At 40.1% G+C, this 72,089-nt stretch overlaps 1 long non-coding RNA gene across 1 annotated transcript; it reads right to left on the bottom strand.

The window, feature by feature from the left end:
• Positions 1-37,448: 37,448 nt before the first annotated feature.
• On the bottom strand, positions 37,449-47,797 carry LOC109145647. The gene is made up of 2 exons (XR_002047173.3): positions 47,239-47,797; positions 37,449-40,062 (listed from the first exon to the last, which is right to left on the bottom strand). It is a non-coding gene; the product is annotated as an uncharacterized LOC109145647 (long non-coding RNA).
• Between the last annotated feature and the right edge of the window lie 24,292 nt (positions 47,798-72,089).

Genomic DNA, 72,089 nt, shown 5'->3' with positions numbered 1-72,089 from the left:
CTCAGCAAGGAATGTGGAAAGTCTCCACATTTGTGTTTGTGTGGTTGGTCCTTTCCACAGAGCTGACTGTCCCAGTGACAAATCAGTCCCTCCAAATCAGATGTTACTTGTCTGTATATGTATTCTGAGAGCTTTCTAGCTGTGTGTACCTACCCTACTCACCCTTAGCATGCTTAGGATTTGTGAACTTCCCCCTGGTCCATTCCAGCATCAAACAAGGAAGTGCAAGAGATTCATTCTGAGGGTCTACGTGTTCTGCTTCAGGTACCATCTTATGTTTTAGATGTCTGCCATGGCTGTACAGAGTTACACAGAGAGAAAGGGTATAAAAATAGGCCTAAACTGTAACCACAGAGGAAGAATAATTCACCTCCTCAGTCCTTCTAGGAAAAATTTTTTCATTAATTTATTACTGAACCGTCTCCTTATCATTTACTTTTAGTTTTCCATTTAGTTCTGCCTCTGATTAATTTTCTTACACATGCAGAAATGACAAGCTTTTCAAATGTTTGGGGGTTTTTTAACAGAATTTTTTGCCAGATTGGCCTTCTTCCACAAAGTCTAACAACTCCAATGCTCAGACCTTGTTAGAACTGATTCTTTTCTAACAATATCCATGCATTCAGGGCTGTGATTAATTCTCCTAGAAAAAAAAAATCTATGCAGTTGATAGCTTTAAAAAATGTATGACATGGATAAGTGTCACATGGCTGGCTATGAAAAGAGAAGGATATTAATCACAACATTTAGATTAGATTAAAGATGCAATTGAATTTTTTCTCCCTTGCTGCAACCATTATATTTAGAACAGTCACTGCTCTGCTATTCTAGCAGGGAGAAAAACATATTTAATTTATATAGCTGAAAAGGCTTGGCCTTACTTTCAAGATCATCTTATGAATTTGATAAACATGACTCAGTGAAGAATATAGGCTTGAAGACAAGAATTACCCTTAGTTTAGGATTCAACACACCTCTAGAAGAAAAATCTGAGAGGTGAAAGACAGTAAACATGTTTGATGGAGAAAACTGTACCATGTTAATTAAAATCTCAGATTGCCTTTATGAAGCACGGAATCCGTGACCCTTGGAAGCACCACTGTGAAGCTGGTGCTTAGTTTTGTCTCAGGCCTACCCCTGCTCTCTTAGCACAGAAAGGGAACACTCCAAAAGAGATCAGAGCAATCCCATATTTCTGCTTTTGGTACTCCATTTCTAACAGCCCATCAGTCCCTATGAAGAAGGGCAACAGGGTTTTATTTTTGCTGTCGTTTAGTCATTTGCTCACACACACATGCAGGATAAGAGAGAATTGGAAAAAAGGTAACATTTCATGGGTTGAGATAAAGGCAGCTCAGTAGAACAAAAAATAATTACAATGATAAAAAAATACACGAAATGAGGATGTGGCAATCAGTTGCTCATCACCCACTGACAGATATGCAGCCATCCCTGAAATGTGGCCTGCAACTCCCAGCCAACTCCCCTGGCTTTATATGCTGAGCATGGCACCATATGGTGCAGGATGTCCCTTTATCCAGTTGGGATCAGCTGTCCTGGCTCTGGCTGTGTCCCCTCCCAGCTTCTTGTGCCCTGCAGCCCTGTCACTGTCAGGGCTGAAAAGCCTTTGACTTAGTGTAAGCTCTGCTCAGCAGCATCCAAAACATCAGTGTGTTATCAACCCCATTCTCACTCTAAATCCAAAATATAGCACAGTAATAGCCAATAGGAAGGAAAGTAACAGCTGAAACCAGAACACTTTTCCAGCTGGCTGCTGGATTGTTGTGAGCTCTTCCCGAAACAAGCCCATAACAGTCTTACTCAGTAGCATCTTCAGCAGAGGTTGCTGGGGTAGTTTTTCAGGTGGTTTTTAATCTGAAAATACCAGTTTGCTAAAATGGCCATTGGCTTAAATGGTGTTTCAAATGAAACAGGAGATAGAAATCAGCATAAGAACCTCATAACTAAAACACTTGACACAGCAAAGATGAAGCAGTGCAGAAGCTGCTGTAGTGCTTTACACACCAAACTATCCATCAGTAGGCTGTACAGCAGCCACTGCTGTCACCCAGTACTCAATTACTCACACAGAGGGAATAGGCCTTTTCCTGGATGTGGGAAACAGCAGATCCAATGCCTAATTCACAGACACCTGCTCCTCTCTCTTTCGTTTTTCCTCATAAAACTCTGAAGAGGTTCGTTTCCTTAGGAAGCATAAAAGCAATCATGGATAATAAGCAGGAGAATTTTCTAAGACAAAACCCCCAGTTTAATTCCTAAGTCTCTTCCTCTATGCCATCACAGATGCAGGTAAAGAACCTTTTTGCCAGATGAAATTTTTGCTGTGGAATTATGCCCCTGAGGTACAGCAAGCTTGTCAACAAAAAGTTCTTCAGGGGATTTCGGCATCCCTCAGCAAAGTCAGGACATACATACCACTGCTATCAGCTTGTTTAGCTGTACAATTTATTTTGTGCTGCTCAAAGAAGGAATGATAAGAAATGCTTGGGGAACAACCACACATCTTTGGGCTCACTGTAGGTGTTATAGCTGCGGGTTTCTCCTGAAAGCCATCTTCAAAATGACTCCAGGTGAGTTCTGATTGTAAACTTCTGTTTTACTAACACGGGCTGAGTCATGTCAGAAACCTACAATTCCTTTTAACCAACTGTTTCTGTTTAGATATCATCACATATTTATGTTAAATAGTCTCAGAGACACAACAGGTTGGTATCGGGAATAAATCAGTGTTAAGTCCCTAACTCTCATTCCAGTCACAGCACTGCAACTTTCCAGTCTTTAGAATATTTTTAGTTTGATAAAAAGTAGGTTTTGACGGCTGCATCTTATACTTTTCTTTTGAAATATAAGTATTAGAGCAGGTAATGAGCAGGAAAGGCAAATGAATACGCTTAGAGACATTATATTCAATATGTAACTTGGTACTAGACCATTATTTCAACTTAAATGTAGCAAATTACTTTTTCCCAACTATAAGCACTGATTTTTTTGTGAAGATTTTTGTCATATAATCCCTACCTTACTAGTGAGCACATGTTATTTGCTCTCCACTAGCTGTTTTAATGGCCACCCAATGGGGTCATATATCACCTTATTTATTGCATCTGCACCTGGTCAAACTGTTCCTAAAAAATACCATTTATTGAAATAATTTAGCCTTTTTTTCCAGTAATACAAAATATCCATAAGAAGAATGTGACTTTTATTACTTCATTCCTTATTCATAAGTGTTTGTCAGATCGCTTATGTGAACAAATTATTGCCTGTGGAATTTTCTCAAATCTTCCAATCATTCCTTGCCATCTGGTCAACAAGGCTGGCTTCATTAGTCACATAGTCTTATTTATATCCTTTGATATGCAATAACCATCCTCTTGGAGACCAAACTGGGGATGTCCAAGTTAAAAGCAGAATTCATTACAGCCTGCACTGCCTCGCAGTAGATCTGCAGTGGACTGCCAGGAGCACACAGAGTAACAAATATCTACTGAGGGAAGACTTGAATAAACTGGGTTTACAGAAGCTGCCTAGAATTTACTTGGAACTGTTCTAAAATATCTTTCTTCTTGTTTATTTACCTTCTGCACAAGGAAATGTGTCTGTTTTCCTACATGTATTGAGTTTTTGTGCTCAGTCCACTCCTGAAAGGAACAATGAGATCTGCTGGTTGTCTGGAATGCATCTGGTTTGCTTTACATGTCATATGTATACATATGGAGATGTGTTTGTGTCCTGGTGTGTGCTGACATGACACAAGTGTACACTGGATCACAAATTCATCGTACTTCTTGTCTGATTTACGTAGCAGCTGAGGCAGTAAGCCTCTAGCCAGGAATGCTCAAAAAATAAACAAATATATATGACATATTTATAAATATACCTCTGGACACCTTTCACGCAGCATCTATATGGAGACATTGCCTCACGCTTCTTGCAGTGGTCTCCACTTAAACTCTCTGGTCTCTTCTGCGAACCCATCACTCGTGGGTCTCTTGTGATAAGTACTGATAAGAGAGAAGGAAGCAGGAGCTGCCTCAGCTCTCCTGCCCATGAAGATCTGTCCCGCTGGGGATGCAGGGCTGTGTCCTTGCTCCTTGCCTTTCCTTGGGCAGCTCTGTCCCTGTTCATCTTCTGCTGCTTTATTGACTTCCCTGCCCATCATTCAGATGGATTGTGAAGTACAAATCCTTCTGGCTCAGCTTGTCGAAGGAAATGTCACTTTACCTTGTTCTCTGGCTGAGATTTTAAAGCATTTCCACTACCTAATTCTCACAACACTATTAATAGATGATAATTTCATGTTATATATCTTTTTCTATTAAACATTTTCATTTAGCATTCACACCTGGAGGTTTTCATTTACTTTTCTAATGGCTCATTAAAAAGCGAATATTATGGTTAAGGAAATGATTTGGGAATATAGTATGTCATGTGAGCTAGGTGTAGGTGATAATTACCATGTGTTAATGCTTGAAGGGCCTGGCTGCTTTCTGAGCAACCCAAATCAGTGGAGACATGCCACAGATTTCCCTCACTGCATTTATCCTGTTATTGAGGTGTGAGCAGGGAGCCTGGAGGTCCTGCACACTTCGTAAGAGCAGTACCTCCAGGCATGAGACTCAGGCTACAAAGTCAGGAACCACCTCTGAGTTACTTCTTCTGGAAAAAAGACAAATAGCAGCAGCATTTAGCAAATAGCAGCAAACAGTGTTTAGTAAATAGTAGATAGTAGTTAGTAAATAATGGCACTTATCACCAAAATCTGAATGTTGTACATAAGAATGACAAAGCCTCGGTTAGAACACCTTAAAAATCAGAATTTTCTACTGTTTTTATTTTAGATGCGCTTGGTACACATATTTGAGCAGTTTGTTAGTTTGAGAGAGGACTATTGTTTGAAATATCATTTCAAATTAATACATTTTGTTACTCAAGAACAAATTAAAACATGCTGGGGGCCCAGTTTAGCTGGGAAATAGAAGATGTCAATGGGACAGAGGGAGGCCTAAGAGGGGACAAGAAAGACGAGCACGAAACTGTAACAATGCAATAGATAGATTCTTGACCAGGGGCTTAAAAACCAGTGGTCCAAATCCAATAAATTTTATCCACAGGGTTAGCAGAAAACTCTTGCCAGTGAAAAACAATTGACTCTGCCTCAGGGAAAAAGAAAAAAACCTCATCACACACAGAGCTTCAACATAGGACTCCAAAGATTCTTCTGCCACAGCTGAGCTGGAGGCTTTGATGTATCACCCAGTGCTGTAACCTCTGTCCTAATGAATTAATAATTAAAAGACTTATAATGGGAATACTGAGACAGTTATCAGGCTATCAGAAGGATTAGGAGAAGCCTGATTAATATAATCTTGGAAACAGTCATAGATGTTCAGTGTGTGTTCATACTCTGTGTAGTCTTTCCCATCCTCCTTCAGAGACCTCTGTTCTGTATTATCAGGTCCCATCAGCACTCCCTGGGCAAAGGCAGCCAGGCCTGAGCCTAGCTGGGATGGATCTGGGTCACTGAACCTGAGTCCCTGACTGGGGCATGGTTCAGCCTGACCTCGGGGACCATAGAGCAGGGGGAACATCTAACTACAGGGAGCAGGGCATTCTAAACCACAGAACAAACTCTCCCTCCCTCCAACAATGCTGATCTTTTTCCCTATGTAGGTTCTGTGGCACTTTGGAAGAGCACTGAGCTTGTAGGAACAATTATAACTCAGTATCATTCTGCAGAATATAAGTTTTTTGGAATGGAGAGAATTTCTGCTTGATCATCTGGCAGCAAGAGAACCCAATCTAACTTCCTCATCTATTCATTACATCCTGAAGTGGTTAAGTAATTGAACTGCTTTCTGCAAATTATTACAGCTCTTGTTTTTGTTTTCATAGCTAACCTCTTCTGTATTGGAATAATTTTTAATATTGTTTCCTACTTCTTCAGTTAGGTTAACATACACTTTTAAATTAAAATATAGATACTTTCAATTTTCTTGAATGTGCACCACAGCTCTCTGCTCCACATGAAGCTCAAGGAGTGTCTTATTACCAGTCTGGGCAGTGGTCAGGCTTTAGGGGACATCTGATGTCACAGATTTGTCTCTTCTAGCAAGTCCTTTCAGACAGCTGAGCCTCACCTCCATGTCTCTCTCTCATTCCTCAAACACCAGAAACTAAGGCAATTCCATGTCACTAGAGAGGGTCTACTGAAAACTTCTGGAGGTCTAACAGGATAATTAAATAGGATAATAATTTAATAGGAGAATTGCATGTTTATGTCATTTGCACGTTGGTCCTCATTTTGTAAGAAAGCTCAGAAACACAATGTGAGGTAAGATTTTCCCTGTCTCTCTCCTTTGCAAGACAATGCCATAAATACTACATAAGAAGTGAATTCTGCCGAAGATATGCATGTCCAGAGAAGCAGGAAAACTAACACAAATACTGCTCTGTAAAAAAACTCAGGGGTTTGGGTTGTTTTGTTGTCGTTGGGACTTGTTTTTGGTTGGATGGTTTTGGTTTGGGGTTTTTGGTTGGTTGGTTGTTTTTTGTTTTGTTTTGTTTTTAAATCAAGTCCTGGCTTTTGTTTTTCATAGCTTGGAACTGGGGAGTTCTTTTCAGTGGGACACTTTGTTTGTTAGCTTTAGAGTTGACACACATTTTATATAGTGCTGGATGCAAGAGTTGGAATGATAACAACTGCCAGACAAACACGAGAACAGTGGCTAAGATATAAGGTTAACAGGTTAACCTTCTATGGAAATGCATCAGTTTTAACCTTAACAGTGTTGTTTCTCCCTTTTTTTCTTTTTAATTATCTGCTTTGTTTCATTTTCTAGTGGGACATGAGAAAAGCTCTGGTAAGCAACTGAATCTGTACACGGAACTAGAATTACATAAAATATTAACTGTATATTTTTAAGACAACCAGAAATTACATAAAACTAACAAGTGTACCATGAGGAAGCAGCCAGTTGGTACCATTTACTTATCTAGATTTTATAAAGCATTTCTCTAGTGTTAAAAATCCTTTCTTATTATGGAGAGATGGATTAAGCAAAGTTGGATGACATAAATTCTTTTCAAGCTTGAAGGCCGAATTGATTATAGTGTATCAGTCTGAAAGAAATAATAGTCCTGATAATTGAATTCATTTCATTTCTTCTTTAAAAAAAAATATAGATGGATACAGGAGGGAGGATATATAAATTCTGCCCTAATTCAGTTCTACAGTTAGAAAAAGTTTCTTGGGTTTCACTGAAATGGCACCATATTACAGCCAAACATGAGATCCACTGTGTAATTTCTCATATCTCATATGGGGTAAAAAGTCTATAATCAGGTTATGGAGTTGGTGTGCTTGTGCTTTTTTTATTATTTTGTTTGCCATTGATACATATTTATAAAAATTTATTTTAAAATATGATCCAGTTATTTTGAGCAAGATGCTCCTCCTAGCTCTTCAAACCCCTCAAAGCTTCAAAGAATATATTTGGCAAGTATACACACATAAAATCAGTTCTTTTTCCAAAAAAATCATTATCAGTTCTTATTCTTTACAGATACTCAGGGAAAAATAACCAATTGCAATCTACCTCTGCAATTTTATCAAAACCACTATTTCATGGAGGGAATAAATGAATTTGGCCATACAAAACATTCCTGATCAAAGTACCACTAAAAATTCTATATAAAGTTTTAAGCTGAAGGAAATTTAAATGACTGAGCTGTAAATGTCTACATAAGAGGGTCTGGAGAAGATGCTGACAGGCCCCTATCTCCAGTGATGCTGCCAGGTGCTGTTATAATTATTTCTTTGGAAGCAAGGAATTGTTCATTTCTGCAAGCAGAGTATAACCTTGTGTGCAGACCAGGTCTGTTAATTTGAGACTGACCATTATTTCAGCACTTGGACTACTTAAGAAGAAGAAAAAGCTTTCAGTAGAGGTCTTTGGTGCTGAATAAACATCCTTAGGCCTAGACTTTGGGTTGCCTTACTCAGCAGAAAGTGGCAGGAGTTAGAAAGATGTGAGCGTTTTCAGCTCATTTACAATGTAGTTTATGAAATAAACCTATGGGCAGACATTTAAACGAGCAAACTGCTGAGGAAAAATGGTTTTTCACTCAGTATTTCAGCTGACAGGGTGTTAGAGTCAGTAAGAAAATCACTCCTTTTTCCTTTTAAAAGTAAGAGAGAAATGAATGTAGCAAAAAAAATAAGAGCCCAACACTGGGCAAGGTAGCATTGAAAAAGGGAAGAGCACAAGATCTCTCTTAATATGGAGATTCAGCAATATTTTGTAAGAAGATGCAATTCAGTCAATATAAAAAAGCCAGAGTATGCAGGTTTTCCATCACAGCAAGAAATGGGTTTAGTGTTCTTATCCTGCCTCTGCTAGTCTCACTCTCTCTGCAAGCTAGACCTTAATTTGTCTATTAATGAAACACGCACGCAAATATTTTTGACACCTCAGGGTGTATGAGGAGGCTGAATGAGTGCTATACATCACTGTCCACAAATTGGAGTATACGTTCTCTTTTTTAGACTTCCTGAGAAGTGAAAGGTTCAAATGTAACTGCAACATAAATGAAGAAAGACATTAGGGCTGGTAGAGTAGAGTTATTCTAAAAAAAGAAATAATTACATGCCATTTTGTACTGGGTGCAAAATTTTCCATGTTTCCTACAGCCAAGACACTGTTCTTAAATTAGCAATTGGCTGCCAGCATGTCCCATGAAAATCATGGCCAAACTCACCTTATAAATAATCCATGGTGGAAAGATTAGATGTATAATTATAGAGATAGATATTTAAAGAAAAAAAAAAGTTAAATTTGATAGTTAGACAATAGCTGCAGCTATGAAATTCTGCATCGCATTTTAATGGTTGTACATTAGCCCCACTACTGACATTATTAACTGTATATCACTGCTGTAAAAGCATCCTCTTTGTCTCATTAAAATGGGTTCCTTTATAAGTAACAGAGAGCCTCAAGGACATTTTGCATCCAACACTAACCAGTTCTAAACAAAGTTGTAATGCCACACAGGACAGGGCACTTCACTTGGCTTTTGTATGATCCATATCAGGCTACTCTGAGGCTGCTGTGCTAATGAAGAGTTTAAGTTCCTGCAGCTGCAAGTGCTGAAGACACCTCAGCTGTGCACTCACGGTCATTAGTGCCCTGAGATATCTCACCAGTTCCTACCACCCGAGAGCCAGGTGGAAAAGCAGCTCTGAACATCCACATCAAAAATTCATTACTGACACCATGGAATCAGGGCTCTTGCACACTGTGAGTGGTCTGATAGCAACAAATAGAAATTCACATTTGGCATCCATTGCCCTCAGGGCTAACCTGGAACAGAAGGTGAAACACAAACTGGGAAGCTGGCAGCAACAAATTTCCTGAACAGAAAAATGTGACAATAAAGCTGATAGTTATCCAGCTCTTGTAGTCCAGAGGCAGTCATCCCAATGTTGAAATAACATCCTTCTACCTTTATGCACATGAAATAGCTAAAATTCAACAAAGCAACACATTTCTTAGTGGAGGGAGGGGAAACTGTGACTCACAGGCTATCTCTGGCCATAGAACTGTCACGCTGTGAAGTCCCATCTCCCCTTCCCAAATGCACATGTGACCATTTACTCTGTTCACTCCTTTCTTTGTTGGTTCCCCTGGTTGGGGATTTACTCTGAAGTTCACTGTCTACAGCTGCTGCCACCGAGCCAAACCTTCCCTAGGTCCCTCAGCTGTAGGACTTCACAAACCACACCCAAGCTATAAAAGAACCAGCAACAAGGGAAGTACGCTGGTCAGTCTTCTGGATTTTTGTGGTGGAAGGTGCTTCTGTTGCCTTGTAAAGGTATTTTTGAACTGTTGTTTTATGGATTCCTGGTTTTGAGTTCAGTATTGCTGCTTCATAAGCTAGTCCTTTTAGATTTTCTAGATTTTGCAGGATAATGCTGAAAAAATATGAAAGGGCTGTTTTAAATTTTAAGAAGGGGGGAGGGACTTTTTTGTCCTTGTGCAGTTGTTTGTATTTTTAATTGTGGTTTAGAAATGTTACCTGGTGTGATTTGTACACCCCAAAGTCTGGCCTAGCTCTAGCCTGACTGCTGAGTGAATTACAGATAGGGTATCACAGAGCACCTTTATGCTCATTTCAGGGTTTCCTCTCTGCTTCATAAAGTTACCTCTCTAATGGTAGTTCCTAGGCTGCCTCCCTGGTGCTGCTTCCTTCCTTGCCTCTGTGACTGTCCCACCCCTCCTAGGGTCAATGGGGAGAAGCCAATTTGCATTGTAGAGCTGACCATTTGCAGAGTGGAGTGTGTGGGGAGAGTTCCCCGTGTGAGCTCTGTGCTCCACCTGAGTTCTGGGGAAAGGAGAAGTCGTAGGAGGGCTCTGCGGGTTCTGTGTTGTTCAGCTTTGAAGGTGGAATTGAGGTTCAAATTTAGGAGGTAGAGGGGTGATAAAATCTTCAAAGATTATCACTAGACAATAAAATTAGTCCAACTCTTATGTCTGCTCATTTCTGGTGGAATAACATGCTTTACCCTATGCTTGTTCATATGAATGAAATCCATACCTGCTGAACATGAATCTGTTGGTATTTGCTTGACTCTTTTTCTCTACTTCTATTTGCATATAAATCACTCAGGTGATGCTGCTGACAGATCCTGCGGCTATATTTAATAATGAAAGCATGCATTTTCTTAAGCTAATTATCTCTGCCACCCTTGAAATTTAGATTAAGTTTCTGCTTCTGAAGAAAAATATGTTTTAAACTGCACACTTTAGTGTTTGTTGTTGTCTTTCAGTTCTGTATCTTTTTTTCATGTAGTGACATAAGGATATTTTCTAACTGAGCACCTCTTTGTGAGGTAAAAGCAAGGGCCATGGTGATTATACCCAGTCAAATAGCACGACTGTAGCTGGAAGTATATATTATATGCAAGTGTGTTGACAGGCACTGAGAGAATCTTGTAAACAAAGCTGCCCATATGTTGCATCTTGAACACTTTAACAATGAAACTGGTCGGTTTTTTCCCCTCTTTTTGTCTGACAACACTCACAAGGGTTCATGATTTTTCACTGATAAAGCTCCTGAAACTTTTTCTTTTCATTTTTTTGTGAAAATACAGAATAAAGGCACATTCAAGACAGCATTTCACAGAACAGATGAGCTCCCAAGGGGCTTAGTTTCTTAGAGTTGGCAGATGATAAAGGAAGAGGCTTGTTTTGATGAAAGAATTTGGCGAATCTGAATGAATAATGACAACTTGTATGTATAGAAGCAGGAATGTTTTTCTCTGGCTTTTGACCATGGATGAATATCTTAAAGCTTGTCATCAAGATAAGTAGTTCGAAACTGTATTAATGATTAAAGTGGAAGGAGACTGTGGGAGGCAGAAGAGGAAGAAAAAGGGAATTCATACAGTGCTGTGGGTGGCTTTTTTTCTTTTCAAGACATAAAGGTGATAAATATAGGGTAAGGACAGAACAGTTGAAAGATTCTGGTAGAAAGAAGAAAACATGGTTTGACATTTACAGAACATCCACAGTGCTGGGCTGAAGAGTAGGAGTACGCAGCACATCTGAATGGCAAGAGCAACAATCTACCTTAATTTGAGCCTTTAGGCATGTAAAATCGTGCCAAGAATTATGTTCCAAATATTGGGATAAATGGAGCCATAACTGAAAGAAAGCTGATAGGAAGAAGCAGATAGTGAAGGCAGCTGAGAATTGGAGATGTAAAGTAACAAAAAAGGGTAGTGGAGGCAGATAATTGGCAAGTTGGAAATGGAGAAATAAAAAAAGAAGTTCTATGAAATAGTCTTTTGTCATTAATTTCTTTTCACACAGTGAATCAGAAAGGGGGGGGAGTATTCCTTTTTTTTTACACCCCTTGGCATTAGTAGAACTCGAGTGAGCAACTCTGCTTCTTCACCAGTCCCATCAGGGAGAGAATCAAGCCTGACATAAGTAATCTATTTGGTTTTTATATATCCTCTTTTCCCAGTAGACTTCCTTTGTGGAGTTGAACAAAACCAAGAGAAAAGTGTACTAATGTCAGGATTGTGTTGAAAGAAATTGGAGGCAGTGGTTTTGAGCTATTTCTGTGTTTAATTGTGTAGAAGGCAGCACTGTATTTGCGTTAGTGTAATGCTGTGGGTTTTTAATGTTAGCTATGTGTGACTTAGCCAATTTACTGTGATTTTTTTTTTTCCCCCCTCTTCTTTCATGTTTAGGCTTTCCTATGCATTGCTCCCAAAGCTGTCTTCTTTCTTACTTAGTGAAACTCTACCAGCTTGTATTGGTGGTTAAACAGAGTATCATGAGATACAGATCATCTTTAACCTTATTTTCTATCCTGAAGTGTAATTTTAACAATTAACCTATTTGTGCAATGGAAAGAAAGTAGTGCAGCAGAAGTGACATTAAGAGGAAAAACTGTGCTGTTATTAAAGCTGCTATCAGGTTAAATTAGTATCTTACAAATAATTGCTTTCATCTTTGAGCTTCCTCATGTTAGAGTGAACTCTGACCACCCCCATATGTCAGAAATCTTTTCATTAACTCTTTTGGGGAGTATCAGTAAGCACATTGGAGCTTTTCCTTTAGCAATATGGCACAGAGGATTATCTACCAAGCACGAGTGTCTTATCTGCATGCAGTTAAACTGAAGCATATGCTAGTGTGAAAACCACAAGCAGTAGTTTGTTAATGATCTTTTATGGATGTGTTCAAAATAAAACCCATCAAATCCTGCTATAATAAGGTCATATTCTAGCTCTGGTTTGTATGTAAAAGGCCTATGAGAGAGGCTTGCTGACTGCATATGAAGTCTTAAACCTAGTGACAAAATGTTACACAAGCACTCATTACATGAGTTTAGAGATGCCACTGGATTTGAGATCGGGAGGGACTATGAATATCAGCTGCTTGGGCTTTCTGCTTTATATACACCATAGAAATCTCACCCAGCAATTCCTGTGTGAGGCCCATTGCTTCTAGTTAAGCTGGAATGCAATCTTTAGATGGTTAAATGGATTGAAAACTTAATGTGATGAAGAATGCAGATCATCACCTGTTAAATTTAATGAGGAAGATAATATACCTGTGTAAACAAACACGTTTGTTTAAATTTGACATATGATACTTCAGCCTTCAACAATCTGAAGAAGTGGTAGAGCAACTTGTTTGCCTGAACAGTTCTAGTTTAGGATGGCAGCTACTCCTGCACATATTTACAGTGCTATGCATCATCTGGATTCAGTGCCTATGTGGGATCTCCCAGCTCTGCCTCAGAGCTGCACCCTTTGAAGGTGATCTCTTTGTTCATGGAGACTACATCCTCCCCAGCCTCAGCAAAAGCTGCCTGGGCTTGTTTGAAGGTGATGTCATCTGTAGCTGGAGGCAGTAAAACAGAGCTTTCAGCAGAGCCTCTTGTACTCCCTGCTTGAAAAGTCAGCTCTGTAGGTGCTTCCAGGTGGATCAGACAGTTTGCTGACTTTTCCCTCCTGTGTAGGCTGCCTTTCAGCGTGATAAAGTTTAGCTGTGTGTTTACTGTGATTGTCCTTGATACATTATCATCACAATATGAGTATTGACAGTCCTATTATTTGACATGCTTCCAAACAAGTATTCCAGGATTTTTGCTTTTTTCAGTCTTCCAAACTTGGTTTATCCTGAACAGCAAAATCACAAAAGGTAGCAAAATTTTATGCAAGTGGAGGCATGAAAATGGTAGAGCACCATACCTGGTATTGCTTCTTGAGAGGTGATTCTGTGTGGCACAGTTGTGTGAAGTGGATGTTTTCAGTAAAGTAATGACACATCTGGACTTTAGATGCATAGTAGGTATTAAATCTCTAGCTGAAGCTTGCTGATGTCTCTGTATGCGACTGAAGTTCGTACATTTGACTATCAAAAAGGATTTGTTTAAAGACTTTTTGTCAGGGACTGCCCAATGTTACTGTGATGGAAGGAGAGTTCAAAACTCCCATTGACTTTATGCAGCAGCTTTTAAACTCTCTTGATCATTGTAACTACCCTGGAGGATCAGTAATGTTTAGTTTGTTGTATAATTCTTTACACTTGGCATCATCCACTGAAGCTTTTTAGCTTGCAGGCATAGTAAACTACACCTGTGAATCTGTGAAAAATATTAAATCCAAAATACGTTTTTGACAGAACAGGGTTGAAAAATCAAAATCAGCTGAAAGGATGCATTATAACAAGACTTGAAGTCGTTTAACATCTGGATCAACATCTTTTCTCCAAGTGAACTCCAGAGTGGCAAACTGAAGCATGTTTAATTCTTGGTGTGAAAACAGAGTATGAATCTTTCAGAAGGGAGCAGGTTCTATTCACTTGAGATTGCTACTGGAATCCTCATATTTACAAAAGCCTTCATTTGCAGGGAATTGGTACCTAATGTTAATCATCTGATAGTGTGTCAAAAAAATGATATGTCTATATGCCATATATGTTTTTTATCTAAATAGTTGTGTTGTATTTCAAACTTGTAAATGAATTATATTTATTGAACAAGAAGAGCTTTTTGAGTGGGAGTACTCAATGTTATATGTTTGGGGCTTTTTTTCTTACTCATTTCTTTTTACTTAGCAGTATAGGGGGTACTAATGTTACTGCTCAGTTTGTTAATTTAATAGAAGTTAGAGGCACAGTCACTCAGGCAACAACACAGAATAAAAGCCAGACTGTAATAAACACATTTCTGTGTAAGGCATACATGGAAGAAAATGTGCAGATAACAATGCAGTGGGTGTATCCCTTGCAGGCTGCTGAGTTTCCTGTCACAGCAATTCAAAAAAAACCAAAAAACAACGTGGCAGACAAAATGAAAAGAAGTGAACACAGAAACACCATTGGTGATGATGAGCCTGTGTGGGAGCATGCTGGAGCCAGGCTGGGAGGTCTTTTCATAGGAAAGATGCAACTGGTTTTAGAGGATGAATGTGGTTCCTAAAGAAGAGAGACTTGTATGAAGACCCTCTTGTGTACAACCAGCTCGTGTTTGAGGATGTGTGGCAGTGTCTTTGGGAAAGCACAGCATGTCATGTGATATTTAGCCATGAGCTGTGGCCTGCTCCCAGGCACCCTGCCCTTGGCTGTGTCAGCCCCTGTGGGCTGTGCTCTCTCTGCTGCTGAAGGCAGGAGCAATGTGGGCTTTTTTGCAGCACAGGGAATGCGGTCTCATTTAGCAGGCACAACACATATACACCTTCTGCTCTGTAGCCACAACTCAGGGTGTGGGGAAGCAGCTAAACTCTGCCATCCTGGTCCTGGCAACTTGTAACAGCTCTAAGTGTTAATTAGCAGGAGGGCAGGTGAAAGATACCAGGCTAGAGAAGAGATAAAGACTTAAAAAGAGGTGTGTTTTCCCCATTTCTTGGTTTGGGCCATTTATTCCTGAAGATCTGTATCAGGGAGTATCTGAGAATACACCACTTGATGCTGACAAACACAATCTTCCAGTGTGTCCTGAGGCACAGCAATACTTGGCAATCCCATTTCCTCCAAAGCTCTTGACTTATGCAGGGAGTTTTGTGCTCTTTGTGAGCTCAAGCCTCACACCTTCCTAAGAGGGAGAAAATGCTGTAGGTGTACAGTGAGAACAGGAGACAGATGTCTGATTGCTAAGGATCTAATATAATTTCTAATGGCTAGGAAAAAACTTTGTGCATTTTCATAATCTTAGTGATCGAGTGTGAAGATATTTTTAGTCTGTGAATAGAATATTTTTCAGTACCACCTATTCCTGTACATTTTACTCCTTGGAGTGCTGAACAAATGCAGCTAATGCTTAATGGAGTCTTCTTATAGTAATAAGAATAAGTAATAAGTCTTCTTATTTTTGGTCTATACAAGGGGAGTCTGTCTTGTCACTATCTGTGAGTGACTTGATTGAGCTATTTACTGTTTTGATATATAATCTTGTATTGATCTAATGCTGGCACTGAGGAGATGGTTTACAGTGACATGCATGACTTAGGCACAGAAATCCAGTGTCATTCCAAATCCCCTTGCTGGCTGAGGAGCAATTGTGAGCTTTATATCAGAAGAGATCATTAGGTTTTTGCCCTTAAGGTGCTGTACAACATGAAATGTGTCTAGTACAACAGGGAATGTGGTGACCATCACACCACACCCTGCCTCTAATGGCAGTAGCTTTCTCCAAGACTGCTGCCCCTGCCTTACAGCTACAAGTGCACCTTGCCTGTTTGCCCCATGAACTGGCTGCACACCAGTGAGTGGGTTTTTACTGCAAAGCCTTGGCCCAGTAGCTGATGCCATCATAGATGTCCCAGGCTGTTACTGCTGGAGCTGCACAACAACTCCCTAGGTTTGTTAGCTCGTGCTGAGGAGGTGTGGGACTGTGCCTTGTGAGTTGTTGCTGATCAGAGCACTCTTTGGAGTTTTTCAGTGTTTAAAGTATGTGGTGATAAAGGAACCCTGCTAGACAGGAAAGATTGTAAGGAAAACTATGCAAAAAGAGCCACCACTATAATTTAGTAAGGGAAATTCTGTGATGCGTTGCATCAGTATAATTCTTGATGAACGCTGTTTTGTGTTTGCCTGAGTTTATGCTATGCTTCCATGGGGGGATCAGAAAAAACCAAATGAAATGTTATTTTAAACTACTAGTTGTCTAATTTCAGTGAAAGAGGAAAACTGAGGTGAATTCTCCCTGCTGCCTCAGAGCAGAGGTGTGTGGGGGTGTGTGTGTGTGAGAGAGACAGCCCTGTGCCACGCACCGAGCCCTGCTAGCTTGCATGGGGGTATAACAACAAATGAATGCAGGATCAGATTCACAGCAAAGAGCCTGTCTCAAATTCATGCTGTCACTTCAGACAACCAGGAGGTCTGTTCCTTTTTACAAAGCACTCGTTCAGCGTGCCACATCAATAAAATTGCATTGTCTTGTATTCAGTTAGGATGTATTTCTATTTCATAGATGTATTTCAGTTACTGGTTCTAAGCAGTTCTGGAAAGATGTCCAGATCCTCAAAATAATTAGAGGTTTTAGTCCCATTTAACCTGGAGGTTTCTTATAAGTTTTGGGCAGAAAACAAAAGCTGAAGGTATAGAATGGAGTGCGTTACTTCTGGTCCCAGTGTTTGGAGAATTATAAGAGGTGGAAAAAATAAAGTATTGCCTAAAGAAGAGGCAGCAGGAAACAAAACACTCTTTCAAACAGCCTCACTATGTTATTCTAACAATAATAAAAGAAGGGAAAACAAAAAAAAACCTAGTGTTTGAGTAAAGTTGCTTGGTGATTTTTTTCTTTTTTTTTTGTTATGTATGTTATTACTGCTTTGTACTGAACCAGAAGTTCAAGGGGGACCAGTTCCCTGTGAACCAGCCAGCAGAGCATCAGTTAAAGCCTTTAGATTTTTCTGGGTAAACATAAATGTGATTCTTCTATCAAAGTAGATAATGTGTGTGTCATCCATACAAATAGCACAAATGCATCTTTGCTAAGCAACACTTAACAAGTTTCCTGTGTCATCCTCCTTTTATTTAGTACCTCTTACATTTGTTTTTCTTTCATCTCTGAAAGCACAGATCATTACATGCTATTTCTTAGATGTTGATATGAGAGCATCACTGGTGCTTGAAATTTATATCTCAGAATCAGTGAAATACTTTGCCATCTAGACACATCTATGTTTTTCTTATTGGTGCTGATCTTCTGAATTTTTGCGTGGGTTCCTGAGGAAGGTGACTTTTAATGTTCCAGGCAGTGTTAGACTGACAATTTCAGCTGAAAGAATTGCCTGTCGTGTTATCTATGGAGGAAGTGCAAAGTTTTGAGAAGAGCAGAAAAGCCTGCTAAACCAGGCCATGAAAGTCTCTTGTAAACAGGGTATGTCTTTCATTATTAATAAATATGGGGAATATATTTATTTGCCTCCTCTGGTACACTTCCTCTATTTTATCTAGCCTTGCTTAAGCAAGGAAACCACACACAACTGTCAAACAGCTAAATCATTGAAAAAAGAATTTGCTTTTCTGGCTGTAACTTAGAATTTTGTAAGTTAATGTTAATTCAATAGAAATTTCAAGGGCTTTGTTCTAGCATCAAGCATAAATTATTTTACCAATTTACTAGTGTGTGTCTGTGTGTATATACTTGTGTTAGTTCTAGATGTCTTGATGTGTAAGACATGGTTAAATTTAATGTCACCATACTCAATAACTTCAGGAAAGCACAGTAAGCTGTTAAAGGGAAGCATGTTATTGGTAAGGCATATTTTGAGAATGTTACATAGGGAAATACTTTGCTCTTCAGCAATTAGTACTTCAGGTGTATCCAGGAAAATGGCTTTTCAGGAAATAAGCTTATTCCTACAAAGCTAGTTTTGACAAATATTTCTGTCTCTTTGTCAAAGACCCTGGAATAAATGTTTAGTTCTATCATTAGTTTTAATTTAATTTGGCTCTCTCACTGACTTGCAAATATGCTGTCTAATGATTTGAAAGGTTTCCAAGAAAGTTTAAAATATTCTGTCTGGTAATATGGCAGCCTGTTTGTCTAGAGAACTACTAAAAGACAGTTTCATTTTTTTGTAATGTGTAAATATTTTTCTTTGTTATAACACAGTTAAGTTAAAATGTAAAGGAAATACATTACTTTCCAGCCCAGGTCACTTACTAATGTTCTCAACTTTCTTATGGCTAGAAGATCTAATTAGAAAAAGCATTTATCTTTCAGCATGGAGCAAGTTGGTTTTCTACTGATGTATTCTGAAATTTGTCAGAGACTGGAGGGTGCCCATTTCTGGATGGTAGCAGTGCCCAAACCTCCTCTGGCTGCAAACAGGGAAGGTGACATTGGCTCTCATTTCTGAGACAAAATCTCAGCTCTCACTGGCGTTTCCTTCAGCCATGTCTGCTCTTGCTTTCCCCTGCTGAAAGGCAAGATTTGTCATCTTAATTAAGCAAGCCGTGCTTCAGGGTCTTCCCTTGTTAGCACACTGCTTTCTGTCCTGATGCCTCTATGTTTTGGAAGAGCTATGAATCTTCTAGTTCAGCTGGAAGAAATATTAACATAACCCTAATACTGAGATCTGCCTCTGAGTCTTTAAATTTTGTGCTATGTTAATTTGCCCTCTTCCAGGGGAGCACCTATTCCTCTGCCTAAGCAGGAACGCTGGGGCATTTCTCCAGCTGCCCAAGGAAAAGGTACTTTGGTGCTCCCTGTGATAGTGCTGGCTCAACAGTGTGGATCAACAAACAGCTCCTGTTAGCTCTCATGCTCTGCTGACATCCCTTTCTTTACTATTCAAATTACAAAATCTACATACAGGAGAGGGCAAAATCTGAGGAATCCTCTTCTCCAGTACAGTAATAAGTGTGAAGCTTCCCACTGTCTTGTTTTGAGGATCTGCTGTGGGTTTTGTTGAGTTTTTTTGGTTTCTTTTTTTTAAGAGTTGGAAACCCTGCTTATGATTCAAGCTGCTGGTACATCTGACAGAAGATGGATTTGAAGCCCTATCACCAATCTATATACAATTAAATAACAATTTATTGTGACACTCTGGCATTTTGCTGCATTACCTGCTATTAAATATTAATTCAGAATGAAGGAAAGTGACCTGGAAAGATGAAAATAAGCAGATTTGGTACAAACACAGTAGTAGACTTAACAAAACCCAATTTAATAAAGCAGAGCCCATGTCTCCCTTGTATGTAATAATAATAAGGATTAATTTTCTCAAGAATTTCACATTAGACATTTTTTGAAGGGAAAATAATTAATGGGATGCTAAAAATTTGTAAGCTTACCTAAAATAAGCTATTACCTTATCACTATAAAACTTATTTTTTTCTTCATACATTAAACCCTTTTTAAATAACAAGAATTACACTTCCAGAGATGCTAATCTGAAACCTTTCAAAGCATGATGGTAATGTTCAGGAAGCAAGAAGACAGTTCAAAACAAAAGCAGCTTTAATCTGTTTTGTTTCTGTCATCTGATAGCAGCGTGGCAGTGGGCAGCTGGCACAAATGCATTTGTTGGTGTAGGAACCACCAGGATTTTTTGTCCCCAAAGTCATTTACTCAAATGTTCAGCAGTTACAGAAGCCCAGACAGTCCTTTATCACCCCTTCATTGTGGTAGGATGAAAATAATAACCCAGCCCTCCTATTGAATAGGGGACTTGAACTGGGGTTTATGCTCTAAAAACCTTTTTCATTGCATATATTCCTGATATTAATGTGTCCTAGGCTTGCCATTCAGCTGGCTGTGTCCTTCCTCTCCCATGGACACCCCTGTGGTCTCAGTAAAGCCTTCCTCCCCCAGCAGCCAAGTCAATCCTATGGGCCAAGCTTTAAATGAAGCTGTCATTGGGAGTTTTTAGTATCACAGGAAGCTGGAAAACTAATTGCTATCACCAGCTCTGCTTCAGCAAAAGGCATAACGTGTGGCTGAACTGCTCCAGTCCAATAAAACATTGAGGAGTGCAGTCTATTTAAAGTGCAGCCTGTGATGTTCTTCCCCGGGTGCGAATGTCTGGGACAGCTCTCCAGCTGGTGGGAGCTGGCGCTGCTTCCCGTGCTCCGGCAGGGATGTGCAGATTTGCTGCAGCTGAGGAGGAAAACAGCTCTGCAGTTGGAGTGTGCTTTGTCATGTGCAGAAAAAGTTGATTCTAATCCCAAATTATGAGTGAAAGTGTGGAAAGATGTTTCTTTTCTCCTTTTGACAAGGTTTCCTGCATGTTTAGAGTAGAATAAAATGGCTTTGTTTTCTTGTTGCAGTAAGTGCTCTGGTTCTGGAATGCTCTGGTACATTTGTGCAACCCAGCCTTGATGGGGAGGGGTTGGTTGGAGGGGCTTTTCAGTGTGAAACCTTGCCTGGCTGTCTCCAGGCAGAAAGTTTCTAAGCTGAGCACAATGACCAGAGTAAGATAAATTAAATACCCTGGTTCTGCTAAAATATTAAAAGGAGGACAACAGAAAGCAGTTTATTTTTTGTGCTACATGCAGCTCAAAATTTATCACTTAAAGATATAACGAGGAGAGTGGGGTGGGGAAGGTTATCACCTCCCTGCAGGCAGGTGGAAGATGATTTGATGCGTGACACTCCAGTCTCTAGACCCCCTGCAGCAAATTGATTCTGTTGGTTGCTTTCTGGTTTTCCACCTTGTCACCTTCTTTAGGTTTTCATCTGCTGTGTTGTCAATGGCAGCCTCCTTCCATGACTTACTGGGAGCAGGGAAGGTAATAACTTTCTCAACCTATATATCTTTGCTATCTTATTGAGAATCCCTTTCACCTCGCTTGTTGGTAATGGAAGCCACCAGTTGTCTTCTGAAATGCTCAAGCCTTCTTTATTTGGACACATCTGCCATTTGTTGATAAATAACCAAGTTGTAAATAACACTTTAAGCATTGTTTTCCCTTCACTTTTATTGCTTCTGGTGACTTGTATACCCTTCAGCAGATGTGCTAGTCCTGCATGATATTAGAGAGTAGTTAAATTTTTGGCTAATGGAAAACCAAAATAAATAACACACTAGTAAAATTCATCATATTTTTCTCATACTATGAAGGAATGCAGTAATATAACCGCCTAGGACCCAACTTAATGTCTAGCTGAAACTGTTTATGCTGGGTTTTGCATGGAGTTATTATAGCTTAACTACACTCCATGGTCTTTGACACTGCTTGAGAGACGGGAAATAAAAAGTCTCATTAACAATGAAGGCCTTCAGGAAAAGCCTGAAGTTTTTCATGCAAAAACTTAGCATGAAATCTATAATACTTCCCTCTGGACTTCTGATCCTAAACTAGAAGGCAATTTTTCAGGTTGAGAAATAAGGGAAAAGGGGAAGGGGGGGCTGTGTAACTTTAAAACAATACTAAGATTTAGGTGGCACTTTGTTCAGCTTTAGAGATGCAAATGTAGTGAAATCGGGAACTTAGGAGTAGTTACTGTATCTGAACTGGTGTATTACTTGAGCATCATTAAATGGATTGTTGAGCCCTCTTTCTTTTATGCGGTTTAATGTTGTATCTTAACTTACTTGTGAAAGGCAGTTAAAAACCTCCATATGCAGGTATTAGAGAGCACTGCAAGTAGAAACACTTGCAGAACATCACTTCCAGCATCATGATTCAGTAGTGTCTCAGTGGCATTTATTCAGCCTATATGTCCTGCACTGTAAGCAGAAGTGTTGTATTTGACTCCCAAGGCAGTGTATTCAGCTTAATCCTGCTAAGACATAGAGCCACTGGGTGTTTTAATTTTTCTTATTAATCTTTTCCCTTCCTCTCTCCAAAGGGAAAACAAGTTAGCTTCTCTCACCCTTATTCACAACATTTGGAAAATGTTCATACTGACATCTTGCTTGAAATCCATTGCTGTTGCAACTACAGGGCATCTCTCATTGCTCCCTTTCCCTCCTATGCAAGCCACCTGTGCTGCTCTCAGATCTTCCCATGTGCACTCCTATGACTTACTGTTTATACCTGTAAATCATTCAAAAGCATTGCCTAAGGTATGTTTTGTAGGAGGAAGTTATTATCTGTGTGCTTTGGGTCTGGTTTGGAGGCCACTGCAGCCTGAACTTCAGGTTTGAGCTCAAAGAAGGCTGGGAGGGAAGGTGATGCTCAGGTACGAAGGCCTGCTGAGTTAAGCACCAGGAAGGCAAAAGGTAGATGTGTCCTAGGGTGATCCTGGCATGTACAGGTCCAGCTGGATTTCAGTAAATTCCCAGAAGCTCTATAGAGGAGCTCCCAGGAGCACCTGTGGGAGAAATAAATGCCAGATGACTCTTCAGGATGAAACTTGAGAAATACTTATGTTGTGTATTGGCACTGGCTGTAGTTAGTGTTTGAGGGCTGTGCAAAGAACCCTTGAGCCTTTGGTGGTTCTCTAGCACCTGAGCCCTTTTTGGCTGTGCAAAGAACCCTTGAGCCTTTGGTGGTTCTCTAGCACCTGAGCCCTTTTTGGCTGTGCAAAGAACCCTTGAGCCTTTGGTGGTTCTCTAGCACCTGAGCCCTTTTTAGCTGTGCTGTTGCTCTCTGGCACAGAGAGGAGAAGCAAACTGGGCATCTTGCTACCATTGGAAAGACCCAGTAAACCATTTACCAGGGAGATGCAGACCCTGAGCCTCCCCTGAAAGCAGTTTTCACTTGGTGCTGTTCCTAGCATTAGAAATGCAAAGGTCTGTTCTGTGTATTTTATGCAAAGCAGATTGAAATCAACATCATACTTCATTTGGCTCCCAGCGGTTGATGAGAGAAAACACATAGAAATACAAACATATTTATTTTGGAGTATTTTCCAATGGGGAAAAAATTTAGGCACCTGGGCAAAGCAGTGGGTTTGGGCACTGGACAGATTCAGGATGAAAAAGTTATTACATATTCCAAGCTGCAATTTTTGCAGATTTGCAGTAATCAGTTACATGCACACAAAATCTTCAACACCTGTGGGGTTGAAAAAGGGACAATGCAGTTTACCCCTAGCCAAAAAGGGGCTACCACAGAGGTGTGGTCACTCAAAGTTCTACACTGTAAATTCCCTGATTCTCTTCACAGGCAGGAAGGAGGATTTTCTGTCATGTGCTCAGCAGTGAAGAAAATTACTTGTGGGAATTCCACAGGTCTGTGCTAGTGAAAACCTCACTGACAATATATTTGAAGGTGCTCACTAATGACTTCTGTTAATTGTTACAAGAGCTTCAAGTTCTAAAAATGGGCATTCATGATTTGCAGCCTGTGAAACTCCATTTCATAAGAAATTTTCCCTTGTAAAGAGCTGAGAGCTCCTTCTCTGGGTATTTCTGCTAGATATAAATTGTACAGTTTGTGGGATTCTTACCATTGTTGAATAAGTACGTGATACCCTAAAAAAATCTGTGCTGCTGCCTGCAGAGACCAAGCTGAACAGTTTTCTGCTCATCCCTTGCTACCAGTTTCCCAGTCTCGCTCATCAGGGAGGAATGCTTTCTTTGACCTTCCTTTTCTGGCTGAGATACCTGTAGAAGTTCTTTATCTTGTTCTTTGCATCCCTTGTCAGGTTCAGCTCCAGCTGTGCCTTGGCCTTCCTCACCTTTACTGACTTTACTCAGTAAAGTCACAAGAGACACCTTCCTACTGAAAAATATCTGTCACTGAGCTTTGTCCTTTCATTTTCTCTGCTCCCCCCCGGCAGGTTCTGTTTTCTTGGTGAAATGTATATGATCTCTGATAGCCCCTGTAATAATGGTGATTTCATATGTCCTTTAATGTCTTCCAGAGACAAATGACATTGGCTCTGTGCAAATCCTTTCACCTCTTTCCTTACTGCATTAGTGTGAATGTTGAGGGTACTGCATGTGTAGGGTGCACTGTAAATTGATGTGTGTTGTTCCTATCCCCGAGTGCAGAACAAATACTGAGTGCAGAAGGCAGGTGGCAGGCTGCTGTTGTCTAATTTCACAGTCTGGTATTTTCATTGCATGACAAATTTCATCCTTTGATTTTTATAGCTATTAAGAAGCTTAGGTAATCAAAAGCTATTGTTAAACAAAACTTGTTTGATTCTGATGGAAGATCCTTGAGAAAGGGAAAGTCATCTGTCATCTGTATTTGTATGAAGCGTAAAGCATGGCTGTCCTCTGCTGGCTCCATTCTCCATGCCAGTTTCCTCTAGCCTGAGAAAGGGTGGCCACATTTCAGTTTTCTGGGATACAGCCAACCTCTACCAAACCACATCCTTGGCTGAACCTCCCATCTGCAGGGCAAAAATCACTCAGCACAGAGAGAACACCTCTGCTTTAAACCTCAGAGTAGATGCTGTCCATTCTGTCAAGTACAGGTTTAGCCATAAAAGTATGTTTTGGCTCTTGTAAGAAGACCAGCAGTAGCTGCCAGAAGTGCTTGCTGAAAACTGCAGAGATGTTTAAAGTCTTCCTTTTTCTGTTCTTCTCCCCTCCAGCTGAGCTCCCCTTAGCGCACTGTTACGACATCTCACTCCCACCCTCTCGCACATCTGGCAGATGACGGTAACAACCGTACTGCCAAATTGAAATCGTAATGCTTTCCTCTCTTGACTGCTTCAACTAAGCTACCATCTTACAGGCTAAGTAACTTCTTAGCCCCAGCTTGTCAGCACACAATGGTGCCTTACCAGCCAATCATTTTATCACAAAACAATCTTTGCAAATGGGACCTGTGAAATGATTTTCGCAGTGAAAATCATTAGCAAGGATAATTAACTAAGACTGTGGTGATGAATAGCGCTGCACTACAGATCAGTGTAATAAAGAACAGAAGCCACTAATTACAGATAGCAAGCCTTGAAGCCAATGAGAAATTTAATTTAACGTTGCTACACAGACTCCACACAGTCTAATGTAACTTTGCAATTATCATAATACAGTCTTGCCACAGATGATGCTTCTGGGAGCATTCTAGGAACAAGGATGTGTGTCCATCAGAATAAAAAGGTTTGTGATCTGTCAATTACAGCATCTTGAGAGAACAGGTTAAAACTCCTAAATCTGACCAGGTGCTTGGCTTCTGAGGCCCCCAAATGGGCCACATCTCCTGTCAGCTCTCCAGCCTTCCTTTCATATGCACTTGAGTAACATGATGGGGGAAAGAGGAAGCAGTGGGGGTTGCTGGTTTTGCATCTATTTGATCATGGGTTTTGAAAGCTTTTATTAGCCCCCTGCACATTATCTTTGATTACAGAATGCAGTGATTATGAATGGTGTCCTGAATAGGCGCTGTCTTGTGTACAGATTAGCTTCACTTTAGGAACTGCAGGATTTGGAGCTATGGTAGCTGAGTGGAGGTGGAATAAGCAGGATTTTTGATAGCATAGCTGATTTTTGACAGGAGTATTGATTGCTCTGCTGTAAGGTCCTCTGGTAAGGTAAAAATATCTAAAAGGAGACAGGAAGAATAAGAAACAGGAGTCCTCAAAACACTTAAAGGCTGGATGAAAAGAGGTGGGTTAACAGTGTTCTCCATGTCCAGTCTGTAATGGATGAGCATTAATACGTTTGTTACAGGTTGGAGGAAAGCTGTATGTATGAAAGGTGATGGGAGAGTCATTTGAAGAGCCAACAGTTCACAAGGCTTTTTGAGGAGTCTTTTAAAATAAGGTAGACAAGTGCCTGTCAGCAGCTGTGTGGATTAAAATGCTACTGCCTTGAGGTAAAGGAAGGGACCATGTAAATTTGAGGCCCCTTCTAGGTCTATTTTGTATATTTTCCTGTAATTATTGTTCAGATGAGCAATAACCCTTTTTGTACCTGTTATGTAAAGCTCCAGCATGTTTCAGGATTTCTATTTCAATTTCTGCATTCTCTAAGTTTGCTAGAAATAACTATAACCCTGAAGTAGGGTGGGGGGAAGTATCTGGAAGAACAGGCTGAAGCAAAACTTGGGTAAGTTAGATTAAGAGAAAAACCTGTGAGAGCTTACCGAGCCAAATGGATGTGGGGAGTTGAGCTGGATTTTGGCCAGGTGCTGTATGACCCTCGTGCCACTTCTGAGTGCTTCTGTTTGCACTGAACATTTTGATTTTATGCACTTCAGTGCAGACACTGGGAGCTGGGGCTCAGGAGCTGTCTATTACTAAATGGTTTTTGGTTTTTTTCAGAGCTGTGTACAGAGGAGCTAAACCTGTGATGGCCCCTTTCTGATCCTGAGGATCAGATATAAATCCAGGGTCAAGGCAGTGCCTTACCACTTGTGTTTGCATCCTTATTTAATCCATATAACAAGTCAACAATCCTGACCAAGTGGGTATGGTGATGGAAACAGTGCAGTGTTTGCATAACTCATCTCAGTTCTGTACTTTCAGTAGGATCTCCTTGGGCTGGGAGTGAACACAGCCAAATTCCCACAAACTTCACCTTTTTGTTAATCTGTAAACAATGCCTGCAGTGACATTTTTTGAAAGGCAGTTTTGGGAGTGAGGCTATAGAAGAAATAAAAATAGAAGGCTAATAATAATCTCTATCTAAAAACTGATAATTCAATTAACTCCCAGGGTTCATTTGAATGGGAAAGAATTAGGGTGGCTAGTCAAGAAGAGGTACAGACTGATTAAACTATTACTGTTGACATCAAGTGATATTAAGGTAATACTACAAATGAGTTTAGCCCTCATTAGAGCATGAAGAGAGCAAAAGGGTTGTGGTCTACTTCTACAGAGATGTATCGTGATCAAAAGGAGAGCTACAATGCAAAAGCAGGTTAGTCCTATGTTGAATCTCAGGTGTCAGCACAGGGCTTGTACTTAAAACTATCACTTAGTAGTATTTGTTACTTGTACAGTAAGAGAGCTACAGGTAAAGCTTTGAGAAGTAACGTTGCCATAATGAGAATAGAAAGGGGATCATGACTCCTGTTTTGTTACTAATAATGGTATAAAAATAATCAATTGCGACCCAAAATGTCTCTTTTGTCTGTAAAAATTTGCATGAATTTTACTTTTTCCTTATCTGCAGCTATGTGAAGGAGGGAACTGAGATCTCTTTAAATACTCAGTTTATCCAGAACAGGTAATTAGGCTCACTCGGCTAAAAATAATCCTCCTTTCAGAAACTTGTTTTGAGATATTTAATGTTACTGGAATGAGCTGGATTAATTGTAGCAAATTGTCAATCAAGTTGTTTCACTGAAGCAAAAATAACCTGTAGACTTCAGTCACTCCTGTTCTTTTTCAATGGAGATTTTAACACCTGTCTTCAAAATGTGAATGATAGTGAAATATGTTTTTAAATGAAGAAAACTAGGTATTTCCGCCTGTAGAAGTAAAGGTGAGAGAAAGTGTTTGGTGTGGATGATGGCAAAGGCATTGGCCTGGGAACTTCTGAACTAACATTCAGAAAAGCATCAGAAGTTCTAAATTTGATTATACTGGCAAACTTGCTCTGTGTAGAAAGGAATGCAAGGTGAGATTTTTAAATTGACATCTTCCTTTATGCTTAATAGTATCCATCACCAAATAAAATGCATATCCCAATATAATCCTAGCAGAAGAGCATGGGTTAGAACAGAATAGGGCAGAGACATGAAGCTCACCTAAGATGCACGTTGCCATGAATCTTCTTATGTATTCATGAAAGAAGAAAATGTGTAAATTTACCTCAAAGCAAAGTATGCTCTGGCTAAATCTTACTTTTCATCACATTATCTCTTAAAGCAATATTTTTAGTAAGGAGTGTGTAGGAGATAAAACTGAGAAAACATTCAGGTAAATTCTGAGCAATGTCCTATGTGTGGTGTTGTTTTCTTGAACACTTCAGTATTTAAGAGCTTTAAAAAACAGTGTCTGGATTTTAAAATGAACCTGGTTTTAGCAGGTTCTTTTAGCTTTCAACAGCCAAGAGGTTAAATTCCCAAAGATGACCTTTTGAAGGAGACAGGACAGAAAAGGTCTCACGTGAAAAGGGTTTTTATTGCACTGTTTGTCTGGGCACTCAGAAACAGTGAGCGCCCAAGCTCTCTGGACACACAGGATTACATGTACTTGTTACTTCACCACCAGCAAGGACCCTCTTTGTCTCTTATGTGGCCTGTAACTGGATTTAGAGTGGCTTTTGCTCAGCACTGCTCAAAGTAGTGCGAAGAAGGAGCAGGAGACTCTTTTCCTCTGTGCTGTTGGTTGTCCTGTGCCCTTCTAAAAGCAGAGCTCCAGAGGTGGATGAAATACTGATAGATCCATCTTGATCTTATCTCGTGTGTGTAGCTCTGTGCAAAGGAAGAGCAAACATTTACACAAGGCCCCATTTCTCTTGTGCTTCATTTGGTGGGCAGATCTCTGAGGGGTCTCACTGTTGGAAGTTGTGTGCCATGGCTAAAATGAGTCAGGACCAAAGCCTGCTCTGCCATGATACAGTGTGCTGTCAGAGCACATGCACTCAGGGAAGCCCCAGCACAGCCTGGGGTGTGTGCTCTTCCAGCTGTCCTGGAATGGCCTCTGAGCAAGATGAATGCAGGAATTTCCTCTAGCCAGTGTCAGTCAGGGGTTATGTTGCCTTTCTGCAAATCCAGAAGCAGCCAGCTGGGTTGGTCTCTGCTGTCCTGCAGCTACAGCTGCTGTGACACAGCAATTCCAGTGGCTCCCTGCCATGAATGACCAGCTCAGCTGGGTGTCCTGCTCTGAGCTCGATGGGCAGATGCACCTCAGCTGAGGGGAAGCAGGAAATCCATCATTTCTCTGTCTCTTCTGTGGATAAGGATGAGTGACAAAGAGTGTACTTGAAAACTTAACCACCCGTGTTCAAATTCTTTATTAGGAAGAGATGGTTTATGTTCTAGGGCCATATACCTCCATGGTTTGGGAAGGGTGGAAAGGTAACAGATTTCATGGTAACTGATTGGTTATGGTTTTATGATTATTTCATGGTCCTCTTTCTAGGAACTGATCAAGGTGCATAGTTAAAGGAACCATATGAAATACCGACATAGGTGGTGCAAAAAAAATAAAATTGAGACTGCATTATGAGACATTTTTACAGGGGAAGCCACATCATTTCAACTCATATTAGGAAGAAAATTTAAAAATGGGCACAGAAAGTGTGATCTGGTCCACAAAGAACTCCCAAACCCTGAGACTTCTGCTACCATTGGTAGCTCATACTTTGTGTTTGATATGGCAAATTGGGATGGGAAAAATGAACTGTTTGTTTTTGTCTTGCGTGAGTAGATTATCCCCAGCACATAATCAGGAAGCAGAAACATGCAGTCCTTCCTCAGTAAACATCCAACAGAGACACAATGAAATATTTAGATGTTACCTTGCTAATACAGACGGATCAAATAATGTAGCCTGGTTTAAAAATAAATAGGTAAATACATTCATGCAGGACATGGGTATTGTGTTGGAATGGACCAGTCTGTGCTCACAATACCTCCAGCAGCAACCTTCAACCCCTGAGAGTGGAATGTAGGCAGGCAGCTAGTATAAGTACAATTGTGTCAATCATCTTTATTATCAGAATGTAATTTGAGATAATTCACTGAGAGAGATGTGGAAGAATTCCTGAAGTTCAAATATGAAACGGTTTCAAGTAACACATGTCTGTGAAAATACGTGTGTTAGATTTTCAGCTATACCTAGCATCTGCTGTTGACTTGAAAAAACTCCCACAGGGAATAATGGGAAGTATATGAAATAAAGTACTATTTTTCCTTGGTACCTTGTTATTTAACAAAAAGTGTTTCACTAAATTCAGCGGAATAGATAACTGAATTGCTGTATCTCTGGAGAACCCATGTTGATTTGAAGAAAATCTAGATTATGATTTTCTATTTCATTTTCCCTGATTCCTTGAAAGAGCTTTTAAAAGTGGGAAATATTGTGGGTTTTGTGCTCTGGGTTTAAATTGCAATTAGATTCCAGCTGGAGACTGCAAAACACAGCAGAACCCTTACAGGGAGAGTAGTTGCCTTGGCTTCTATTTTGAGACTCCTTAGCAGTATCACCTTGTCACAGCAGCTGTTCTGAGAGCTGGGATTGGTGTGAATTTCTCCTCCACTGCCTGGCAAGCTTTAAAGTTGTAATACATTTTTTGGTTCATTTTAGGTTCAGGTATTGCTGGGAGCAATCTTCATGTTCGTTAAAAGAACGAGATGCAAAGATTGCAAAGCAGGAATTCAGAACCTTATGCAAACTGCTCTCAGTTGGAACCTCAACTGGGACTTTAATGCAAAAGCACCAGGTAAGAGGAGATCAGTTGCTAAATGTGCCAGAATAAATGTTAAGAGGAACAAAAGTGCTGCCAAGTTGCTCCTTTTGCAGAATGGGTAGGCTGGCAGTAGGCCTGAGGAAAGGTCTGAGTAAACAAGAAGCAATCCAGTACTTGTATCATTTCTGTTAATCTGTGATCTCATTTGGCAGCAAAGCCTCTTGTAGCTACCAGGCCTTTAGCTGTGCTCTTGGAAGAATGATGACCTTAGTTACAGAATGAAAAGCCAGGGTAAATGGCTGGGCTAAGTAGGTAGAAGACATTTCCTTTGAAACTGAAGTGACTGGTGTCATGAATAACTGGGGAATTTGAGGTGATTCTTCTAATGATGTTGCCTGAAAGCTTCTGCCACTGTTGGCTGGTCCTTGTCGCTTTGCCATTTGGTTCCTTGACAGACTTAACCAGGGAATATTTTGATAAAGTGATGGTCCCCAGGGTGTTCTTTCAGGTGGTAATTTTAACCATAACCTTTAGAGGCTTTCTCAGTTTCACAGCTGAAAGGTGAAGAGCCAGGAAAAATATTTTCAGTGTCCTTATTGGGAGTAGTCTGTTCAATCACTAAGATCCCTGAGGACAGCAGGTCAAGTGTCAGTGCCATTTTGGGAAAGCCTTCTGTCCTCTGCCCCTCGGTGCTGGCTCAGGGTGCAATAGGTGGGAGCTGCCAAGTGCCAAGGATTGCTGTGAGAGCCTGAGATGGAGGCTTTCCAGGAACATCTGCAGAAGATGGTTTAAAAAGATAGTAATCCTAGCTCCAAAAATGATAGAAAATTCACATTTTAAATTAAATACAGATTCCTTTGCTTCTGAAGATGCTTGATTTTCAGGCACTTCTTTCTGGAAATGTAGACAAACATTTCCCTGCTCACAGAGTGTAGATGTCTATTGTGAACCCAAGTTTCCTGCTCTGAGCATCCTTCCTAAGGTCTATCAACAGTCTCATAACAGGCAGCAGGGTACCTTGGGACTTTTGTGCCACGATTAATTCACTCAGCACTGCAGCCTCCTTGGTGCAGGGTTCAGATGAAATGTCAGCGTGAGTCTAAGAGGAAAAGGAACATGCTTTCCTCCTGGTTGCCAGCCTTGGCATCAATTGTTTTATTCCTGTAAATATTTGCGGATTTGACAGAACAAATCCCCTTATGTCCTGGTACCCACATACCTTTTATGGCTTTCTCTGAAAGCCATGTCTCAGTATCCCACAAAAACCCTGTTTGGGAAGGAGAGAATGTCATTGTATTACTGATACGGTAAATCCCAGAGTCATCAACTTTACAAGGAAGTTAGGATTTCATTTATTGCTGCCTGACACAGGGGCAAACAGAGAATCAGAAATAGATCTGAGATGTAGTCTGCATTTGCTTTCCCCTTAGACTTTTCTTTGGCAGGTCTTTAACACCAGCCAAGCCAGTGTAGACTGTGATTTAAAATGTAAGTTGTGACTGTGCATGTATCCAAGCCTGGTTTTGGAGAACAACTAGCTAGCACTGTTAAGAGCATGCAAATATCCAATATTCATAATGAGCAGAAACTGTTCTGTTTGATATCATTAACATTTCTGTTGGTATTGCTATGAGAGTAAAGCAGTTTGAACAGAAGAGCAACCTGATTCTGAAAAGGGGGACTGAATAGTTGTGGTCAGATTAAAATCAGATTTGCATCTTTGCTGTTCTGCAGGTCTTATTTTCAACGACTTCCTCCCCCTGCCCCCAAAGCTATTATTATCAGGGAACTAAACAACTTTTCTGAATGTCTTAGCATGGAGACCATTGAGAATAGTTCTACCAGGATGTTGGAGTGAAAGCTCCTCTGGACCCAGGCCCAGAGGAAAGCCAAAGCACAGGGGTTGAATTAATACCTTTGGACAAGCTGAGATACATGAAGCCACACCAAAGTGAAACAGAAATACAGATTTTTTTAACTTTTAGTAGAAATATATGCTAAGTGCCTTAAACATTAAAAAGCTGTAGCAGTGACCTTAAACACAGTTCTTGCTGCAGCAGTGTTACCTTTTCACAGAATTCTTTACTTTAGACAAAATATAGATAGAATTATACTGTTCACATTTTTTAGATAGGGTGTTCACATAAATAATAAGAGCTGATAGAAACTGTGTACACAAATCTGTGTAATACTTATGTAACACTTGTGTAAGGCTTATGACTGTTAGAATTAGACCAGGATAGGTTAAGAAAAGGAAAACTAGAATCATGTGTCAATTTTATTGGTCAATTAACAAATATAATCCACACTTCTGTAAGTTTAGATAATAGAAGAAGCAGCTGTTTTCTGCTTGCTGTTTGCCTGCTGCTGCTGCTGTTACTGCTTGGCCTTATCATGTAGCCCCTTAGAACTCTGCCCTCAGAAAACTGAGACTATGAAATAAAGAACTTAGCAGAACAGCAGCCTCCTCTGCCCTTTCACCCTCATCTGAAAAGGAAGGGTATCCCATCAAAAGCTCAACACCGGGAAACACTTTGTGAACTGAAAGACATCCAGTCAAATAACATTTCTATTCATGAGCAAAAAACCAAACCAAACAGGTTCATCATCTCTTTCTGCAGATCCATGAGGGTCTCTGGGACTCCTCTGTATCACTGCATAGGAAAACCGGCTTGTGGTGCATCTTTTCAAGCTGAAATGTGGTTTCCCTCTCTGGGGTCAGGCCTGGAGGCAGGCGCCAGAGAGCCCCTTGGCTACCGCTGGTCATCGGAGTGCTCTGTCCATGGGACCTGCAGCTGCTCTGGTCCTCAGTGCTGGCAGGGATGCAGGCAGTCATATGCTGGTCTGGAGCAGTAACATGCTGCCACAGACTCCCTCCAGCCCTTCCCTCAATTTCCTGCTTACACCTGGTAATACGGAAGGTTGAAAGGCAAATGCTTTAAAAAGGCACATCTATGGGCCATGGTCCCTGCTAGAGCAGCAGGGCCCATGCTGAAAGCACAGGGCAATGGTGACAAAGAAAATCAAAGCCAGTGCTGGGATCATCTTTCAGGCTGTAAAGCTCACACCTACAGTAAAGAGCTTTGATACCAAGGGAAGCTGCTCATTTCAAAGTATGAACGTAAAGCAGAAAAGAACTTGCATCCCCTATATTAATATTTTAGTTAGTGCTGGAGCTCTGTAGCTTAGTTTGGCAAGTCATTTATCTTTTCTCATTAGTGATTAAGTTTATCTGTGAAAATATTATTCTCTGTAGCTTTTGTGGGATTTTTCCTCCACTCTGCACCAAAATACTTCCTTTTTTTTTCCCTAGAGAACAAAGAAAATAGATTTTCTGACCATATGGCTTGTTGCAAAGTGGTTTCCCTGGCAACTGTAACCTACAGAACTCCTTAAAACTTTTTTCCTCTGTGGATATCTTTTTTTTTCCTTTTTTTTTTCTTTCTTTTTTAGTGGTTTGATTTCAGAATCTTCTCATCTTCTCCAAAATCATTACAGCAGGTGGAACAGAGGTTAACCATGAAGGCCCTGGAGTGTGCTAGTGCCCTAGTGTGTCTTAAAGAGTTGGGATTCATTTGCTCAGATTTGTTCAAGTGCTTTTAGCTCTGCAGATCTTTGGCTCAATTTGTAGGGCATTTAATAAATTCCTCTTGGAATTAGCATGGTATTCTTTACATAAACAGTACTGAAAGGTGTCCAGTGTGGCTTAGAGAAAAATCAAAGATAACTTGAAAGATGAAAAGGGAAGCCAATGGGGCTTCATATAGGCACAAGCATCCTCTTTCTTGCAAGAAGTTGCCTGGATCCTGCTTCGTTGTGGTAGCAGACTGGGGACCATTCTGTGCTCACCTCCCCACACACCCATGTGAGGAAAAAGTCAGAGAGAACAAGAGCAACTATTTATCCTCTTCTTGTTAGGAAGGCATGGCTCTGTCTCTGGAGCAAACACAGAGCAGCTGCCCTTCCCCTTATCCGGAGGGGCAGAAATATGCAGTGTTGTTTTCTGTACACTTGGCCTTTCTTGTGGTTTCAGTGACAAATCAAAAATCTGCTCCTAACCAATGTGTAAGAGACCATTTATCACAATAAATACAGCCTTGTCCTAAATACCCACATGCGCATGAACAGCCTCCCTGCTTTCGAGTACTTCCTGTGAACTACAGTTTCCACCTATTTCTTCTGTAGATGGATTTAGAATTCACTATAATTTTTCCTAGACAAGAGTAGAAAAGATGCTTCAGGACTCCTGTCCCAAAGAAGTCAAATTACAAAATCAGATTATACGCAACTTGGAGAAACAAAAGTAAAGGAGGGTAATTTGGAAACCACCTGACTTAATGTAAGTTGTCAAAAACCCCTAAGTTGTTTCATTAAAATATTAATAATGTTTTTCAATTTCCTATTGTCTTTGAGTGAAATAAACAAAAGAAAACAAACAAAAATCCAGAAAGCCCTGCTGTAAACAAATCCCCCAGGTTCTCATCATTAGCCAGTAAAACACACAGGATAACAGATGCTGGATCTGAATTTTTCCAGGGTAATAAATGCCTTCAGTGTCCCCAAGAAGATGATTTTAAAGCACATTTTCTGCAGTGAGATAAATAATTCATCCTCAAACCCTCTGTTTTACATACAGTGTTTAGAAGGGAAACACAAAAGAACACTAAAATAAATAGTCATGATATGCTGCTAAAGTAGGGAACATTTTAGGAATAACCAAACTGAATGTTTAGAGTAATTATACAGGAATATGAATCATTGCTTCAGTGTTTAACCCTTTATACCTTCTGCTCAGAGTGCTGCTGGGAACAACAGAGGATTTACTCTGAAAAACCTCAAAAGCACTCATATAAAGGCACTTAGGGACAGCCTTTGTTATATTGCTAGTGTTTGGGTATTTGTTCAAGCATTTGGGGAGCCTTTCTCTTTCAGTAAAAGGCTATGTTGCTTTTGGAGCTTGGACCAGCTTTTATACTTGTTCTATCCTTTTGGGATGCTATCCATTTACCTCTTCCTTAGATCTCAGCTGTCCTGTGTTTGCTGATCCATCTGTGGATCATGATTTCCATCTTTATGCCCATGGACATGGACAGAAAAGTCAGAACTAAATCCACCTGCTTTACCCTGCTGCTCCCTTGTATAATGTCCCTTCAGGTGCCAGCTGCAGTTGTCATCCCACCTTTGGCTACTGAGCTGATGTAGATTGCTGCTATTCTGTAGGAAGAAACTAACTGGAATATCCCAAGAGCTATAAAGGAGCAGCCACTTGATTTAACTTGAATTATTTAGTATGGAAAAAATCTAATCTTGGGGTATAGTTTAATATTGGATTGACTTTCAGCCAACACAAGAAACCACCAACAGAGACACAGAGAAAAGGATCCTGTCAGCCCATATGTTTTTACAAGATGCACCTCACTGTGTGCTCAAGGAGTTAATTAATTATTCAGGCATCTTCAAACACCACACCAGGCAACTTTACAGAGCTCACAAGGAGTGAAACTTCTGGACAAGACTTCAGCAATAATCTGTTGGTGACAACAGAGCAGGGACTTGCTGAAATCCTTGATAGCCTGAAAATACCTGGTACTGTGGGATGGTTGTGGAATGAGTGAGCAACTGGCCACAGGAGAAGAGCTGAGGGTGGGAAGGGCACTGAATATGCTTAGCTTCTTTGCAATTTCTCTCCAGAGAAAGGCAAGAGGAGAGTGACTGACTATCAAGGAGAAAGTAGTATTCTTTTCAGAGCATTTTTGTGTTTATAATGTATGTGGCCATCATCTATTGCATTCTTCTGAGATTAGGGGTTTTTTTAAATTAAGATAACTTGACAGCAATTACATGTTTATCTGTTAATGGCTGCTAGATGAGATTCACAAATAGTAAAATATTTGATCTCAAATTATTTAGTAAGGAAAAAGTAAAATCTAAGCTACTTTCAGGAGCTGTCAGGATTGTTGAATGATGTACTCAACAGAAGTTTTCTAGAAAAACGGGCTGAGGTATTAGTCTGGAAAGTTTGCTTGCTTGCTTACGGCAAGCTACAAAGGGACTTTTGGAAATGACAGTATTTCTCACCTGTAGTGGTGTTCCTATGAAGAAAGGTGAAATATAAATGCATTGCAACTTAAACCATTCCAAGGGTGTACTTAGACCTTCTGCAGAAAGAACAGCTCAGATATTCTATACCAAATTCTTCTTGGTTGCTTAGTGCTGGCTGTATAGAACATATTCTTTATTATTAATTCAAAGTATTTTCTGGAGAAAATACATTTTCATGTTCCCTTAGTACATGCTCATCTCAGGTACCTGATTGCTATCCTATTTTGTTTTGCTTGATTTCTTGTATTTGATAAACGATGTCTTACTCCCTCTTTTGCCATTATTCGTGGGCTCCGATCTGGATCGGTGTTTGGCCATGCATAATTGCTGGTGCTTGTGACATTTGCGTTCTCTGTGAGCCCCTGCTTGCCAGAGATGGCCAGTGCAGGGGGTGGGAGGTGCCTGCAGGGTGCTACACCTGGCTGTGGCATCCCTTGCTGAGGCCACTATGGTTTGTATGCTGAGCATACTCTGAGCCAAAGAACCCACTGAAGTTTTTCTTCATAACACATGGAAAAGGCTCTGGCAAAAGGGACATCCAGATTTACCCAGCACCAATGTGCCCCCTGGCTGAAGGGGTTTGAGCATGTCAGTGACACAGGGTTAAGCAGCTACCCTAGTTGTAAACGAGGCTGAGACTTCCTGAAAAGAAAAGCCAACTCGTTTGTTTATTAACAACTGAGAGCGGGAACCCAGGAGAAGCCCAGGCTCCACGCAACAAGCCAGAGTAAACCAACACACAAAAAAGGACAGTGCAACCCACTGGGTGCTCCCTTGGACCCCAAGTTCTGCAGGAGGACCCCAGATAAAGTCCCAGGTCCATTTTTATGCCCTCTGTCCGTTCACAATGGGTGGATTTTGGATCCTTCTTCTGGTTGGCTTGCTTCCAGGGGTTCTGTTGGTCTTTATCAAAATGCATTTTTGTCCAATCATTTCCCGAGGCTGTCGAATGATTGGATAATCCTTTATCCAGTAGCAGTCCAAGATGTTGACATCACCTGCATGAGGTAATTTTCTAGTCCATCATGTCCCCACGTCCCCAGTTGCATCTCCACTTGGTGCTCACACTCTGATATTCCACCTGGACAGTCTTGCAATATCCTCAGTTAACATGCCCATTTATTCAACTATCAAGTCCCCTCTTTTATATCTCATCCAAACAGTAACAATCAACACTCCAAAACCAATTCATTTATTACAACTTCCCCCTCTAAAACTTTGATTGAGCTATGGCCCACATCAACCATTCAAAATTTAAATTGTATCCTCATAAACTTGATATATTTTTTGGAGTTTTTGGTATTTCTCATAAGTCTCTTTTGCTGTTTTTGGGGTTTCCTCTTGCTTTTCTGCTCTCATCATCCTGATCTTCTCAATCTTTTTATCACTTAACTTTTCAATGGAATTTTGCACAATACTCATAATCATCTGAATTAAACAAGGGATCACACATGGAAGAAAATAATACTTATTAAAGCACCTCCAGCAATCAATAAAACTTTTTTCCACCACCCTCCTCCCAAGAGGTTATCCCACTAGTTTGCTTTAAATAATGGGGTCCATCTCTGGCCAGGAATATGTGCCTGATTCGTGGTGATATTTTTGATAGCTTCATTATGGTTGTCTATTTCAACATAGCATTCTGATGAGTTAAATTTTCCACATCCCCCCTCCTGTGCTAGTAAATAATCCAATGCCAACTGGTTCTGATAGATCATAGTTCTCATTTGATGGGATTGGGCTGAAAGTAAATCAGTAGCAAGAGTAGACTGATTTGATATGATCTCTACTAACGCTTGTAGGCGAATAATTCGGTTTAGCATATAGATGGGAGTTCTATAACCCCATGACCCATCCTGGGCCCAGGTGGTGGGGCCACAGGTAGCTATGATTCTCTCTGGGGGCCATTCATCCTTTCCCCATTTCTGAGTCCCTCCTATTTGAATCTCCCTCCTTTTTCGTTGTAATTCGTCACAGAGGGGTACTCCCAAGTGTTGTCCCTCAGTTTGTGGGAGTAGAAAGAAAGATGGTCAGATGATGCCCAACATGCAACTTCCAGCCCAGCCTTCTGCTAACATCACATAAGCCCTCTTTCTGCAAAGCCAGAAGAGTCCTTTTGGGGTTCTCCAGAATCTGGGGGGTTTCATTGTAGTAATAACACCTTTATTCCAAAATTTTGAAAGCTAGGGTTCATTGTGGAAGGGGTTGGGTTCTCTTGTAATGCACTCATATAATTTCTCCCACTCAATATAGGAGCCAGCCTTGTTTCTGGTTTTTTGCCCAATACAATTCTGAAGCCTGGGGCATCCACCATTGGTTAGTATTATTAGTTACAAAATACCTTTTGCAGGACAGCTCACCCACATAGACCATGCACTTAGGACCTCTCCTCCATAAACACTCTTCTCCGATCACTTCAGATCTTAAACTCCACACCTCCTCTTCATTCCTTTCGTCAGGCCCAGGCACTTCCTTTTCCCATAGTTTTAATATTTCCTGTGGATTCAGAGCAATCCCCTCCCATGGCCAGATTTCTGCCATTTGAGTGTCCCCACAAATCCAACAGTCAGTAACATTATACTCATGGCTTATCTTTTCTACCAGGTCTAAAAATAGGTTTTTCCCTCCCAACATCTGGATTTCAGGTTTATTTATTATCCCTTTCATTTTCTTTTCTCTAATCAAGTCTGGTTCATACACTTTTACCCCTTGCTCTACAGGTCTTTTTTCAGAACAGATCTATTTTTCTTTCATAGGACATTCTCCCAGCAATTTTTGTTTAAATTTTCCTACGTTTTCAAAAAGCCAGTAGGTTTTTTCCATCCTCTGTACAAGTGCTTAGCTGTGAAAAGTTAATACAAGAAGGGCTCGGGTTAGTATGGGTCCTGAGGACGGCTGTCCGAGAGTCTCCTGCATAGAAAGGGTAGTAACACCTGTCGCAGGGCTTCGCTTCTCCTCCTTGGGTGATTATTATTAGGAGGGCTACTATTAGCAGGGGTCTGGTACAGGGCACTCTCCCACCCATGTCTCCCCTTAGCCTCTTCCAGAGGATCTACGACTCTCTGTGGCAAGAGTGCAGCCTGATCCGGTCTTGGCCCCCCCTTTCCCACCCACGGTGTTCTTACCAATCTCAATCACCTTCTCGTTGCAGTAACTCACTTCCCTCCTTGTATCAACTTGTTCTCTCCTTTCTTTTTTGGGGTCAAATTACTAGGTGTGTGGGCAGATGCTCTATCTATTCTTCAAAACCTTATGATCTGTAATGAGAAATACCAAATATTAAAACAAGTTTTCTATATATAGGTTAAATAGTTATTCACTAATCAGACTTCAAGCTTTAAAGATCTGTAAGTGTAAAGATTTACATAAACTTATGATCAATACTTCATAAATAGTTTAATAACTCTTTTTAAACTGTTAAAAATCTCATCCTCACAGTATCTCTGGTGGCTTTTTCTTTGGGGTTAGCTTAGTGTCCGTCGTTCCCACCACTGTCCATTCGGTTGGAGCTGGTACCGGTCCTTTTACTCTGGAAACATGGGTCCACCCTCTCTCTTGTGTCCTCACTGCAGTTTCTGTAGTTAGTAAGACTTGAAAAGATCCTTCCCACCTAGGAGTTAATGGTTGTTCCTTCCAAGTTTTGATGAGGACCCAGTCGCCAGGTTGGAACATATGAATGTTAAAATCGGTAGGCGCAGTCTGAGGGAAGATATCCCTTTTGTCACAATTCCTTTAGGGTGCTGGTAATTGTACATACTTCTTTACACTCTGCTCTCCTTCCTCATAGGCCACTGTGTTACCTGACATAGTTAAGAAGGGTAAACCGAACATCATCTCATATGGAGAAACACCTATGTCTGCTCTAGGTTTTGTCCTTATCCTCATCAAGGCCAGAGGGAGACACTTTAACCAACTCATCTTTGTTTCTTCCATTAATTTTGTGAGGGCTATTTTCAACATCAGGTTCATTCTTTCCACCCTCCCAGAACTCTGTGCTCTCCACGGGGTATGGAGCCTCCATGTAATACCCAGGGCATTGGTTATTTGATGTAAGACCTTTGCTGTAAAATGCAGGCCCCTGTCTGAATCAATGGTTATTTACTACCCCATACCTCAGTATTATTTGTTCTAGCAAAATTTTTCTAACCATCTCTGCTGTCACCCTCGTAGTTGGGTATGCCTCAACCCAATGAGTTAAATGGACTACTATAACTAATAAATACTGCAATCTTTGTATTCGTGGTAACTCTGTGAAATCTACTTGAATGTTCTGAAAGGGTCTTCTTGCCAATTCTCTTTCTCCTAATGGCATTTTTCTCATCACCTTTTTATTTATCTTTTGGCAAATCATGCAATATTTTGTGATTATCTTAGCAATTTCAAAAGTTCCAATACATACATACACTTGCAGAAAATGGTCAGATAATGCTTGGGTTTCCCAGTGGGTCAAGGTATGTAAATTCTCTAATCTCTTTCTAGTCAGCACCTTGTTCAAAACCTGTCTCCCATCTGGCATTCTCCACTCTTCCTTTTCATTTTTAACAGCACTATGTCTCTGTAACTCTTCTTGTTCTTTCTCACTAAAAATTGGAATCTCCTTATTATCTTTATCATTATTGTCACTCAAATCCACTAAATGAAGAACTCTTTCACTGTCATCCATAGCAGCTTTCTTTGCTACTTGATCTGCTAAGTAGTTCCCTCTTATTTCCAGTGAATTCCCTTTCTGATGTCCTCTAACATGGACTACTGCCACCTCTAAAGGACCTTTTAAAGCTTCTAACACTTCCCTAATTAGGCTTTCATGAGTTAAGGTTTTTCCTTTTGCATTCACAAATCCCCTCTGTCCAGATTTTCCCAAAGGTATGTACTACCCCATAAGCATACTTAAAATCTGTATAAATAGTTCCTCTTTTATAATTAAGCCATTGTAAACCTCTTAATAAAGGATAGATCTCATAGCATTGGGCCGATCATTTAGCAGGGAGCTTTCCCTTTTCTATAATCATCATGTTTTTTCCATCAATCACTGCGTAACCTGATACTCATTTTCCTTCTACCACTTTAGAGGAGCCATCCACAAATAGGATTTCTCCTTCAGTTAAGGGGAGCTCCGATAGGTCTTCCCTCACTTTTGTCTGTAAATCAGTGGTTTCAAGACACCTATGTTCTAATCCGTCCTCTGATTCTCCATAAGAGAACTGAGCAGGGTTCTGAACTTTTGTGGTAGCCAGCTCTAGGTTTTCAATGTTATTTAAAATTAATTCATACTTTAAGAGTAGGCTGTCTGATATCCATTGACTGGCTCTCCTGCTTAATATGACCTTCAAATCATGTGGGGTATATGTTTTAATTTCATTCCCAAACGTTAACTTAAAACCTCCTTCAACTAGGGTTACGGTAGCAGCCACTGCCTGGAGACATGGTGGCCATCTTCTGACAACTCGATCTAACAATTTAGATATATATGCAATTGGTTTCCTAACTCCGCACCATTCTTGTACTAAAACTCCATAAGCCACTCCTTCTTCTACATTTACAAGTAATTCAAACAACTTTCCTAAGTCAGGCAAGCTTAACACTGGAGCAGTCATCAATTTTTCTTTTAATATTCTTAGTTTCTCTTCATCATTCTCATTCCAATTTACAGGCTCATCTCCTACCAATTTTTCATACAAAAATTTTACCAATTCTATGTGTCTATCAATCCACAGTTTACAATATCCAGTTAGTCCCAATAACTTCCTTATGTCTCTCTTAGTCTTTGGAGCTGGCAACGATAATATCCCTTGTATACGACTCGAGTCCAGCTTCTTAAAACCCTTTCCAATTAAATGACCCAAATATTTTACTTCAGGCTCTATGAACTGCAATTTCCTTTTTGAGACCTTTAAACCTTTTTCACTAGGAAGTTTAATAACTTAATTGTTGTCCTCTGAACTTCTTTCAGTTCTCCTGAAACTAATAAATCATCAACATACTGCAAAATCTGTACTTCTCCGATGGGTATGAACTGCTGTAATATTCCCTCCAAAGCCTGACCAAATAGATTTTGGAGACTCAGTATACCCTTGAGGTAGCCTAGTCCATTGCAATTGCTGTTTCCTTCCTGTATCTTCATCTTGCCATTCAAAGGCAAACCACCCTTGCCTTTCCCTTCCCAGTGGGCAAGCCCAAAATGCATCTTTCAAATTGATGACACTGAACCACTCGTGTCTGGCTGGTACCTTACTTAACGTAAGGGTTAGTTACTACCGGATATTGTGCAATAGTTTGTTTATTCACTTCTCTTAAATCTTACCAATCTATATGTACCATCCTGGTTTTTTACTGGTAATAGTGGGGTGTTATTCGGAGATGTACATGGTTCCAGAGTCCATCTTTAATCAAGTCCTTAATCACCGGAGTCAGTCCTTTCCTCTGCTGAAATTGGGTATTGTTTTACTCTTATTGGTGGTATATTTGGTTTCATTTTAATCTCTATGGGGGAAATATCCAACAGTCCATGACCTCCTCCTTCCGCCCATACTCTCGGATCTATCACCTCTTCATCTTCCTGCCTTAGTATCATTATCTTTGCTACCATCCGCCCTTCTTCTGGCACCACACCTATTCTTAATTGTAGCTGCAAGTCTCAACCTAAGAGATTGCACCCTAACTTAGGTATATACAACAGGCTTACACATCCCTCTCTAGAGTTTCCTTTTTTTGTACTTGTTCCATAATGAATACATCAAATGGGTCATTTTTAGCACCTTTTATTTTGCACTTTTGATTACTTAATTTGCATCCTGCTGGAAGCTTCCAGGCACATGACCTAGCTGCTCCAGTGTCAACTAAAAACTCATATTCTTCACTCTGGGGGCCAACTTCTGAATTTACCAGGGGCTCCATCTGATGTCCAGTCTCTTTCCCCAGAGCATAGAGCCCCTGACACCCCTAACCATCTCCTTTTAAAATCCTCTCTAGGGTGTCCTGTTCTTTTGCGATTGCCTCATCCATTTGCCGCTTTTTACAGAATCTTTGTGTGTGACCCTTTTCTTTACAAAAATAACAGACTATCTCAACCCAGGGTGGTTTCCTCCTCTTACTTGGCCCTCCTTTTTCCTCTGCTTCTCCTTTTGTCTCTTCCCTCCCAGCTCCTACGCTCTTTTTTGCTATGGCCACCATAATCTTTGCCTTCATCTTAGTCTTTTCTTCCTCCTTCCTTAAATACGCCTTTTGCACCTCAACAGTTCATTAAGGCCTTTTTCCTGCCAATCATCCATCTTCTCTAATTTCCTCTGAATATCAGTCCACGCTCTGGTTACAAACTGTATCTTTACCAGTATTCGTCCCTCTGAACTTTCTGGATCAACACTTGAATACAACCGAAAGTTTCTTTTTAACCTTTCCAACCATGTGCCAGGTGTCTCATCGTTCTCCTGTTGGCTATCAAAAGCTAGTCTTGCATTACTCGTCCTAGGAACTGCTTCTCGTATTCCCCTTACTATTGAAGATCTATAGTCTCATATTTCTTCTCCCCAGCTCCTCATTAGGATCCCAATCTGGTTGATTATTTGGCATCTTCTCCTCCCCTCAGGAACCAATTCTGTTTTCCTTTTCCCAGATTCTCATCCCTGTTGCACGTATTAATTGGATCTCTTCCAGGGAGAAAAGGATGTCCAAAATCAAGTTCAATTCCTCCCATGTATATATGCTAGGTCCTAGGAACTGGTTTGATATTCCTATAGGGTCTTCTAATAAACTCTTTATTTCTTTTTTAAAGTTCCTGACCTCAGAAACTGTTAATGGTGCATTTACAAACCCAGTTCCTCCCCTAGCACCTCCCATTGGTACCTCCCTCAATGGCAACAACTTTTCCACTACTTCTTCCTTAGATTGGCACTTCTTTGCTTGATGCCGAGTATTATAATTATGCTGACTTGAGCTCCCTTCTGATTTTTCCTGTTTCTCTACTTCTGCATTCCTACAACAGCAATGTCCATCAACTTCCCAAGAACCTTGGAATCCATCCCTTCCCTGTTCAGTTCCTCTACTAGGAACCGGTTCCTCAGCAGGTGACTGGGACATTAGAGAGAAACTAAGGGGAACAGACTGAAATGTAGGAGGCATAATAAGAGGCATAGGGAAACTCTGGGGTACTAAGGAGGGATGTGGAGAATAAGGCTGGACTACAAGACAAGCGGGGAACAGTGTCAGGCGGACAATTGGGGTTTTGGGTTCTGGATTAGTATATACGGGAGGAGGCTGAAGTGGAGGTGGAGGTGTGGGCAGTGGTATTGATTGACTAGAAGGGAGTACTGGAGGGGTAGGAGGGTGAACTATAGGTGGTGTTGGTGGAGAAGGAGGTGGGAGGTGATCTAAAGGATCCCATCCCCTCTTAGGGTTTTCCTCCTTTTCTTCTTTTTCTACCTCTTTTTCTATTTTGTACACTCTTTATCTTTTTGTCCCAAATCTCATTTTCTAGCCAGCAAGCTGCATATTGAACCTCCTCCTCGTCTTGGGACTCCTTTAGATTAATGTTTATTTAAGGCCACACATAACCATTTTTCTTTAGACCCATACCGGGGCCAATAAACGGGTCCTTCTTGAATCCTCTCCTTTGACCAAATCTTAACCCTATATCATTTTTATTTTATCTAATTTCTTTAAGTTGTCATCACTGTCCCAATTTTCCAGCATTTCTCCCAAGGGACTATTGGGAGAAATGTCTTTTATCTTGGTCTTTCCCTTCTTGAACTTCTGGGAATTCTTCCCTGCGCACTGACCCATGATTTAATAATAATTGAATTATAATTCAAATATTTAAAGAATTACAAAATAACTCAAGTCCTATATTTAAATTAATTCTTTAATATAGGAAAACTAATAAGACTGCTGGTCTAGAATGATAACCCAAGGTATCTCTATAATGAGGGAAAGAAAAAAAATAAAAACTAAGCATGGGAATCTCAAAAAGATCATGGGAACTAGAGATGGCGGTCCATGGGAAAATACCATGAGAACATAAACAAGCCTCAAAAGCTACCAGAAACTGGGTGGACCCTAAGGCTTTCCAGCCCCTCTCCTTCCATAACTTAAAACACCACCCCTTCCTGGAGCTGGGGGCATCCCACAAATTGTAGGATGGTTCTCTTCAGCTGTCGTGAGAACCTTCTCTAGAATTACAAGATGGCGTCACTGCTCTGCTGGTGAGATTTACCCTTCACAGCCGTTCACTAAGCCCTGACCGCTCCGGTAAAGTTACCAACAACCACTCCAACAGCTCTGAGATTTAAAACCTCCTTATATTGAAGGGATACACAAAATCCCAACACCACACCAGCAAGCTCACTCTTACACAGGTACACAAACCTATCTATGTATAATACACTCTAAAACAAATAAAAGCACCTACACAAACTAAATAGTCCACGTTCATACACTCTCTCCCTAATAGGTGGCCTGAGGACTATTGGATAAGCCTCACTTCAGAACCTCGCCTATCAGGCCTCCCGCAACTATGCAACCAAATCAATCTCTCAAACAAAAAAAGTTTATATGTGTATATCACTGATAGGTAGATATAAAAGAAGTATTTAGATATAACGAATACTACCAACAGAATACACCCAAGTACTCTTGCGTTCCAAATTAAAAGATAAAATCACTTAGGGATAAGTTTTATATTTCTGTTTTATTTATGTCTATCTTGGCAGGTTCTAACACCTCCTCTCACTCTAGTGAGTGAGGGAGCTTCTCACAACGGGTGGCCCCCGCTCTTCCCGGCTTGTCACTGCGTTGCGAAGAACTTTTCTCACTCCCTCAATGAACCCCCTGCACACAGGATTCCCAGCTTGAGGCATCGTGAGAAATCCCTCCCCCCTTGCGAAGCCACACTCAGGATCCCTAGTTCAGGGTGCTAATCCCCCTTGGGTTGGGTACCTTCCCCTTCCCGTGCCAGAGAAGAGGCAATTGCCTGTCCAGTGGCCACACAGACCTGATGGTCTCCGGGCAGAAGTTATCAATCTCCAACCTCAAGGGTCCTAGCTCCCCGGGTGCCAGACCTCCACTTGATCTGCCCTGAGGAACTGCCCTCCAGGCAGCCTTGGCCGGTGAGGCTACTGTGCCCTCCTCGTTGGGATCTCACTGCGTGCGCTGGCACCCCACCCAAGAGTCCAGCAGCCCTCACACCCAGTGCAAAGCCACCCCTCGGAGCCTCCAACCACAGAGGAGCGGGAGCCTAAGTGGGTAAGGGTGGCAGAAAGGAAGTACTCCCCTGTCTCCCCCTTCCTGGGGTCCCTAAGGTACCACACTCTCTCGTTATCACTTGCTTCCCTCCTCCTACTTGGAGGTCCACACTCCACTCCGGGAGCCCACTCCACTCCAGCCGGCTGCCCTGACACACACACTCGCACCCCCTTATGCCTCACCCCATTTGCAATACTGACCTGCGTATCTGCAAGCCCCGCTCCCTCTCGGAGGGCTCTCCCCCTCTGGGTTGTCATGCTCTCAGCCGTTACTCGGGAAAGCTAGCTGTCCTTCCACGGTCTCGAAGAAGTCCAAACTCTGGGTGGCAAAAATCTGCCAGATGAGTTTTTTCCAGACCTGTCCTTCTCCAGGACTGCCTCTGGGCGTGGCTTATCCCGGATGAGTCCCCAGAATTGTTGTAAACGAGGCTGAGACTTTCTGAAAAGAAAAGCCAACTCGTTTGTTTATTAACAACTGAGAGCGGGAACCCAGGAGAAGCCCAGGCTCTGCATGACAAGCCAGAGTAAACCAACACACAGACAGCTGGGACAGTGCGACCCACTGGGTGCTCCCTTGGACCCCAAGTTCTGCAGGAGGACCCCGGATAAAGTCCCAGGTCCGTTTGTATGCCCTCTGTCCGTTCACAATGGGTGGATTTTTGGATCCTTCTGGTTGGCTCGCTTCCAGGGGTTCTGTTGGTCTTTATCAAGATGCATTTTTGTCCAATCATTTCCCGAGGGTGTCAAATGATTGGATAATCCTTTATCCAGTAGCAGTCCAAGATGTTGACATCACCTGCCTGAGGTAATTTTTTTAGTCCATCATGTCATCACGTCCCCAGTTGTCTCTCCACCTGGTGCTCACACTCTGATATTACACCCGGACAGTCTTGCAATATCCTCAGTTAACATGCCCATTTATTCAACTATCAAGTCCCCTCTTTTATATCTCATCCAAACAGTAACAATCAACACCCCAAAACTGATTCATTTATTACACCCTGGCTGAATTGAAAGGTCCCTGCAGGGGTGGCAGGCGTTGTACAGAGGTCTCTGTCCCTGCTGACGCATGCCAGGAGAGAGATGCCGGACTCACCAGAGCTAACTGCGTGCTACAGAGGTAGCTCAAAGAGATGTGGTTCAATTTCCACAGATAAAAGTTTTGTCTCGTTCATAACCTGCAAGACAAGACAGGCAAGTCACAAAAGGTTTGGCAGATGTAGGGCAGGATCATCACATGGCAGTAGCTCTAGTCTCTCTCTTTGGTTTTCATTGCGCTGAAAGAACTATTCCTGACATCTCTAACCAGCAGTATTTGTGAGATACCTCAAAGGTTTTCAATAAAAGGATTTCAGGTGTTCTCGACACTCCCCTCCATGCAAATTCACTTGCTGCTTTCACAAAAATTCTTATTTTATTATAATGCAAATAACAAACTCCTTCAGATATTCGTCTCTCCCCACTCACACGTTTTCTTTTCAACTCTGTCAATGATTTCTTTTTTTGTCTGTTTTTTCAATTGAATTTTGATGCTCTGATAAAGAGGTCTAGTAATGTGTCAGTGCCTGATTATTATGTCAAATTAGGATTTTTAGAGTAAGTCTGTAGTAACGGAACTTTTCTGAAACCTATAACATATTGTACAGCTTTAAAGACACACTGCAGTTACTTAAGTGCTTTTAGCATTTTCTCTTTGAAAATAAATGTTTTAGTGGAATAATTAATTGAAATAATTTCTATACAAGCAAAATACAAGCATGAAAATGTTCCTGTGATAAAGCAACTGAATATTTAAGAATTATATTAAGTTTTAATGTATTTCTTCAATGAAATATGTCTGAACCTGTAACAGGAGCACGGTCAAGGTTTGAATTGTTCTGCAAGGGTAGCACAGAGTTCTCTTGTGGGTACTAGTGGAAGCAAACTATTTTTCTTGTCCTTCATTTCTATCCATTATGGACTGTATCAACAAAATGTCACATTTCCCACTGTGTTTGGTAAAGGGTGCTATAACATGGGACCTGCATAACCTGGAAAGAAGTCTTCACCTCTCAAGGGACGTGTATCTGGGAGCAAATAAAGTGCTCAGATTCAGTCTGGATGAACTGTCTCTCCAGGGAGAAGTCATCTTTGAGTTAAGTCACATGCTGCATCTCATTTTCAGTTCCATTCTTTGTTCTGCTTGTAGTATTTTCATTGTGGGCATTAATCAGGAAATCATGAACACAAGCTTCAGCTTGGAAGCAGAAACAAAACCACCCCAGATAATCTGAGAACTAAAGCTTCTGGGGGAAGGCTAAGATGGCATTGCAACAGATGTGGTCTTCAGGATTGAAGAATTAAGAATAAAAAGAAAGAATAAAGAACCCCGATATTTTGCAATGAGTTTCTTGCACCATCATTTGTGGAATCAGTCTTCAGCAATATCCATTCCCTTAAGATATGTGCTCAGGGATTAACTCAATATTAGGGATATGGTGACTCTATCAAAGATAAGCTGTTGTATTTAACTATGGTGGTGCAATCAAGCTTTTCCAAAAAATTGTAAATGGGCCTTGACTAAATGAGGCTTATTCAACTGGATGAAATTTAATTTTTGTGTCAGTTGGCAGGATATTAACAAGCTAGAAGCCTTCTCTAATTGAGCAGCTTTTGGCAGAGGAGTGCTATAGAAAAGGAGGATTGAGTGCTCCAGTTTTTGCATATGCTGCTGAAGGGAGGAATTGTTCACTGAAGAAGTGTTCTTGTAGGAGAGGTCTGCGAGAGAGATGTGGGGGATACTGACCCTCTCTCTGTTGAGCAGGACTGAATTATCTGGAGCAAACATCCTTACTGAAGAAAAGCTAAAATGTCCCATAACACTTTAGTGAGTGAAGGAATGTCTCTTGCAGGAGTACCAGAGTGGGGAATGTTTGTTCCCTGAGTGCTTTGCAGACAGATGCCACTTTGCACAGTGATTCTCACAGGCTGGTCCTGTGACTCTCTCAGTGACACAAAGCCAACTATGCAGGAAAAAGTTGGGGTTCTGTGGCACATATAAGTGCATTGATTTACCCAAATTGAAATGGAAGCCTCTTACACCTATATTAACTACATTTTTTTCTACAGGTATAGGTTAAAATACGTAATTCTAGTCTGTGGCAAATTATACCACAGCGCAAGGCAGCTCTCTGATCTGCAACTTTATTTGCTACAGAAAGTACCTTAATTCTAGTATAATTAATATAGCAATTCTGTATCTCCACTATCCTTTACTCCTACAGAGGTTTGGCATCATAATAATCTAAAACATATTCTGTTTATTGAGATTTTGATTTGTGGTAAGTTTAAAATGTGATTTGAGAACAGGAAGAGAAGTGGAGAGGTAATACAAAGTGGAGTTAAGGAAAGGTAAATAATAAGAAAAAGAGCTATTTCCTATCTCATCATCCATTTTATTAGCTGCCAGCATCTTTGTCAGTTTGTCACCACAGATGATGTTTTCTCCTTTTCTGCTCACTCTCATAAATAAATTGATCAATATTTGTATTGTTCTTGCTGGCATCATCTTATCATTTTTACATTTGTCTAAGTCCCATTTCTGTATATTGATCTTTACCCTGCTCTGAAAAGCAGATATAAGTTGTTCTGCCTGCCAAGGCTGACCTTTAGTGTAATTTAAATATCATTTCTGAGCAGGGAAAGCAGGAGGTGTTTTAGTATTTGCACATTTTGGAGAAAGGCCAATGTCCCACTGTGGAAGAGGCAGCACGGTACAGAAGGGATGGAAAAGCTCTTGTACAGGAAATCAGAGCCTCCCTTCTGTACCAGCCTTTGTTTTCAGCATGTAGATGGTATTTATTTTGATTGAAAGCTTCCCATGAGAAAGAAACCCAAGATGCCTGACAAGTTCTGCCCAATCCTCCTTGCTGTTTTCTTCTCCACCTTCATTTTTCTGCTTTAGACTATTCATTGCTATGTGGGTTTTTCCCTACTGCGCAATGCAGTGCATTAGAAGTTGTGCACAGAGTGTGATATTCCGTTTGTACTATTTTTTTTTCTTTCATATTATATGGAAAACTTTTATTGATTGTAAAGTTTATTTCACAGTCCTGCTACGTTAGGTCAATTAAATTTTTGTGGTTGCCTTTTTAAACTGAGGATGTCACTTTTGACATCCTGTGTGGAATACAATTTATCTAAAAATGTAGATTGTACTTAGTTTAATTTAGCACCAGTGAGGAAATAAAAATCTGTTCTGCATGATGCACTTTTTCCCTTCAAGATTTCTTTGACTCTGGTGTCCCCTGCGCTTTCTCTACTGACAGCATCCAAAAATACCTCAGAGAAATGAAAATAAGTGAGATACTTTCCCTGTTTTGCTTGTTCCAGCAAGCATTCACTTAGCCGAGTTAACGATCAGCTCAGCAGCCACACAAGACTTGTTTATGTTGTTATGGGCTGTCTGTGTAATCACTCCCAGAGCCAACAGAAACCTAAAGGAAAAATTTGCCAAGCTGCAGCTGGAGGACTGCAAACAATCCATGACATTTGGTGAAAGTTTAAATTAACATATGTTATATCAGGCAACAAGCAAACAGCTGGGGAATATGACAGCTGTTATCCATAAATAATGTTACATTTTCAGCACCTATATTTATGTGAAATTTTACTGGGTAAAGATGCAAATCAGTATTTCATTACTTAACAACGTGACTGCAGTGTAGGAAGAGCCCTGCCTGTCTCCAGTGTGTGCCACGTGCTGCACAATCAGCCTCAGGTCCTCCCAAGCTGCCACCTGAAAACCCAAGGTCTGGGCTCTTAAGCAGTGAAGAGCTTCCAGATTTTCAGAAAGGTTTTTTCTCTACTGATGTAAAAGGGCTGAAATTATATTTTTGTTCTTCCGCATTTACGTTGTTGGGCTCCAGACTGATGTGTGGTTGGTGTTGGTTGTTTTGCGTGTTTGTAAAGCCTTCTAAAACCGGGGACACTTTTTCCTCTTTAGACAGAATATTTTCTAGTTATTGGGTCTTAATTTTTGTCATTCTTTCTTTCTCCCTCATACAGAAAGATACAAACTTGGCAACTGTGTTCAAAATATCTGTTAAATACCCAACAGAAAACTCACTCCTGACATAATTCTGTTAACCAAGTGGGAAAAGGGGCTTCTCTTGTGCTTCAGAATTGAATCCCTCTGGTTCAGAGTTCAAATTAAAATAATCACAAGATACAAGATTCAGGATTTCACTATTCAGCTCTTTACAGACTTGTAAAAAATGAGCTTAACTGTTGATTATGGATGGTTACTGATTACTGTTATGTTTTTATAGTGAACATTAATACAAAGGTTCAATATTATTCTCTTCCAAGTTTTCTAGCTAACATCTGTTCACTTAAAACAAATTCTCCTGGGCAACTATATGAATTATAATTGATATTTTCCAAAAGTGATCAGACCGGTACAAGTAGTTCAAAGAAAACTTCTGTCACATCAGTTGTCCAAATGGGTATTTTTCACTAGCATGGGGATAGATGTGGTTTTTACCATCTAAGGAGAATTGACAGTCTTGCTCAGGAAAACAGTAGTTTCTTTGTAAAGCTAAATAGTAATTTATGTATTTTAAGTACAAAGACTCCTATTGGCAACTGCTTATGCTAAGGAAAATATTCACACGGAATATGCGGAGCTTAAAAGCAAACAGATGAATGAAAAATGGTCTTTTTATCATCAGCACACTTGGCATATTGCTTTTAAATAGTTCTAATACAGATAGAAGATACATTAAGAAAGCTATTTAATTCAGGCACTTTGCCAGGAATAGGCAATGATGTAGTTTACAGTTTATTAATACTGAATAGAGTGAAATTATATTCAATGTTAGTATCTGGAGAAAGCAAGGCTTACTGAAAGGTCAGACAATTGAAAGGCTGCCTAGATTTTAGAAAATGCAGGAGCTGAGGGTGTGATCTGGAAAACCACAGTAAAAGTATCAGAAGAAAATCAAACTGAAAGGAACCTGATCTGAAACGTTCATCCTCTCTAATTGCTGTATCACATTCCTTGCAATGCAAATTATTATATATGCTGACTCTCTTTAAGCTGAGCAAAGGCTACGTGAGAGGAAGTGAAAGCTGGAAAAAATAATTGCAATTTCAAGCTGAAAATTGGTGTACCTGACCCAAAACTACTTACAGGCAATTTGCCATGCCTTGCTTTAGGAAAAGTGAGGATCCATTTAAAGCAACCAATTCGCAGCAGCAATGACAGAGATTTGCAAAGCTGTACCAAGTTGCCACAGTTACTAGGGAGGAACAAATTGGGTCATTTGTCATTGAAGAGAGTTGGTTTTTTCCTGCTTGTGATATTTCTTTTCCCTGCACCCTGTGTTGTGAAAACCTGTTACCATCCATCCTCAGTCTTCAAATGTGCCCTGGAAAAGCTGGCAGGTTGAGTGGGTCTATATGGGATACAGAACATTCAGAATAAACCATCCCTTCTCCCTTGGTTTTGGTATTTCAATTTTTTCCCCCCTTAAGTTGTCCTTTGGTGTCCTGGTAGCTAGAAGTGATAAACTCTAGTTAAATAACATCATTTAGTGACAGAGAAGGTTCCCCCATACTGCTTTGTCCCAGAGAATGGAAAGAAACCCCAAAAAAATCCTTCAACTGGAGGGTCTCTGAGGGGATTGGGAAGTACAAGATGATGACACACAATGTAGCGTGTTGCAAGTAATCTCCATCTGGGAAAAAAAGGAATGGTGTGTTAGGAATGTGGAATTTAAATCAACATTAACATTTATAAATATACAGAGTATTAGTAATGCTAATTTTGCCTCTGCCAATACTGTCCATTAAAAGATTTTGGACAAAGACTCAAACTATCCTGCTCTTTTCTGGGTAGGAATCTTTGTAGCCAGTAGATATTCTCATATTGGATATAATTTCTTGAATCTCAATGATCATGGATTTAAATTCTTGAGATCGCTCTTAGCTTCAACCCACATTGATGCCAAACTCTTTTTGCCTCAGTTATTTTCATACAGAATTTCTAGTGGGAACCTGATGGGAAAATGTCAGGAGTCATTAAGGTTGCAGTGAGTCTGTTCTAGGGAAGAAGTGGTATTGCTCTGGGATGTAGGGTCATAGGAGCACTCACTAGGAAGCCTGGGGGGTAGTGTTATTTTTTGATTGTGCATCCCAAAGTAATAGTCTTTAAAAAAAAACCAAAACAACTTTAACAGTCTAAAAGTCTCAGCATCACACAAACATTATTCCATCTGCCCTGTGGATACCTGTATCATCTGAAAACATGGGCAGTCCTTTCTACACACACAAGCCTGTGTTTTTGTCCTTCCTTTAATTTCCCTCACTTAATTTCTGTCCTTTCATGTTCTGATTTTCAGGCTGGGATAATATCAGTGAATTAGAGGCCACATAAAATGATCTATATTTATTTTCAAATGAGAAGAAATGGTGTGATTGTTTCTGATTTCTAAAGCAACACAAAGGATGTGCCTTGATGATAATTAAATTGAGAATGCAAAGCAGCACTCAAATTTTTCCTTCAGCCTTTATGTATAACACAAGTGATCTTCTAGACAGACAAAAATATACAGACATAGTTTATATATCTAGCAGCACCTTGTGGAAGCTCACTGCTCTGAGATCCTCAGGTATGTCAGAAGAACCGAAGTTGTCATTTCAGGGCAGAGAAGTGGGAAAAGCAGAGTGAACATTTAGAATGGTGCAAAAGGATATAATGAACTGAACCTGAACAAATGTGAGTAAATATGGCCTTTAATGTGTTTAGCTTTAAGATACTTGAGTAGGGGTTTGTAATCAATGTGCAGTAGGAAGCTGAGAATGTATTGGGTTTCATCATGTGAAACAGCAGGTGCGTTCGGTGAAAAGGAGAATGTTACCAGTCAGCAACACTGGTTAATAGGAAATAGCTACCAAAAGTGAGGGCTCCTGCCCTGCATGAGAGGAGAGGCCACGTGAAAGAGCAGTAATTGCATATCTGCCAGGAAAAATCCTCACAACAAGATTAGGAATGCAGTCTGGGAAGGTGTATGTTACTAGGGAACATGGTCTTTCTGCTGCTCACAGCTTCTGTCTCCTGCAGGCAGTGGAATGTGGAGCATGAGGATTTAGATAGAATACACTGATGCATGCAAAGGAAAGCCAGCAATGGGCTGGGAAATTAGAGGCCATCTACAACCCTTTAACTTTATTAATCAGAGATGTCAAGCACTGAGGAAAAAATTGTGTACTTTAGTAATATGGTTGATGGTGACTTCTATAATGATTATAAAACTCTTGGAGTAACGATAAATATGAATAAATGCTATAACAATTTCCTTGTCTCAAAGTGAGTAACTGTGTGATTAGTGGAATTGTGTTTTAAAGTTTAAAAGAAATAAATAACTGTAAGCCAATATAGTGAATAGGAAATAAAAATACTTCTTTTACAAGGAAAATTAATTTCAGCAGGCCACTAAAAATGACTAATCATGTGAGCCATGCAGTCAAGAGCAAGGTTTTTCTTGCTGTGCTGTAGCCTGTAGGTAGTGCAATCTCTGCTCTGAAGGTTGTTACTTGTCATACTAATGCACGGTGTTCAATTCTGCTGCTGTTCTGTTTTTTGGTCTGGCAAGATTGTTACAGCATCTACCACAAGTGTGTGGTTTTTCTACAGATTTTGAATAAAGAGTGACAGACCCAAAAATCTAAGCAAATTAAGTCTTGACCTCCTTTACAACTCTTTCACAAATGAGAACCTTATGTGGTATGGCCTTGGACAGACACTTGGCAACTGTACCCTTGAATATTGGCTCTCTACCTTAAGTATTTGTAAATAAGAAGTGCTACTGTTCACTCACACATATATTCCAGGGGCAGCATACATCTTGCATTTAATGTATTATTGAGCACCAGGATGTTCTGATAATTGCTTTTCTATGGGTCTATATCCTTCAAGTGTGTATTTAAAAAGAGAGATAAGGTGATGGCAGCTCTCTATCCATAACTCGTTTGTTTATGCATCTATTACCATACGTAGTTCATCTACTGTCACTCATTAAGTAGAGAGCTGATTAGAACAATACAGGTTTCAAATAAAAACCCAACCCCATACCTGCTAGCCCTTATGTCCCATGGACAAATGGAAGGAGGTGGGAGCTGCCCCCTGGTACATCACTGGGATTTCTTCATTTATGGCTCTGATACATTTATACTGCCTGAGGATCTTACCCTCAAGATTTATGCTTTTCACTTCAGCAAGCTGACAAATTGCCCCATCTTCTGTGTTTTAAATTTTAAGTCAGAACAGAATGAACTCAGAAAATAATGATGAGAAAAGGAGGCCCAAAGACAGGAAAAGATAGTAAGGAGGATTTCCAACAACAAAAACCCAAATACCCTCTATGGTATTTTTTGGCTGGTTGTTTGTATTAACTTAAGAGCTTACAAGGAACAACCCTGACAAGATGGATATCTCAGTGAAAACGTAAAAAGTTTTCCCCATCCTGAAACTTCTCTAGGTTTTTTACTTCTCCAGGGGAATAGTGCCATGTTTTCTTGGAGGAGATAATTTTGTACATGCATTTGCACAGGTAGTGCTTAGTGTTTTGACAAGGAGAATACCCCATTTTTTCCTCATAATTAGGCCCTTTCAGAGAAATTAACACATCTTCTCTTTTCCTAACTTGGTTACTGTTGCTGATGTGACTTTAGATTTGAGCATTCTTTGGTTTCTGGTATTACTTTTCTTAGAGAATGAGGACCATTTGAAGTGCTAATAGAGAAGCAAGCAGCAGGTAGCACAAGCTGTCATTTTGTGCAGTGAAACAGATTCCAGATCAAGGATTCAGCATGGAGAGCAAGCTTGCTGCTGGCCTTTGGGATGAATGTCATTATAGGCAATATAAAGATACACCCTCAGTATTAATGCTGCCATCCTGTCCCTCTGTATTCATCTACTGTTCAGTCTGCAAACACAAACTTTACACCATTGTGTTGGTTATTTTAGTAGAGCAACCTATCATACCCACACGCTACTTTGCAATAGTCTTTTCATAAACTCTGTGAGTGAAACTTTGCATGAAATTCTAGATTTCTCTGAGCACTTCACCTTGCTGGACAACATTCTCAGACCCTGAGTTGTTTTGTGGTGAGGATCCTCCTCACTTACTGCAAGTAGTGTGGCTGCAAAACAAAATGCTGTATGCCTTGGAGACTGAGGAGGCCTTAGGATTAGATTAATCTCATCCACTTTCAATTCAAGACAAAACTTCATCCCATCTCAAAGTGAGTTTGTTTCCAAGGAGAAAAGGGGAGAAGGAGATCTAGTTTATTTTGGTGTGGAGAGCTCTTGTTAAAATTGTTTTTGGAAAGTGCTGGCTGTTATGGAGGGCAAATACAACTTTGAGAATCAAACCTTCAGCTTTGGAATTTGGAAAGGGAGGGCAGCCCAGGATGACATAGGAGGTTGTATGAGAATATGATTTTACTGATGTAGCTCTCCAAGGCTATTAAGTAGTTTGCATTTTTGAAAATCAACAATTGCACGTATGGATTTTGGATTATTTCTATTTTTTACATTATTCTAAATCTACTCTTTGGTTTGGTAGCAATTTGTTTGTTTAATAACAATTTGTATTGATTTTCAGTGAGCTTCTCAACTGTGCCACAAAACAGACCAAAGGAAAAGAATAACTTGTATTTCCTTCAACAATAATCATTCACCTCAATGGTCTATTCAGTTTTTCTCATTTCCTCCTCCCCTTTAAGGATGTAATTCCTAGAAGTCAGGCTGTGATACTGGATCTGGTCTTTAAGATTTTGTTATATACAGTGACTACCAAATGATGTCCAGTGTGTAAGAATTATGTTATTGAAAGATAAAACCAAATGAGTAGAAAATATTATGAAACCTATGTGGAGTAAATATAAAAGATATGTAATATGGGTTTGATTTTTTTATTTGAAGCATGTGACTATAATACTGTATTTGTTCACAACAAAACAAGGTATTATTTTGTTACATTTAATCAGCTGTATTCTGGTTGAATTACAGTTGTGATTTTTATCTTCTGCATACAAAATAATTTTCCTGTAAGCAAACGTGCTATCAGTGTGGAAGAACAGGAATTATTCAAATTTGGTTGAACCATCAAGGCTGACAAGTGTCTCACAGAATGAAAGAAGGTGCAGATAGAGCATGTTTCTGAAGTCTGTTTAATGCCAGCACACAGACATCTGAAATGTGAGGATGAACTTACTGTCCAGGCACTTCTGATGAGCTCCTTTTTCATGGTTATTTTGTGTCTGAGGGCTGCAGCATCTGTGCTTCTGTCTGAGTGTGATTCTTTCTCAGTGTATTTGCATAAATGTGAGGTTTGTTCCCTGGGACACAAAGGGACCCTGCTTGCAATGAGGAGTGAGGGAAGCACGTTGAAGGAATCTCTCTCCAAGTGTATTAAACACTGAGCATATTCTCCTGCTAAACTGAATTTATCCCACTCAAGCCTGCGGTGCTAATGGGCCACAAACACAGTGCCAGTGAGATCCCTTTTCGACTGAGCAATCCATTCTGTGACTTTCCAAATCACAATGCCAACTAGTCAGACTGTTTGGAGGTGGCACAGAATTTTTTTCCACTAGAAATGGAACCTCTGCTCTGTCTTTTTATGTTCAGAATCCTGAATTAATAATTCTGCTTACTTAGAATTAAGTGTTAGAAATAATCTCACTCACATCTAATGCGAAGAAAGATGAAACCCAGTTTCCTATTGTGCCATTAAACAAATCTTAACTGCTATCCATTCCCTCCAGGCTTAAGTGGATTAAATGAGAAGTGGAATGACTGAAATTGTAGGTAATCATGATTTGAACTTTGTTTCCTTTTCTATTTATTTAAGCCCTAATTTTTTCTTTAGCTTTCATCATCTCTGGTTTACTTAATTACTGCACCATTAGTATCCATTCTTCTTGGTTTCAAACCCCCTCTCACTAAATTTTTAATGGTATTTTTTAAGAACACAGTTTCCCATGTCTTTCAGAATTATCAGCTGAAGCTGTTGTCAGTAATTAACAGATCAAAAGAGCACAGTGACCTGTGTGCTACAAGTGATATTGTACATTCTATGGAAACTGTTGCTGATACTCAGGATGTTTATTAATTTCCAGGGCGACTTGTCCTTTCCCAGCCACCACATTTCCTTACTGAAGGCTGTGTGACCAAAAAGCACATAATGTGAGAGACATGGCCAAACCTGACCTGGTTTGGATTATCCTTAAAGAAAGATTCTTCTTCCCAAATGCCATTTCTTTCCTGTGCTGTTCTGGAGGGCTTCTCCCTTTCTCCCCAAGCTGGATCTGTTCCAGGAGAAGTTTTTTTGCATTTTATTTATGAAGGAAAGAGGTTAAAGTGCTTCTCTTTGTCCTCTGACCCAATAAGACTTACACCAGAAAAATATTGGCTGTTGTAGGAAGCCAAGAATTGTCTTTTCTTCTCCAATGGATGTTCTGAAGAGAAGCAAACCTAAACTATGGAAAAATGAAATGGCAATTAACAATATTTGTCTGTATCCAATAGGAACTACTCACTGAACTGATTTTCAACCAGCCTGACCTCCCCTGATGCTCTGCATGGTATGGGGGCAGCTCTCCTTGTTGCAGAGTAGGTTATGAGTTAGGCTTGGATACAGTTTTATCCCGGTCACAATTTTACCCCAAAGATGAGAATGGAGGTTTTACATAACTTTGGCACTGGCTATTTATTTTTCATAGAAAAGGAACACAGGAAAGGATTCTGGGCCTGTGTTTTAGGTTCAAGCCGAGAAGAAAATGAGCTTTGGAATAGATAAATTTTGAACTGAGGCAAATAATGTCAGTTTTAGAAGGGTGACATTCTAGAAAAGGCCACATTTCAGCTCCTGCCAACAAATGCAGTTCCATCTGCAGAAAAGGTAGCAAGTAAATAATGGGGCAATGTGCCTTTAGGTACTGCATCTTCATGGGCCTTAACCACTCTGAAATCACCTTGGTGCTGTTGACTTGGACAGGTGGCATAAGAAATGTGTAAGATAACGTTGCTTCTGACCACATTTACTGTGATGAGAGTGAGGTTCCCAATCAAAATAAAGACGAATTAAAAGGCTGCAGGAACTGACAGCACATTACATAGAGACCAAGACAAACTGAGTCCAGGTGCCTTAGCCTTGTGACTGCAGCTGTGACAAAGGAGAAATGGCATTACATGGTTCATCCTCTGTTTCACTGGCTGCAATGAACAGGAGATAATGCTAGTTTAACCCATTGTTTCTTCCTATTCCAAAGTATTCCTAGTGGCTCTCTTCAGCTGTCCTTCTCCACAGCTGCCAGTGTCACTCCTCTCCTGTGCTGGGAGAGCCCCTGGAAGTGTCCACACTTTCTTATGGAGGAGTTTGTATTTAATGCTTTGCTAACACAGTACAGCTGGCAGATTTATTAGCAAAGAGTCATTTTGCTAGCAAACAGAACAGTGAGCCACCTTAATTCACTGAATGTGTCAAGAATTCCAATTCAATGAGAGCTCTTTCTCCTGACACATATTCTGATTTCATGGTTCTCATAAGTGGATTCCTACATCCTGCACATTACAGTATAGTGCAAAGGCAGGTATTCTCCTGTTTCTTTTAAACACTGACTCACACCTTTAATTTAGAAGTATTTTAAAGGAAAGCTCATAAAGAGATGAACTAATGTACTGTAGTCTCATTATTATTTTAAAGAAAAATTGTTTTGTGAGCAGAACCTGGTTTTAAAAATCATTCTTTCCATGATTTTTACCTTATATTCCCTAATATCATCTTACTGCCAGTTACAACCAGTTTCCTCTGGTTCTCTCATTATTCCTTGACAATCTCCTTCTTGCAGGAAGCCTATCTCCCTGCAGCATCCCCAGTTCATTTGGCTGGACAAATTGCTGTGGCTCATTCAGAGCACATGTGTGCTGATTTGCTGGCTCTTATCTCTGAGAATGGGGAAAGATCTTTCCCTCAGCTGAGGCAATAATTTGGATCCCCTTTCAGCAGTCAACTGTTTTCGTTATATTTGCAGTGGTTTCACACCTCTGAAAGCTATGCCTTTTTAAAAGTGACCAGGAAGTTCAAGGGTTATTAAGGGAGACAGCCATATGGAGAGACTGCACAGATTTCCCCTTGTCAGGAAACTGGAGAAAATAAAATTACTATAAATGAATTTTGGGACAGGGAAGAATAGGTAATGCTAATCTAAAAAAGTTTTTTGTTGTTGTTTTTTTGAAAATCAAAACTTTCAGAATTGCATGTGGATTTATAATTCTTGTAGTTATTCACTGGTGAGGATAAATGTAGAGTCTTTGAAAGAACTGTCAGAACTAATTTGAGTGAATTTTTTCACTTTCTATTTCTGAACATTAAGTAGTGGCTTTTTGATATCCATATGAACATGCATATTGTACTTCCCACTGGTATAGGGGAAAAACTTAAAAAAAAATCCTAAAAAATTGTGAATATCACTTTTAGGGAAAGAATTAAAATGACATCATCGGACTGAGTCCCTCCCAACTAATGCTTTGGCCACTACAACCTGGGGGACAGCAGGTCTCTCTGTGACAGAGAAGAAAGAGCAGTCCTTCCTTAAGGACTACAGGCATTGGAAGATAGGGAATATTTTTCTACCAGTGAGTTCATCAGAGAACTGATGGGCTTTATCCTAACAGGATGCTGTCCTCTGGTGTGTTTCACAGAGACCACATCAGTGCAAAGCCCTTGCCCTGATTGCTGTTGCTTGTTAGTTGTTTCTAGGATGTTCCTTGGCATTTTCTTTCTATCTGCTGATGTCTCCAAGCTGTATTTTCCTAAACTTCTATATGCATAAGCCCTCATTTATTTTCTTTGTGTTGATAATTTTTAGTTTTCTCTTGTATATGTTTTCTTGTTGGTTTTCCTTCCTGTCCATATCAGTGAGGTCGAGGGAACATATTTGCAATAATTTGCTTATTAACTTATGTCACTTCAGAAATAAAACACATCCTGTATAGGGGTTTTGGCAACATAAAAGTATTGGTGTAGTACAATGTCTTAAAAAAAGTACCAATACGTTTTATATTCTCAATTGTCTATCTGGAATAGAAATATTAATTTCAGGGGAAGAGACAATATTTCAGTGCTGAGAAATAGGAAACCTTAACCTTTATGACTTTCTGAAAAACAAAGCAGAGTGATTCACAATACCAAAGATTAAGGCAGGAAACAGACACTGGTGCTATTTAATCTTCTTCCAGAGCAGTTGTTGGATGTAATTTCCAATAGGGACTGATGGGTGAACCCGTAGAAGAAGAGCATGACTCAAAATAAATGCTTCCAACCAGATAAAACAACTGGCAATGCCCCACAATCCCATTAGATCCAGAGATAGCACTCAAAATCCTTTCAAGAAAAAATGTCTATTGCCACAAAATATTATCAGATGGAATGGATCCCCTTTATTACATGGAAAAAATGAAGTAACCTTCTGAATATACTGTATTTAAAAAAAAAAAAAAAAGGCTGAAATTCATAGAGTGAAAAATTATGAGCTTGTGTTTTTATAAGATTTGAAAGGTCAGGAGGGTAAGCAGATGGCTAGCTGTAGAATTTATTATGCTTTTAGCAATTGTTTTGATGTTCCAGGTAAAACTTTGCAAGCTTATTAGGCTGTAAAATTCTATGACCCTGCATTAAAGTGAGGATTATGCTCATAATATGCATGTGATTTTAGACATCAATCTATCACACATTTATTATCTGCCAAAAACTCACGGGATTCAGTGTGATTAATATCTTGAACTGCAATTTTTACTATTCTGCAACAATGCATCCCTTTTTTGTCTCTTTTGCAATTGTTTTCTTTATGAAAATAATACAATCAAGCTTATGATAATTAAATGATACTCTGGTAGTGCTGACTGACTTTCCAGCAACCTTTCAGTGCTCAAAAATGCCCTGTTTTTACAAGGCATGTAAAAAGTTACGTTCAGTGATGGTTATTACTCAGATTTTCTCAGGTACACCAAGCTATGCTTAGCAGTATTAATAATTAAATAACGGTAAAAATTTCCTGCTTTCCTATCTGAGTTTAAAAGCATAAATGCCTTGTTTCTGTCTGGAAGAAATTGTTAAACCTTTTTTTTCAAAGACAGCTGCTGTGGTTGAATTTCCCATGATAATAAAGACAGGGTATTGGAAAATTATCAGAGGCTTCCAACTAATGCAGCTCACCATTGGGTTTGGCTCCTGTCTGGAGAATAGTCACCAAGAACAGCAGGTGGGACAAACAAGGAGGTCATCAATATTTTCTTAAACCTGGGAAAGAAAATACTGTTTCAGGATTTCCCAACTCGTGAAAGAAAAGGCGAGAGCTGCATTTTTACCTCAGTTGAAAAGACTTGCAAGTTTCACATACCAGTAGGTCATCTTACAAGTTTGTGTTTGTGGTGATGCCCATCTGCAAGTCTGTGGAGAAGTCTTATTGCCCTGTTCATGAATTCAGCCAACAGATGGATTAATTCCCTTTTTTGCATAGATTATCTTTAATTTTTTGTTAGTCTTCAACTTTGTTTGTTGTGGGTTTGGGCACTGATTGCTGAGCTCAGTTTTGGGTTGTGCTGGTGGTGTCCTGGTACGACCCTGTTACATTCTAATGCACAGCCACTACTGGAGAAGCATTTGGACAATGTTCTCAGGCCCATGGTGTGATTCTTGGGTCTGTCCTGTGCAGGGCCAGGAACTGGATGCTGATGATCCCTATTGGTCCCTTCCAACTCCACATATTGTTATTCTATTCTTTGATAGTGATTTGAAGTTTGTTGCCTAAGGTGAGTTATCAATAATTAGATTTCTGCTCAAATTTCATTGTTTCTGTCTGTATGGTTTCAAATCAGAGAGACCCCGAGCACTGAACCTAAAGGGTTGCTATTTAAATAATTCCACCCTGTCAGAATCCTCCACAGGCAGAATCTCCCTGTCCTCTGCTGAGCACCTTTGTGTTCACTGGAGTTGGTGCACAGTTTCTGCACAAAAATGAGCAGTTAACTAAATGCTAATTAAAAGCAGCATGTCAGTTTATTGTGCTCAGTAGGAGCAGTCACAAAAGAACATGAACCTGAATTAATTTTTTATCCTTTTTTTTTTTTCCTTAAACCCCAGGAGGCTTGATGGGAAAAGCCTATTAAGATAACTCAAATGAAAATTTGAGATGGGCCTAAGAAGCTTCCAACCCTGTGAAATACTTCCCTAGAGCCTCCACACAGACAGTCACTCCTCTGCCTGTCAGATCAATATGCTACAACTTCTGAAACTCAAAAGCTGTCTCAGGCTCCCATCAGTCCTGGTGCCACCAGCCAGCTCCAGGCATGGTCCTGTGAGGTTTGTTGATGCTACTGAGACCTGAAGGCACTTGGCAGCTCACAGAGGTGATCCATATCCATCCTGATTAACCCCTACAGGCCTGATCCAAAGTCTGTTGCATTCAATGAGGGTTTACATTTTGCTTTAATAAGCTTTAGGTTAAGCTTTAAGATATGGGATAGAAGCAGATAATGAGGGCAAGATGAAAGGTAGATGAGGTAGAGGAGTGTGAGAAGAACTAAAATATTAGGAGATGTTCATCTCACACACACACCCACCAAATTCAGGTGGTTTGTCTTGGGCTGCCTTGTAATGCCCTGGGTGCCAAGCTCCACAATAAAAGCAAAGAAAAATCTGATCATTGTTGACGGCACTCAAAAATGAATCTATGAACCACAGACAGACTTTCACTGGTTTGTTGAAGCCATACCCATTTGCTGCAGCAGAAAATGAGAATTTACATAATCATAGATGCATTTTTTAATACTTTTAGCAGCAGAGAAGAGAAAGGATTTTCCTGTGCTTTTAAGTATAAAAGAGATGGTTCTTCTAAATGTTTAGTAAATGTTAAATGTTTGCTGCTTCCTCTGTTTCAGTGAAGCATTCTATATCCAAATGCATTCTTGAGGTAAAGTTTGTTAGCCCCTGGTAACTGAGCTGTGCACATTTGAGCTGATCGACCATGCTGTTGTACATGACTTTCATGAAGCATTCCACTCTATATGTCTCCCATTGCTCTCTTGATTTGTGCCCTTCCTTGGTTGTTCAGGTTGTGTGGCCTTATTAAGGTCTGATGACCACCTTCCAAATCAGCAGAAAATTCACCTTATGCTGGGACCCAGCATACTGTCAGTGAGAAAATTTTTCATCGACCTTCTCTTAGCTCCTTTAGCCCTTACTGTCACGGTGGTATCAGCATGATGGGGTAGAAGAGCCCTTAAAGGAAATATTGGAGCACATACTGATGCACTGGAGTACATACTGATAACATCAGTTACCCAGAGGATACAGTAATACTTCATATAAGCAGAAATAACTTCACTATAAAGTCTTTAAGCAACCAAATATTGTTAAGAGACTTATTTACCATAGAGCTCAATCTCATTACATTTTATTGTAAATGTGTGGTTTGTTTCTCTGTCCCTCTAGTCCTCCAAAGAGTATAAGGCAGAAAGCAAAAGCTTAAACTCAGTTTTGGCTCAAGCCAGACTCATAACATGCCAGATTCATAACATCTCTAAGAGAGCTTTAAGCTGAGGTAGTCTGCAAGGCTGGAAAGCTCAGTTTCACCACAACACAAGGGGATCCCAGGCATTTTCCACATCTTTGTAGTAAAATTACAAAAGTGGTGCCAGGATGTGTCAGAGTAGAAGAGGAGAGCTGACAAGACTGGAAGTCAGTCGAAAATATGCAAGCATAATGCATTGCCACACATCCTTTGCCATACAACCATTACATCATGCTGTAGCAGTCTTTTGTCAGATTATTTGGCACTCTCTCTCTTTCCATTATTCTTTCTTCCAGCTCTTCATTTCATCTGGTTGAGAAGAAAAAAAATCAGACCTTAATGAGAGGCCAAGCTGTCTTTGAGTTTACCAGCTTCAAGAAGAACGTGTAGTCTTTTGATAATCTAATTTGTGTAAGGCTAACAGATTTTAATTGTTCCAGTTATTTTCTTATAAAGCCTGAGAAAAGTTACCAGGTTTTCATGCTTTACTCAAAGCTCATAAGAAGCATAAAGATGCCCACCACCACCAACTAATGAAACTACTCCCTTAGCTCCAAATTCATCCTTCCAGCTTCAGTGACTTTGTGAATGGGATTATCTTCTAAAAGCTTCTGAGCCAGTTTCCTTCTTTAGCATTCCAAATACCGTCATTTTGCTGGTGCAAGTGAAATTACGTTTCCCATGACACTCCCATGTCCTTTTCATCCAACTTCTACCTGATCCCTTCCCCTGCAAAGTACTTTAATATACTAAGAATGCAGTGGTTACACTCAATTAAACCACTGGCTGGGTTCATCTCTCAATATCTTAGGCTGTGTATAAGCTGTTACTGAATGCATAAAATATTATTCATTGAATTATTACTGGTCATCTGTGGCGTTTTAATGCATTAAAGGATCTTTTCAGCTTCAAGAGCAGTTCTTGTAGCAGGTTGAAAAAAAATCAATGGCCTCTTTCCCATCAGATAGCACAAATCCCTTCCTGATAAATGCAGTTTCTCACAGAATGCCAACAATCTGTAATTATTCAGGACCACACGAGCAGAAATGAGCTTAGCCACAAGTCTGTGACAGAGGTTTGAAAAGACATGTCACGAACTTCTGCTCTGAAATTGTAAATCTCTTTGAACTGTAGGAGATTCCCCACCACCTATCACTTCTTATTTCTTTTTTGTTAGATGGTCCTGACAAGTAGAGAAGCACAGGCCTGACTTTATAGCCACTACCATGCCAAACCCTCTGGGAGATCCCATTATTGAGGGAGTTAATTTCCTACCCACACTAAAACCCCTTTCTAATTGATCCCTTTAAAATATATGCTAGACAGTCACCAATACAGCTCTTCAAAAGGTCAACACATATAAATGAGTTTTAGGAAGTAAGCTCAAAAAAAGGTATCCATAAGGCCTGTATAACATCTGTATATTCACTGGGCACACCAGATCACATTCCCCATTGCTGCCAGAAAGTCTTTTCTGCCATTGTGTACTAGCTCCCTCTTTTCCACCCAACTGCTTTTATCTCCAAAACTCTCCAGGCATCTCAATGCATATTCCAGATCCCCGGTGGGACAGGAACTGACAGCTGGAAATGTCTGAAGTGGTTTCAGCTTGGTGGAAATGAAGTGTGAAAACATGAAGCAAGCTCATGTTGTTGTTCTCGTGAATTGATTTTCTGTGTTTGATATGAAGAATATTAGCAACCCACCAGTTATTTTTGTAGTGTGTTTTCTATTACAGAGCATTAAGTGGCTGAAAATTACAAATGCTGTTAACTGGTGGAATAATCTCATGAGATCTAAAATATTGTTAATTCTTAATAGAATTCTTAATTCTTAGTAGGAGCATATATAGTCACGTTAATATCTCACATTGTGGCACTTGTTAACAGTTCATTTTCACTGCCCATTTGGAGTGTGTGTAGCTTGCTTATTAGACAAAATCTGGAAGATTCCTCATACTCTAGAAGTAGTCTTTAGTGGACCCTAAATATGGGCTGGCCAAGTACAGATTAGATAAGATATCTCAGCCTTAAGTCCTTGACACCTTTGACAGTATGACTCAAATCTTAGTACCAGAAGTGTGTTAGGATTGTGTGTGTGAAGGAAAACCTCCTCTAGAGACTTTGTCCTTATAAGAAAGGCACACCTAAATTGAACTAATAAACAACCCTCCAAATTATTATGGTTTCTCACTATGCACAGTTGTAGCAGCATATACTAATTTTAAGCTGTTCTGTTTTATAATTAGCTGAAAATAAATTTATCTGTCTGTGCACTAATATGATTCTGTCATAAAATCTGATCTGTGTCCCTTAAACTTCATTATATAATCCTTATGTTGTAAATTAGTATCTTGAGAAAGCAGGAGATCACACTTCCTTTTCAAGTAGGTCTGTTTAGCTCTGTCAGGTCTTCATAAATAGCTGCAAAGTTTTCATCTGTCTTGCTGACTTCACTGAAGGCTCTCTGAAGGATAAAGAAAAATAGGAATTTTTTGGATTCTCAAGGAATAAATGAGATTTTTTTTAAAAAAAATTACTGTCTTGGGATCAGTTTATTCAACTTTTTTAAAAGTTGAATATCTATCTTAATGCTTTATCAAATAGTATAATAACTAGTTCCAATATTAGCATTAATATAGAGTTTATTCTTCTGGTACTTTCTTGGAACTTATTTGACAGAAGGTACAGTAACTGTACTAGACTTTAACCCCACAGGCCTTTGCCAAGCCATATGTTAGTCCTTGAGCATCGTGTGTATTCTTTTGTAAAGCAATCTGGTTTAGATATATTGTCAACATTTATATAAAAGTGTTAGTGGAGATAAGGGACATTATTGATGATAAAGTGGGGGTTTTTTTATATTGTTCAATAAAATTACTTGAGGCTACCCTTGAAAATATGCACCTTAGAGCCTCCTGACAAAAAGGGCCATGATGACAAAACAGGAAAAAAGATCAAAGTATCATCCAAGATTAGAAGATTTATATTAAAATTAGTAACAGTTCTCCTCAAGTAAAGCATGTAATGGCACATTGGGAGAGTGCAAAGGGGTTTCAGAGACTGTCTAATCATATCTTGAATGGTCTGATTGATACTTGCAGACACAATGTCGAGGGCTATGAAAGAAGTAATTGCAGAGTTTCTATTTGTCACAATATTCCTTGATGGGATTTCTGATGTTGGTAATTTGTCACAGTGGTTCATTGTCTTGCCGGATGTCAAACAAAATGGAGATGCCAGAGAGCCAATGATTTGCTTTTGGAGTGTCAGCATCAGGACTGTGGGAACAGATCTGTGATGAAAATTGCGGTGACTGGGAAAGGGCAGCGTGCGGCGGGGTTCTGGCTGCAGGGAGCGGAACTGGGTGGCTCAGGAGAGAATCAAAGGGTGCTGGCTTTTATTTGTAACTACAATGCCCCTATTCAGACTCCTATTATCCTCTGGGGTCTCACCTCAAAAGTGCTTGAGGATGATGCTCTTTCCAGCTAAACAACACATATTATGAATCTGCTCGATATTTGTTAAGTGGCATGTCTGTTCGAGGGTGTGATTTACAGTCTTGTCATGGTGTTTTTCCCTCAGTTTACAAACTGTGAGGAAAGGTGTTTGAGACTGTATCACAAAAAAAAAGAGCTTTTTCAGACTGGTGCCTTCCTATGATGGAGTAAAACTAATATAATCTCTGGTAGCTGTAGAGGGGATTGACCTTAGTGGTGGGGACCTTCAGGGTGCCCAGGGCCAGGTCTTGTCTCTGCCACCAAACCCCCTTACAATTTGTCTCGTGCCAGCTGGTCTTTCCCTCTGCTTTGCCCAGTGAGAGATATAGTGGGGATAATAACATTTTCTTCCTGTCTTTGTATATTTTACTTTTGTTAAAAACTCTTTGCCGTTCTTACTGCACAGATATGAATTACCTGTTATAGACAGAGCTTAACCTTCATGGGAGGGATTTTAACCTTCATGGAGGTAAAGATTCATTTATAAAAGTAATAATAAATTATATTTCTTTCTTTGGGTGATGTTCTATATGGATTTAACACAATGTAAAAATACAGAGGAGAGTCTATGAACAGAACTGGAAACAAAATCCTGGCATTTCTCAGAAACTGTTGTTAGGTCTATTTTATTGTTATTCTTGAACAGATCATGCATAAATAAATGATAGGAAGCGCCAGTGATCTGCTCTGGAGAAAGACAACTATGCCTCCTGTCGTATCAGAGCATGGAAAAACAAGCTAGATATTAGGCATGTCATTGATGGCAAGCTCCAGGCATAAGCTGCTGTAATCACTCTAGGAAAAAACAAACCAACACAAATGGACATAACAGAGAGCTGGCTGTCAAGACACATCTCAGTAAAGTGCCTATGCAGGCTCAGGGAGTGTAAATAAATAGGCAGAAAGGAAAATAATGCAATGCTAAAAATAAGCACGGTACAAAAAATTCATGTTATCAGTTGAACAGCATTTTGGCCCCCTGCTGGAATACTTGGAGGCTGCTAAAATTCGGCCAGTGAGTGAGCTATTTGTCAAATAGAATGGACCACAAGAGCAAAGGTGTGTTTAAATCTCTATTTTGAACTGATTCAGTTGTTTATGACCATTAAAATTTAAATACAGGAAGACTGAGAATTCTGAGGACTGAGGACTGAAATAAAGGTCCTTGCTATCTGGAAAATTTTGGTACATCATATATATATATATACATCTTTTATTCTTGGTGATACCTATTTTTATTCTCAGGTTGCACATTAGTCTCTAAGGAGACTTTATAGCCCAGGTGATGTGGCTTGATGACTGAGGAATGGCACCTGGTCTGCCTTTACAGCCACCACTGCTGCAGAAGGGCTGAGAGAGGAGCTCAGAGGGGGCTCCCAGCTTGATCCATGGTATATCGGCAGGTGGTTTATCTCAGAAGCACGTTGCTATGTCAGGTAAAATAGAGTATGTGCCTACAGTTCACAGGCAAGAAGAGGGCACTGGGGGAAGATGTGGTATAAGACAAATAGCTAAACTGGTTTCTCAGGAGGGCTGAGACCCCTCTGGCTCCCAGCCATGTGGACCAGGGCCTCCACTCCTCCTCCCTCAGGGATGCTCTGTCTGCAGCCTTTCTGAAGCTCATGTGTGAATGTTTAATAAAAATACCAGGGGACATGTAGAGGTAGACAGATGTGGAGAAGAGAAAGTTGAAGGGAAGATTGGTAAGTTGTGAAAAAGACAATAAGGATTTTGAGAGAAGCTTCTGAAATAAGAAATGAGAAGAAAAAGGAGAGCAAAGCAAGCTAAACAATACTGCAGAGACAAAATAAAAAGTTAAGAATGCGGTAAAGCTAGAGAAAAACAAGAGAGGCATAGACAGGAGGAAATTTGTGACTCAGGAGTGAGCTATGCTCTGTTACAGGCACGTAAAGGTGAGAGCAGATGCATGGGGGGAAAATACCAAGATGACAACAGTGAATAGGACATGCTGAGCAACGGTGTTCTAACTACCCAGCAACAACATTACTTCATCTCTAAAGGTGTTTTATAGGGTAAATAGTTTCTGTCAAATCCATTTTTGGCTGAATTTGAAATCTAGAATGTCCAGAAATATAAATGGCTGAATGCACCAGAAAAGTGAGTGTGACAGTTTAAAAACATCACGGAGTACTTCTTTCTGTTGTTCGTACAGCTTACAGTACTAATTTCTGAAAAAGGCACATTTCAGTTATTCATTAGAAAGCTGAATACTGATATTATGTACTTATTCTACTGTTTTCTATTTCAGGAAGCATGGCCAGACTTTTCCATTGGGTAGACGTATATATGAGGTCAATGCTCTTTTTGTAAGAGCTCTGTGTAGAACCTTCTCTAGAGACTTTCTCCTTGTAAGAAAGGCACAGGCCCTGCAATACCTTGCATGTTCCCCATGGACCTGTGACACTCACTGGGGTTAGTTCACGCTCACTTAATTCAAAACAAACTTAAATGTCTTAAAAGGAATTTCACTGACAAAGTCAATGCTTATAATTTTTTTGTCAAATTGCTTATTTATTTATTTTTAAATCTGAGTCTTTAAGGAGATGTTAAATACTTGCATACAACAGCAAATACCAGTTCTGAGCTTGCCTCCTCTCTCAGAGATAATTAACTCAGGAAGAAAGGTGAAATCTTTTGTGTGTGTGTGTTCATGGTGCAGCTCCTCATTATTCCAGACTCTCCACATATCCTGAATTATGTCAGACATCTTTGTCCAAATGCATTTTTAAGTTTCATAACAGGCGGACAGAAGTAGTTAATGATGTCACTATAATGGATCATTATTTTTTAGTGCTAAGTTCCCAGTAATTTTACATTTTCTGTCTTTCACACCTGTAATCTATAAGAAAAAAAAAGGGTTTGGACTTAACCTAGAGGGCGAGGGAAGATTTTTATGCCAGGCTGTCACGTA

Source organism: Corvus cornix, chromosome 7, assembly GCF_000738735.6.
Source record: "Corvus cornix cornix isolate S_Up_H32 chromosome 7, ASM73873v5, whole genome shotgun sequence".
Lineage (NCBI taxonomy): Eukaryota > Metazoa > Chordata > Aves > Passeriformes > Corvidae > Corvus > Corvus cornix.
This window is presented reverse-complemented; position numbering and strand designations above follow the sequence as displayed.